Source organism: Coenobita brevimanus, chromosome 69 (genome assembly GCF_032717465.1).
Source record: "Coenobita brevimanus isolate Jiangsu-jjx chromosome 69, ASM3271746v2, whole genome shotgun sequence".
Taxonomy (NCBI): domain Eukaryota; kingdom Metazoa; phylum Arthropoda; class Malacostraca; order Decapoda; family Coenobitidae; genus Coenobita; species Coenobita brevimanus.
Genome location: NC_137022.1, coordinates 10,148,363 through 10,220,451, shown reverse-complemented (window position 1 = coordinate 10,220,451; position 72,089 = coordinate 10,148,363). Strand labels below are relative to the sequence as shown.

The following is a 72,089-nucleotide window of genomic DNA, read 5'->3' as shown; positions in this document are numbered from 1 at the left end:
TATTTTTATTGATTTGTCTAAAGCATTTGATTCATTAAATCATAGTATTTTATTAGACATATTAAAACATGTTGGGATAAGAGGTGCGATGCTACAACTTTTTCTTAGGTATCTTTGTAATAGATCACAATCTGTTTTTTGTAATAATTTTTCCACACAGATTAAGTCTATATCCAAAGGTGTACCACAAGGGTCAAGTATAGGACCAATTCTTTTTCTTATATACACAAATGATATAATAAATGCTCTTTCTAAATTACAATTTATTATATACTCTGATGATAACAATCTCTTATTAGCTGACAGAGATATTAATTCCTTACATTCAAACTCAGCTACAGAACTGCATTTAGTGTATCAGTGGGTGACCTCTAATAAATTAAAACGAATTGTTTCTAAAACTAATTATATACTTTTTCATAACTGATCTCTAAAAAATTACTTGCCTCCATTACAGTTAGAAGGTAAAACATTAAATCACGTACATCAAACAAAATTCCTTGGAGTTCGAATAAAAGAAAATCTAAATTGGAAATTGAATGTAGATGAAGTATGTTTGAAAGTTTCATAAATTTGTAGAATAATGTACAAAATACGGTATAATCTTACCGCAGATGCATTGATCAGTACAGTATTTACTATACCTTGTGTTACCCCTCACCTAACATACTGTGTATGCATCTGGGCAAGTACATGGCCATCATTCCTAAAAATGGTAACAATAACACAGAATAATTGTCAGATATATTTTTTTCTTAGGTAAGTTTGAATCAGTAAACGAAACTATTTCTTTAATGAAAATTTTAAAACTTGATTAAATACACAAATATTATTAATTATTATTGATATATAAAATGTTTACAAATTATGTAGGATATGAAATATTTAAATCTGTTGATAACTTTCACCAGACCAGAAGCAGTAATGAATATTTAATCTGTCCACAATTCTGAACAATGCTATATAAAAACAGTATATTATGCTTTGGCCCCAAATTATTTAACAATATACCACCAAATGAAAAGGTTCTAGTTAAAATAAACAACCTTTTAACATTTAAAAGAGAAATTAAAAATTAAATTCTTCAGAATTCTAAGCAGCTGTATTTTTACAATTATGTATTGCTCTGTAAAATCAATTGCTATTCATTTTCATTGGTACCACATAATTCATGTTAAAAAATTGAATGTAAATATTTTTTGTTAATACTTTTCATAACAATGTACTGTATATCTCCTAGGTTATAAAACCGAAAGTAAATATTTTTGTTAATACTATTCACATAGTATTGTATATCTCCCAGGTAATCACTTCCACTAATACCTTTTGATATTAGACTTTTATTTTTTATCGAATTCTTTAAAAAACTGAGGTTACTTATAAGTCCAGGCATGCTGAAAGCATTTACATTACAGTATAGTCTCTTTAATATCCAATGTATTTCAGCCAAAGGAATGTCCGGAAATTGGGCCCAGCCGGATATTGGGCCCCTGCCTTCTGGACTGGTACTTATGGACCCTAACCCAGCCTAACCCAAAAAACACCTACAAAACTCCCCACCGGACATGTATAGCACCTATTTAAGACCCTATTCACACCAATAGGGGACATAGAGTGAAATAAATGCAAAGGAACAAGAGAATGAGGTTTTAGAGGCGAGTATGGAAAATACAGTACAGTATTAAACATTCTGGGTACTTACAAGTCCGTGGCCATCTCGATGAATAACTCTGAGAGTAAAAAGGTGCACCTGAAGCATCTACAGCAGGGGTGGCCAACCTTTTACATACCATGCGTCAACTTTTTAACATACTGTTTCAGATGCGCCATAAATCTCTGGTAACCACCCCCCCCGTCTACTTCTTGTAGAAATTATATATATATATATATATATATATATATATATATATATATATATATATATATATATATATATATATATGTATATACAAAAATCATTAAAGACCAAGGCGTAGCCATTGTTCACTATTTTTCTGTTGATCTTTTCGAGTTTTCTTACACATTGTTTTACACTATGATTCAGGTTGTAGATAATATGTCCAAGATCCATGTCGTAACTATATTTTATTAATTATTTATTTTCATTTTTCGTAGGACGTTTCGGGTATCCTTACACATCATCAGCGACTGTAATATAGATACAATACACTATAAAACATGACATATACAACATAAACCTATACAATATATATACTGAAATGTGCAACAACGACTAATAAAAGTGCAGAGTTACAAGAGTATGGATAAAAGAGACAAACCCTTTAGGTGAAGTCAAGTATGAGCTACAGGTAAAAGTGTATGGATAAAAGAGACAAACCTTATAGGTGTAGTCAGCAATGAGCTACGTGGTTGACTGCGAAGGTTGTATGGGTGAGTGGGTGTTTGTGGCTGTGTAGTGTTGCCAGTTGTGTTATTGTGTGTGTAATGTTCATTTGTAATTGTCGCTGCTTGTGGTCGGGCCTTTGTGTATTTAAACAGTTTGAGGGTACGATCTAGTCCGGTAGTTTGGTTGTTTATGGCCGGCGTGTTTTCACGTATGAGAAGTGCTTCTGCCAGTTGTAGTCTAATGTGGTCATGACATTTTTTTTATTATATTAGTATTTTCTATTAGAACTTGTCTGTTTATTGATGTGTGATGTTGAGTCATATAATCTTTTATAGAACCGGATTGTAGGTGCATGGTTAAACGTCTGCTTAGTGTGGTTGTGGTCATACCAATATATTTCATATGACGAAGTTTACAACCTTCGTGTGAGCAAGTGACTTCATAAACTACATTGGTATGTTGAAGTTTGTTGGTTTGTTGAACTGTGTTGTTTTTCATAATCATGTTGCTAACTTTCCTGTTTTTATAGCATATAATTAAACTGAGCTTGTCTGAGGGGATAACACATGATGTGTTACGTGTCACAATCTCTCTAAGTACACGTTCATCCGTTTTATAAGCAGGGGACATCTGATTACCATAATACACATTGTGGGTAACAGTATGGGGAAGCGGTTGGACATTTGTGGTTGAGACTTGTTTTGAAATAAATTGACATATTTCTCTGTCAACTATTTGATTGGAATAACCATTGTTAATTAAGATCTGCTTTAATTTAGTTACTTCTGAGTGGAAGAGTTCCCACGATGAGCAGTTCCTATGAGCACGACGTAAGTATGACCTGATAACTGACAATTGATACCGCTGCGGACACTCACTCACAGCATTAAGGCATCTACCCAAGTCCGTAGCTTTACGATATACGGAGGTTTTATAGGTAGGGGAGCGCAGTGATAGTTCGGTCAGGAGGATGGTTCGGCCACTGGCCTTCCTGAATAATGTAGGGGACCTAGATCATTGAGATTTCACATGAAGTTGCGTGATCTTGCCGACAGATGGTATATGTGTTTTTGTTTTGGTTGGCCGGGAAACAGCAACGTCAGGTTAGATTTTATGATTTTTCATGACCCCTATGTACTTTTTCGGTGATCCAACGTAAGCAGTAGCTCCATTAATACTTCAGGGTTGTTATCCATATATAGTGCAAATATCATTTATTGTCTATAGGCGACGTGAGAGTACATAACACTCGAACAGCTTATGAACTCTGGGTTTCAGGGCGCCATGTGTACATCTTTATACATGGGGGATGATTCGGCCACTTGAAGTGAGGGATGGTTCGGTAGGGTTGCCAGGTGGCCAAACCATCCCTCATAATTATCTAATGATTTATTTTCTTTATTTAATGATTTTTTTTCTATCTATCTATATACTTAGGCTGCTTCCCCCAAAGAAAGGGAGGTAGCCGAGACAGGACGACACACTCCCCATTTACTCATCCATTCAAACACTCATTCGCATCTTAGCCCCAAAGGGGAGAACGGACTGATCCTCACCGCACCACACCGCATAAGGGTCAACTGCGCAATGCAATCAGTAACATCCGCAGCAGGGCCTAACAGCAGAGCTGGTTTACCCCTGCCACATCATAACAGACTCATCCTCTTACCTTTTTTCTATAAAATTACATATTCTCTCTCTCTCTCTCTCTCTCTCTCTCTCTCTACTTTCCCTCAGAAATTGATGAAGCTTCTGTTTCAAGAAACGTTATAATTGGAGTATTACCTGAACCAGTTTCACAAAGCACTAAGCGAAGGCAAAGGTATTACAACTTTGGATTTTTGTTTCAGTGGATTTAAAATGCGTTAAGAGTAAACAGCATGTAAGGGAAGTAGCTTTCATTTGACACGGATATTTTCTTTCACAAAATTATAGTTTTATTTTATCTGAGATAGGCAAGAGTAGAGCCATTTAATTTCATTATAAGGAGATTGTTTGTTCCTTGTTTCATTAAAAGGAGATTGTTTAGGTAAAAATAAATCCAATAAATCATGTCAGCACAGATGAAAATTTGATTCTTAATTTTCCTACTGTATTTAATCTTTAATTGAGCCCCAGAGGCAAGTGGCCAAATCATCCCACATGGTGGCCGAACCATCCAACGCCAGTGGCCGAATCATCCATACCAAGAGGGATGGTTCGGCCATTTTGGAGACCTTAAGAGTTTGGATTACTGCCAAGAAATGACGTAAGTTTAAGAACTGACAATAGCACACAAAAGAGCCAAAAGATGTGGCTTCCTCTTGGAATAAGCAGATTTTAAGAATTTCTTAAACTTTATTTATTATGATTTTTTTACGAAAAAGTGGCCGAATCATCACCGCCCTCCCCTACCATTCTCCTCTTCTATTAATACATCAAGAAAAGGGATTTTGTTGTTTGCACTTATCTCATAAGTAAATTTTAATATTGAGTTATGTTCCATGGCAGTTCTTAGTTGTTTAAGGTGGTTTTCGTCTCTAACGACCACATAGATATCATCAACATAGCGACAATACGTGGTTGGACGCAGGTTGGTATCTTCTAACACTTTGTTTTCTAGGTGACACATGTAAAAGGCAGCAAATGTTGGGCCCAGGGGTGAACCCATGCTGACTCCGTTAGCCTGCTGATACAGCATACCGTCTGGGCCGCGAAAAGGAGCTTCGGTGGTGCATGCTCTCAGTAATGTTTCCAAGTTGTGGGTTGAGATCTTAGGTGGGCACAGGGTTGGGTGGTGATACACATTTTCTAAAATTATCTGTATAGTTTGGTCTACTGGTACGTTAGTGACGAAAACCACCTCAAACAACTAAGAACTGCCATGGAACATAACTCAATATTAAAATTTACTTATGAGATAAGTGCAAACAACAAAATCCCTTTTCTTGATGTATTAATAGAAGAGGAGAATGGTAACTATAAAACCTCCGTATATCGTAAAGCTACGGACTTGGGTAGATGCCTTAATGCTGTGAGTGAGTGTCCGCAGCGGTATCAATTGTCAGTTATCAGGTCATACTTACGTCGTGCTCATAGGAACTGCTCATCGTGGGAACTCTTCCACTCAGAAGTAACTAAATTAAAGCAGATCTTAATTAACAATGGTTATTCCAATCAAATAGTTGACAGAGAAATATGTCAATTTATTTCAAAACAAGTCTCAACCACAAATGTCCAACCGCTTCCCCATACTGTTACCCACAATGTGTATTATGGTAATCAGATGTCCCCTGCTTATAAAACGGATGAACGTGTACTTAGAGAGATTGTGACACGTAACACATCATGTGTTATCCCCTCAGACAAGCTCAGTTTAATTATTTGCTATAAAAACAGGAAAGTTAGCAACATGATTATGAAAAACAACACAGTTCAACAAACCAACAAACTTCAACATACCAATGTAGTTTATGAATTCACTTGCCCACACGAAGGTTGTAAACTTCGTCATATGAAATATATTGGTTTGACCACAACCACACTAAGCAGACGTTTAACCATGCACCTACAATCCGGTTCTATAAAAGATCATATGACTCAACATCACACATCAATAAACAGACAAGTTTTAATAGAAAATACTAATATAATAAAAAAATGTCATGACCACATTAGACTAACACTGGCAGAAGCACTTCTCATACGTGAAAACACGCCGGCCATAAACAACCAAACTACCGGACTAGATCGTACCCTCAAACTGTTTAAATACACAAAGACCCGACCACAAGCAGCGACAATTACAAATGAACATTACATACACAATAACACAACTGGCAACACTACACAGCCACAAACACCCACTCACCCATACAACCTTCGCAGTCAACCACGTAGCTCATAGCGACTACACCTATAAGGTTTGTCTCTTTTATCCATACACTTTTAACTGTAGCTCATACTTGACTTCACCTAAAGGGTTTGTCTCTTTTATCCATACTCTTGTAACTCTACACTTTTATTAGTCGTTGTTGTACATTTCAGTATATATATTGTATAGGTTTATGTTGTATATGTCATGTTTTATAGTGTATTGTATCTATATTACAGTCGCTGATGATGTGTAAGGATACCCGAAACGTCCTACGAAAAATGAAAATAAATAATTAATAAAATATAGTTACGACATGGATCTTGGACATATTATCTACAACCTGAATCATAGTGTAAAACAATGTGTAAGAAAACTCGAAAAGATCAACAGAAAAATAGGGAACAATGGCTACGCCTTGGTCTTTAATGATTTTTGTATAAAAGAAAACATTCTGCCTAAATATACTAATATATATATATATATATATATATATATATATATATATATATATATATATATATATATATATATATATATATAATTTTCTACATGATAGATATTAAGTAAAAAAGAAAAAAAATAATATTTGATAAAGGTGATCAACTTTACGTACCTAAATGAGACTTTTGAGGTTGTTTTGATTTCGCCAGTTTTTCAATGTTTGGAGTTAAATTTGTCACTGAGAACTGCAGTGTATTCTTCAAATTTGAATCAGTCAGTCGCGACCTCGTGTTGCTTTTAATCAGTTTCATTGCTGAAAATGCTTGTTCACATCTATATGACGTTCCAAAACGACATATAGAACTCTGGGCAAATTTTCTTAGGTCTGGGAAATTTTCACAGGGTAATGATCGCCAGAACTTGATCATGTCAGAGGCATTTGGGACTGAGGAAAGCTCATCAAATTTCATTTTCAGTGATGAATTTGTTTTCAAGTCAATAAGTTCCATTTGTATGTTACTTGGCATCTTCAATGTTTTTTGTTCACTAAGTGAAAATGGGTTTATAAAAGCTAGTATGCAGTCTTCTTCTTTAGCAAAATAATGAAAACGACTTTCAAATGACTCTTGCAATAACTTGATTTTTTCTGTATATTTTGCCAAATTGCCATTATCAGCAGCACATTCACTCTGTTCTTTTAAGTGTGGAAATTGGCTCAAATCCTCATTTTCCAACTGGGAGATGAATAGTTTTAACTTCATCTTGAATGCATTGATGTCATTTACTAACCATGGAAACAATTTGCTCTTGCCCTGCAGTTTAAAATTTAGATCATTGAGATGGCTGGTAACATCAAATAAAAATGCCAAATCAAATAGCCAGTTGTTATCACATAAAAGAGCTCTTTCCTCGGGTAGCTCAATTTTCTCTTCAAGAAAGTCTTGAACAGTATTTTTCAGTTTCCAAAACCTATTCAGCACCTGTCCTCTAGAAAGCTAGCGCACCTCACAATGAGGACAAGGTCGCCATATTCCCAATCTAACATTTCACAATATTCTCTGAATTCTAGTCTGTTTAATGCTCTTGCTCTAATTTTACTCACACATTTCACAACTGGTAACATAACATGCTGCAAATTTAAAGTTTTTCCACACAGTGACTCTTGGTGTATAATGCAGTGATATTTTAGAAGAGGACGATTTAAAAAGTTCTCAAGCAAAGTGGTAGTCCCAGCAACTATACCGATCATTGATGGGGCTCCGTCAGTACACACACTGATGAGTTTACTAGAATCTATTTGTAAATTTTCCAGGCATGATTTTACTTTGTCAAATATGTCTGATCCTCTTGTTTTTTCATGAAGCGACTCGAGACTGAGAAGTTCTTCAAAGACACTGAAATTATCATCAATTCCTCGTATAAAAATGCTTCACTGGGCTACATCACATATGTCGGTTGATTCGTCCAATGCTAATGAATAGAAAGTACAAGAATGGACAAGGTCTTTCAATTGCTGAGACACATCATGAGAGAGTTCCTCGGTACTTCTCGTAACAGTCTGCTTTGACAGAGCAATTTCATCTGCTTTCCTTTCAGTACTTTTATCACCAAGACGTCTTGCAAATATCTGGAGACAAGGCTTAACAATTTCTTCTCCGTCAGAGAAAGCTTTCTTTTTTTTTGGCCAGCGCTAAAGCAATTTCATAGGAGGCTTCTGTCATCGCCAAACTTTCACACCTTATAGTAAATACATTTTGTCTTCTTCTGATTTCTTTGTCACATATTCTTTCCGTAACTCAGACCCAAGCACGAGCTTCAGTTTTCCTTCAATTTCAGTCTGATGCTGTGTTTTACAGTGTCTGTTAAGATCATGTCTTCTATTCTGTGAAAGAGTGTTTTCACACACATTGCACAACGGTTTTCCTGACGGACCCGCTATAAAAAACAACTCATTTTCCCACTGTTCATTGAATTCACGTTTACTGTCACTTTCTGCCTTTTTTTTTGCACATTTTCTTTTGCACTGTGAGTCTGTGATGGGTAACTGAAATATAAAAACAAGGCTTAATTTTTGAAAAGTACAATACTGCAAATGTTCGCAAACGAAAAACAGAGCACAACTTGTACCGTACCGGACCGAGTCTCAGTTGTAAACTGGCAGGAAACGGTGGTGACTCACTGCTGGAGCAGACGCCTGGCACCTCACGGTCACACAAGTAGGATATGCGTATTGAACAGTTACGGGACGATTGCAGTACGAAATTCCATCTTTCCTAGTTTGATTAATTAAGCATATTTTTAACTGAAAGCAGATTATTATGAAGGAAGATAACATTCACTAAAAAGGATGTGCACGAAATAAGAAAATCACTAAAAATAATGAGTAGGGTTACTTTATTATTAACACAGGGATGCAATGCGCCACTTCTAATCATGCAATGCACCACGTTTGGCACATGCGCCATAGGTTGGCCACCCCTGATCTACAGTCATCAAGTCTTGCACTGCACTTAGTCATTTGCACTCTGAATTCAAATTTCTTAACGCTGCGCATTCTTTTCCCACCTGCGCTCTATTGAACTTTTCTGTAACCAGTGTTGCATTCTGCACTTTTTTTTTTTTTTTTTAATAACAGAATGGAGGAAGGAAAAACAAATGAGTAAAAAAAAAAAAAAATAATCCATACACAAGATTACTGGTGTCCTCGGTTCATAAAACATCTGTAACAGTTAGACTTGAACAGTTGTGGGTTGAAATTTGGAGGGAAATAACTCTGGGGAAGCGAGTTCCAGAGAGATGTAGTACGGGGAATGAAAGAATTCTGATAGGCAGAAGTTCTCCAATATGGCTGAGTGACATTCCAGTCATGAGTGCTACCAGATGCCTGTGTAGCACTAGGGAAGGCATGGAGAGGTGGCACCATGGACACAACTTCGTCTGAGCATTTGCCAAAAAAATATCTGTAAAATAATGCAAGGGAGGAAACATTCCTTCTTACTTGCAGGGGAGGTGGTTTATATGTAACGGCAGGGTTGTTAATGATTCTAACAGCTTTGTTCTGAATTTTGTCTAGTTATCTTAATACAACCTCTCCACAACCATTCCACAAGGGTGAGCAATATTCAAGCTGAGAGCGCACATGACTCTCATAAATTATAGCTAACTGCTCATCAGCGAAGAAGTTACGGACTCTGTACAATAATCCAAGTTTCTTTGAGGCGGTTTTAGCAAGTGATCTGACATGAGAGGTTCAGTTGAGGGCACTGTTAAGTGAGACGCCAAGAATTTCAATACTTTTGGAGATGGAAGTATTAGTAGCACTGAAGGTAATGTACGAATCTGGCAATATCTATCTATTAGTAAACTGTATATATTTAGTTTTACTAGCATTAAAAGAGACAAGGTTCTTTTGTCACCATTCACTGATTGTACATAGATCTTGATTTATGGAGATGGCTGTACTGAGTTGAGAGGTGGAGATATTAGACTCTGTAAATGGATGTCTGAGTGTGAATGAACTATGTAGTGTTGAGTCATCTGCATATGAGTGAATGGGATTGTGGATGACAGATAAGAGATCATTAATATGAACCAGAAATAGGGTTGGCACCAGAACTGATCCCTGCGGCACGCCGGCGTTAATTGAGTGGAAATTGGAATATACATCATCTACTTTTACTCTTTTTTCCTGTCACTAAGATATGAAGAAATCAAAGAAACAAAAGACGTTAGTCCATAGCAAGGGAGTTTGGACAGCAGGGAACGGTGCCATACTCTGTCGAAAGCTTTAGAGATATTGAGAGCTACTGCATGAGTTTCCCCAAAAAGATCAATTGATTGATGAATGGTATGAGTTAAGAGATTGAGTATGTCAATGGTGGATCTTTCGTGGCGAAAACCATATTGTCTATCACTAATTAAGTTGTTGGATTCAAGATGTTTAACAATGTGCTTATTAATTAAAGTTTCAAATACCTTACCAAGAGAAGATGTGAAACCTATTGGTCTGTAACTGGAGGGGTCAGACGAACTTCCTTTCTTCGGAAATGAGTAGATATTGGCTTCTTTCCATGAATTTGGGAATAAAGAAGTACGTATGCATAGTCTGAATAATTTAGCTAGGACAGAGGCAAGTTCAGGGGAACACTACTTCAAAACAATTGGCGGAATTCCATCTGGGCGTGGAGGTTTGTTGGTAGGTAAATTGTCTAGGATGGATTTTACGTATCTTGTCTGTATTTTATGCGGGGCAGTAGGGCGAGAAGGGCTGTGCGTGATTCTAAAGTGGCAGCAGATGAGAGGTGGGGTAGGAGGCTGACTGAGAATTTTCAACAGAATAAGAAAATGTTCTGGAAGGAGGTGAAAAGGGTGCGAAAGGGAGAGTCGGGGAAGGAAGAGTGAGTAAAAGCAGAGGATGGAAGGATGTTAATTGAGATGGATGCAGTAAGGAAGAGATGGGCAGAGTATTTTGAAAGACTGTTAAATGTAGAGGAGGAAAGGGTGGCTGAGATTGTGGCAGATAGAAGGGTGCAAGGAATAAATGTGTTGGGAGAGTTAAATGATTCTTTGATCACGAAGGAGGAAGTGGAGAAGGCAGTAAAGGAGATGAAAACAGGGAAAGCTGCAGGTATGGATGGGTGTGCTGTGGAATGCCTGAAGGGTGGTGGAGTGACTATTGTTGACTGGTTAGTAAGATTGCTGAATGTGTGCTTTGTGAAAGGTATGGTGCCAACTGACTGGGCCAGTGCTTGTGTGGTCCCGTTGTATAAAGGCAAGGGTGGTAAGTATGAATGTACTAGCTTTAGGGGTATAAGTCTGTTGAGTGTTGTAGGTAAGGTTTATTGTAGAGTGTTAATTATGAGAGTTAGAGAGGGTACAGAGGGAGTGATTGGTGATGAGCAGTGTGGCTTTAGGAGAGGGAGGGGATGCGTGGATCAGGTGTTTGTTGTGAGACAAGTGTGTGAAAAGTATTTAGCGAAAGGCAAGGATGTGTTTTGGGCATTCATGGATTTAGAGAAAGTGTATGATAGAATTGATAGGGAGGCTTTGTGGACTGTTTTAAGATTGTATGGACTTGATGGTAGGTTACTAAAAGGGGTGAAAAGCTTTTATGTAAATAGTAAAGCGTATGTAAGAGTGGGAAATGCTGTAAGTGATTGGTTTCCCGTGAGAGTGGGGCTGCGACAGGGATGTGTGATGTCGCCTTGGTTGTTTAATATTTATATGGATGGTGTTGTAAGGGAGGTGAATGCAAGAGTTTTAGGTGGAGGGCTGAGTCTGGTGAAAGTTGATGGTGGAGAGTAGAATCTGAAGCAGCTGTTGTTTGCAGATGATACTGCACTAGTGGCTGATTCAGTAGAGAGATTGAGACAGTTGGTAGAGGAGTTTGGAAGGGTGTGTGAAGCGAGGAAATTGAAGGTAAATGAGAATAAGAGTAAAGTGATGACGTGTACGAGGTTGGTAGATGGTAGGGGGATGAATATAGTTTTGAATGACGAGTTGCTTGAGGAGGTAGAGTGTTTTAAATATTTAGGGTCACATGTTGCTGTGGATGGAAGAATAGATGAAGAAGTGAAGTTTAGAATGAATGAAGTAGGAAAGGTGCTGGGAGGAATGAAAAAAGTGTTTAGATGTCGCTCGCTTAGAATGGATGTAAAGAGAAGGCTGTATGAGGGTGTTGTGGTACCGACTGCATTATATGGGGCTGAAACGTGGACTATGGGTGTAGAGGACAGGAAAAGTTTGAATGTAATGGAGATGAGGTGTCTGAGGAGTACGTGTGGAGTGACACGTATGGATCAAGTGCAAAATGATGAAGTGCGAAGGAGAACTGGAGTTGTTTGGGAGATGGCTGGTAGAGTTGAGCAGAGGGTGTTGCGATGGTTTGGGCATATGGAGAGAATGGATAATGAGCGATTGGTGAAAAAGATAACTAGATCTGATGTGACAGGTGTAAGGCTGTGAGGAAGACCACGAATAGGATGGATGGACAGTGTGAAGAGAGTGCTGGATGCGAGAGGGATGTCTGTTGAGCAAGGAAGAGTGGCTGTGCATGACAGAAATAAATGGAGAGAAACTGTGAATGAATAAATGATGACGCAGCCCTGTGGGGATATTCTCCCGCATTTGGTCTGATCAGCTAGTCAGGTCAGGTGCGGGTAAGGGGATGGGTCTATTATGATGTGGCAGGGGTAAACCATCTCTGCTGTCAGGCCCTGCTGCGGATGTCACTGATTGCACTGTGCAGTTGACCCTTGTGTGGTGTGGTGCTGTGAGGATCTGTCCCTTCTCCCCTTTGGGGCTAAGATGCGAATGAATGTGTTTGAATGGATGAGTAAATGGGGAGTGTGTCATCCTGTCTCGGCTACCTCCCTTTCCTTGGGGGAAGCAGCCTAGGAACATAGATAGATAGAATTTCGGGAGAATCATGTTCCAGTACTGGGACATTCTGGCTGGTATCGTCTATGGTAGAGTTTCTGGCAAAGGTACTGGCAAGGATATCTGCTTTCCCATGTGGGTCATTTGTAATGTCGCCATCTGAAGGTTTTAGTGGTGGAATGGAAGATGACTTGTTAAGGTTATTATTGAAAGAACTAAGAGCTGACCAGAATATTCTATTGTCATTAGGGTTGTTAAGTAGTTTTGATGCTTGCTTTTGAAGAAAGTTTTATTTAGATAGATTTAATACAGCTTTTGCATGATTTCTAGCAATTTTAAATTGGGAGAGTAATTCAGATGTTTTTGATTTTAAGTAAGAGTTATATGCTAACGACTTTTGGGCTGTTGCTCTGGCACAGTTGCCATCAAACCATTTTGGAGAGTTCGATCTTTTAGTGAACTGTTGACTTGGTATGAATAAATTCATACTAGCTAGTATTAAGTCACAAATGTGGGACTGGGTAGAATTGGGATCACTAGAGAAGAAAGACTGCCATGGAACATCAGCAAGATAATTTCTAAATCCATCCCAGTCTGCCCTATCAAAGTGCCATCGAGTCACCGACAGGTTCAGAATGGGGAGGTGTGGGAGTGTTAACTAATGAGGTTTTGATGAGATTGTGGTCAGAGGATCCAAATGGTGACAGTACCTCTATCCTGTATTGATCTGGATTATTTGTCAAGGATAAATCCAAGAGATGGGCATTATGGTTAGGATTATCAGTTATTCTGGTTGGTTGCCTTACCAACTGGGTGAGATTAAATGATTCTGCAAACAGCTCGCACTCTAGACCAGTGTCGTCAGTCCGGGCAGAATGCAATAACCATTCAACATTGTGTGTAATAAAATCACCCAAAATGGTAATTTCGGTGCCAAGGGGAAGGTCAAGGTTACTCAACTGAGTGGATATGGAATCAAATACACTGGGATCCGAAGAAGCATTAGGTGAATGATAAACTACACAAATATATTTGGTAATGTTTTGACAATTTAATTTATATAATGAGTGATCAAAACTGGATGAAGTGAAGTTTAAAACAGTGTCAACTGCATATTGGGATTTGATATAACAACAGGTGCCGCCCTTGTTAGGGAAGTTTGTAAGGAGATGGTAACCGGGAAAACAAAATGGAGATATGTCGGTAGACGGTGAGATTTGTGGTTCTGTGAGGAAAAGGGCCAAAGGGGATATGGACTGAAGGAAAAAATGAACTGAGTTTAAATTTGTGGTAATGCCGCAGATGTTGGTAAACAATAAGGCCGCACGGTCACTTCGCCAACGAGCATTCCCGGAAATAGCAACAGTCACTGCCGGCACAGTCGCTTGATGGCGACCGGGAGGACCCTGTTCCGCCAGCCCTACCCTGACGGTGGTGGCAATCCGAGGTACCACCTCATTTGATAGTAAGATTGCAGCGGCCATTACTAAAGATATGAATAGAAGGTGTGATATGTTATGCGCATGTAGTGTGGTGTAAACAGTTCAAGGTAGAGGTATTATGAGAGCATGCTGGCCTACTCTCTGTGTAAATGAATGCACTAAAAATGTTCAACAAAGGGAGATGGTCAGGATCAAGTCCTGAGGGTTGGTGAAATGGGAGCTCCAGCTCTCCCTATCACCAGCTTGCCATCAACCTCGGGAGTACTGCCCTGTTCGACTGGTGCTACAGTCTACTCCACTTAAGTATTTGCACTCTGAATTCTACTTTCTTAACACTGAACACTGTTCTTTACACTGCACAACACTGTAATTTCCCGTGTGGTCTCGTGGCGAGTTCTTCCTGTTTATTCACTCTCAGAGTCCGAGATTAGGTGAGGCAGGTGACCTAGAGGCGCGTTGCTGGGATGTGGTGATGGAGAACCCACTGCAGACAACTCTGAAGAGAGGTGCAAACTGACCTCCTCTCCATGTTGGGTTTGGTCTTCAATGCGAAGTTAGCTGTGCACTGGGTAAGTTTGTCGAGGGATTTCTTGATATCAAACAATGTAAAGTGGGCCAGGTTGAATTCACGGAGGATGCATGACCTCAACCATTCCACGTCCACCTTGTCCAATATCTCCCTCTTCTTCTCCAGAGTCAGAACCACTCATTTCCTCTTCTCGGGTGGCAGGGCCATCATCACACACATGAAGATGAGGCAGGAGAGAAACAGCAGAGCCTGCAGGAGGTAGGGCACCACAAAAGCGAGCACGTGGGCAGCCATGGTGACAAGCATGCAATCACGATGAAGGACAGGCGGGAAATGGGGAGGATGCAGGGGCGTTCTAGCGGACATCGGCGGAACTATGCGCTAAAATGCAGCTGGTCCACAACACATGCCAGGTGCAAATTATGGGAGAAAAAAGGTCAGATTTTTTTTTTTTTTTTTTTGCATTTTTTGGTCAATTTGGGAGTTACGAAGTCCCGGGCTCAAAAGTCAGTAAATTGGGGTGTCTGGGAATTGGGCATCCGGATATTACGGGGATTACTGTATATTGATATCTGCCTGTCAGGGAGCTTTGGCTCAACAGACAGTTGTTATCATATTGTACTATGTAAATTTTGTATATATGTATATATTGATGGCAATAAATATTTACTTACTATAGAAAATGCGACCCCCGCAGTGCGGCTCCAGAGATCACAGTACCAGGTGTTTAAAGGGTCACCTGTTTAGACCACTTCTAACCTCAGGTGAGCACTTTTGGGGGGTATTTTCCAATGTTTCCCATAAAAAGTGGAGATTTTAGCCCCCTCCCAAAAAAAAAAAAAAAAAATCTGCCAGGATTGGGGTGGGTCACTGGTGAATAATCAAAGCTTCTTGTTTTTGCAAATATTCTTTTTCGTCTTTTCATTTTTTTTCCTTCGACCTTGATGATATTGTACATGACGATACCCTAGGGTAACTTGAGTCTTTGTGCCAAATATACTTAACCTTGACTTATTTTGAAGGTCATATACTCATTTTTATTTAAAAAAAAAAACTGCATACTTGAAATTGAAATATCTCAGAAACTAATTGAGATACGGCTTTTTGGTTGAAAATCCTTACATAAAATTGTTTGCTGAAAAATTTTGGGCTTTATATTATGTCATTTAGCCCAGTGGAGTAACGAAATCAAATCTGCTCAGTTTTTTCTTTGCAACACGTTTCAGAGAAAACCACAAAAGCTTTAAAGCTGCATCTTTCCAGATATACAGTATAGCTGCAGTTCCTCTTAGACATGTGTAAATTTACACATGCATTCTTCAACACATTTTTCGTCAGATCTTCTTGATACACAAGAAGTTACCTTAGTGTCTTTAAATCTTGTTTATATTACACATACCTTATATAGCATAATTAGTTAAGGCAAAGTTTCTTTTTGTGGATCCCCAATATGAATAGGCACCTTGTTATTACTGTTATTATTATTATGCCTCTGCCCCTCTATGGTGAAGGTGGCATTAACTGATTGGTCTGTCCGTGCATGCATGCGTTCGTGTGTGCATGGGTCCGTGCATCCATAACACAATTGTGGGCGCAAAATCCCCTGAGCCCCTCGACAGAGTTTGAGCAAACTTTTGTCAGCGATACAATATGAAGGGATGATGAATTGATTAGGCCAGCAAGATCAAGGGGTCAAAAGCCAAGGTTTTATGGGTGTGGGTGCGATATTTCCTGGCCCCTGACAGATGTCGACCAAATTTTTGTCAGCAATACATCATGAAGAGATGGTGAACCTGACAGATTTTGAACAAACATTTGTTAGTGATACAGTATCAAAGGACAATGAAATGATATGGTCAGCAAGATCAAGTGGGCAGCAGTGAAGGCCATATGGGTGTAGGGACGGTATCTCCTGAACCCCTCTATGGATTTCCACCAAATTTTTGTCAGTGATACAGTATGAAGGGAAGATGAACTGATTAGGTCAGCAAGGTCAAGGGACTAAAGGCTAAGATCAAATAGGCTGGGGTGCAATATCGTCAGAATCCCTTGACGGATTTCAACCAAACTATTGTCAGTGATACTGTATGAAGGGACAATGAACTGATTAGGTCTGCAAGGTCAAGTAGTCAAAAGTCAAGGTTATATGGATGTGGGTGTGATACCTACTGATCCTCTGGACAAATTTCGACCAAACTTTTTTCACTGATATAATATGAAGGGATGATGAACTGATTAGGCCAGCAAGGTCAAGGGGTCAAAAGTCATGGTTATATGGGTGTGGGCACAATATTTCATGAGCCTTTCAACAGATTTCAATGGAACTTGTGTGTGACACAGTATGAAGGGAACACGAACTGATTAAATCAGCAATTTCATGGGGTCAAACACCAATGTCATATTGGGTCAACTTAGTTTATCTTTCGTCTCATTTCAACTCACAATAAACCCTGTCATTTAGATTGCATTACCAGTCTGTGCACAAGGCTTGACGGAGGCTTACAAAGCTATCCTTTGCATTGGCAGCTCGGGGCCTGAGCTCTCAGTGTTTTATTATTGGTTATTATTATTATTACTATTATTATTATTATTGTTATTATTATTATTATTATTATTATTATTATTATTATTATTATTATTATTATTATTACTACTACTACTACTACTACTACTGTTATATCAACTACTACTATCATTACTAGTACTAGGTAATGTCAGTCATGAGAAAGACCTAGTAATTATAATAACAAATGATTTTAACTCTCCTCAGGTAGCCTAACCTTAGAATTATACCCTACCCAGGTAAACTGGGGTCTGTCAGATCCCAGTCTTAAAAAAAAAAAATAAACACAAAAAATGCATACAATGGCTTAACCCCTAGCAGGCGGGCGACATTACGTAACTTCCATGCATGAGGAGGTGGCCCTCTTTTCATACCGTCCGGCCATTTTCGGCCCTAATTTACTGGTGAAATTGGCGATATTGCATCCTTGTCACCTACTTTCTTACCCTCTACCCACCGAAGCCTTGAAACGAGTAAAATAGAATATACGAACATAGGTTGTAGCATTATAAGCATTCAGGTAAAATAGAACATACGTTCGTATATTTTATTGTTATAAGTGTTCAAGTAAAATAAAAAACACATACATAAGATTTTGAAGATATTGAACAATGTATGGAATGCATAAATGATAAATTTAGAGTTCAGTGGTGAAGAAAAAGATAATGAGTGAAGAGTTCGCTAGCCTCGCCCCAGGTGCACCTGGTGATAAGCAGCCTGCCCGCTCTCCACCCTGGCTCCTCCCCCTCCTCTTCTTACAACCAGCAGAGACGTATTACCACGTAATACCTCTTACCTTCATTTTTCATCCATTTTCGTCGATTTATCCATGTTTAGGCTTATTCCTTGATACCTTATTTTTCCAAAAATATGCCACCCCACTAGGTCGTATAATTGATGTCACCTTGCCCATAAGGGGTTAATTGAAACAGCTACTTGCACACAAGTTCTGTAGCCCCCTTTTTTTCAGTTTGGTCCAAATATATGAAAATGTAAGTGAGGAAATATTCTAGGAAAATTAAAAACAAAAACATTGAAAAACACTATACCTACTGAAAGTAGTATGGGAGGTTATGTTTTCACCCCTGTCCGTTTGTTTGTTTGTTGGTTGGTTGGTCTGCGAGCAAGATTACACAAAAACTACTGGACGGATTTCCACGAAACTTGTAGAAGAATGGGCCTTGGCCCAGAATACACTCTATCAAATTATGATGTGGTTCCGGATAAAGGTGCGGATCCAGTATTTTTTTTTTTTTTTTCACTTTCTTTAACATTGCGAGATAGGGCGTTGGAGGAGGTATGCACTCTACTGAGTGCCATTCTAGTTATTATTGTGGTGGGAGGCGAAGCTGGGTGTCTAGATGAAGTGGGATGGAGAGGGGATGATTAGGACCCGTATTTCTGTAGGGTAAGGTAGCTCCCTAACACCTTTTCGTAAGTGATTTATTTTGCATATTACACATTGCTGTCCTTCTCCGTGTCAAATAAATCCTTCCAATATCGCCACACTCTGCAAAAATAGCAAATAAAAAACTTTGCATATCCAAAAATAAATCTCCAAGGAAGACGTGCATGGGAGCCTTCTTAAATGACGAGAATACTGGCTCAGATGTTATTAGATATATCTGCCATGAGGAGCTGTCATATACACATTTACGAGTACATGCATAAATACACACACACACACACACACACACACACACAACACAATGTCCACACATTGCCCAGTCGTGCGTTTTTCACTGGGATCGGGTTATAACATCACTACAAAGAATATTAAACGACGGATTGAAATTACGGTTCGTTTTTGTGGTTTCATTTGTTTTGGTGGTAATGTGTTGCAATGCGTGGTGTGAATATTGCTTGGTTGTGGTGATGGAGGGTTGAGTGGTGGAGTGGGAGCTGGGCTGAAGGGGGAAGATATGGATGTAGAATAAGGTGCAATGGAGTGGAATGTGGTTTGGGTGGGACATTTTGTGTGTGTGTGTGTGTGTGTGTGTGTGTGTGTGTGTGTGTGTGTGTGAGGGTGGAGTGATGGAGCGGGAGGTGGAGTGAGGGGTGAAAGAATGAATGTAGAATGGGATGGAATAGTGCAGTGTGGTGTGTGTGTGTGTGTGTGTGTGTGTGTGTGTGTGTGTGTGTGTGTGTGGAATGCTGCCTATACGTTGGATTTAAGAGTTTTAAAAACAGGGATCCATATTTTATCCATAAATTCGGAATGTGTCAATTCACAACACAGACCTGCCGTGAAGAGGATGACGGTGTAACAGATACGGAGTTAAACAAGTTATGCGCAGTTGCACTCACGACACAGCTACTGTTATTTTGACACTAGTCTTATACATTCTGAGAGTAACATACCTACCTACCTACTTACTTGCCTACTACCAACCTACCTACTACCTACCTACCTGCCTTCATATATATATATATATATATATATATATATATATATATATATATATATATATATATATATATATATATATATATACATACATACATTTATCTGTCTATATACCTAGGCTGCTTCCCCTAAAGAAAGGGAGGTAGCCGAGACAGGAAGACACATTCCATATTAACTCATCCACACACAATATATTCGTATCTTAGCCCCAAGGGGGGAAGGGACAGATCCGCACCCCACCACACCGCACGTGGGTCAACTGTGCAGTGCAATCAGCGACATCCGCAGCAGGGCCCGACAGCAGAGCTAGTTTAACCCTGTCACATCATAATGGACTCATTCTCTTACCCGCAACTAACCTGACCAGCTGGTCACATACATACATACTTTACCATTATGTGGAGTTTGGCTTTATGTTGTTTTTCATTCATTCATTGCCAGACGCCATAAATCCAAACGGGATGGCCAAGGGCTTAGAGTTAATTGTTTTACAGGGAGGGGCACTAATCCTCCACCAACCCCACTTGACACATAGGGAGCATGTATGGTTTCGATAAATGGATACCACCCAGCATTTTACATGGTTTCATGGCTTAGAGGAAGGACAATCAGGAGAGTCCTGTTGTCACAGGCGGTTGAGTAAGGAAATCCACCTATCCCTCCGCCATAGAATCTGAGTTATTTGTTTTACAGGGAGGAGTACAAATTCTCCACCAACCCATTTGACACGTAGGGAGTACGTATGGTATGGATATATGGATATCACCCAGCATTGTAAAGGGATTCTTTGCTTAGAGGAAGGACAAACAGGCGAATCTTGCAGTCACAAGCGGTTTAGTATGAATTTCCACTTATCCCTCTGAGAAATTGCGAACTGGACACCAATTAGTGGATCCACCGTTAAGAGTTGTGTCACAGTTTGGGAGAAGAAGCGATCTCGGACTTGCCAGGTCCATGTCGCACAATTCTTAGGTTTCCAGACAGAGTCAGTGAGGTGTCGCTCATGGCTGACCTTGGTAAAAGTAGTTTTGTATTGCCTGTGGGATGCACCTGACCAGGCTTTTCCTCTCTCGCCACTAGGAATAGGGACCGACACCACCAGACGAATCAACCAACGCCACCTTTCTTCGGCTCTTGCTGCCTCTGCTGGCTACTCGCCCATCCAACGGTGGGAGATGTAGAGAGAGAGCGAACGACGGCAGAGGGTGGCACATGATACCACTGTCATAGGTGGTGGGCCTCTGCCTCCATAGTAACAAGTACAGCAGCCCACATCATCGGCTTACGTTCGAGAGGGGCTTGCTCTTCCTTTTCCTTCCCCTTGACAGAGTACATTATTGACACCCATCCTCTCTCTCCCTCTCCCTCTCATCCCATCTTCCCTCTGCAGCAGCAGCAGGGAGGATGGGAATCACCGGGAGGAGGACGAGGAGAGCAGCAGCAGCAGCAGGAGCAACAGCTGGAGGAGGATAATATAGATACATATGTATATGTACTGTACATATATATGCTGGGTGCTCGAGAAGGGCTGGCTGTCTTCCTTCTCCCTTTGCTCTATTTAGGGAGTAGGGTATGCTGTTGGGTACCGGGAACGCACAGGGAGGCATGTTGGCAAGAACGAGGAGGAGGAGGAGGAGGAGCAATAGGAGGCAGCGCAGAAGGAGGAGGACGACAAGGAGCCAGTTAGTTGGCACCATGCCTTCTGTCCTTCGACCTCCGAGAACTCTCCACTCATCCTCTCTCTGTATCTCTCTCTCTTTTCCTCCTCTGCCATCACGGGGGTGTGCCTACCGAGATTAATATTTTCCTGTAGCTCTTCATGTCTTTCTGAATATAGTGCTCGATTTTTTTTTTTTTTTTTTTACAGAAATGGCCGAACATCCCAAGTCTAAACCAGGTCTTACTGTTTTCCTGAAGGTATCATGTCATATCCTGTGTAGCACAGGAAGCTTCGTAACACTATTCCTAAGCGATCTTTTTTGTATAACCTGATCATCCTCCTCTGTGCTTTTTACATTGTTTTCATTTCGAGCTACTAAACATAGATGATGTACGGGATGAACAAATCGCCGAGTAAAAAAGTGTCACGAACACTACAAAGACCCTTTGAATGCAAGTCATACGGCATCTGTTTCGCTCCTTACTCGTTGCAGGTCAATAACAAATTGTCACCTTCAGAGAGAGAGAGAGAGAGTGAGAGAATACCAACTCATGCCTTTCGTTCAGTTTATTCTGCTGACTTTCATACACGTTTCCTACACTGTGTGATGCTCTAAATCCTACGATTCAAGGTTACTTTCACTTCATCCTTCCACCTGCCCTTTAACCATAAAGTCAAAGTGGTAAAAACACCTTGTTATACCCTTGTGAACGTAACTAATCCAGACAATTAATGTGGAACTTTCTCAGTGTCTGTCATTTCCGTTCAAGGACTATGTCTCCTCCTCAGACCTCCATCACAACGGTCTGGTGGAGATGGTAAATAAACTTTGCATCTATCTTTCTATTTATCCATCTATCTATCGATCGATCAGTCTATCTTTACCCGGATATCTTTCTGTCTATCTGTCTGTCTATCTATATAGCCTATGTATAGCTCGAGTCTTTAATCCAGGAAAGGACGAAAACCGACGAATTGCATCCATGTCATCGTGTCCCCTGATGTCAGGCTGCTCTCCTTCCATCTTAAATTCCCCTCATTCATATTCCTCTCCTTTCCATCCTTCCGTCTTATCCTTGAACTCCCTATCCCTCTTGTCCTCTCCATCTTACTCACATACTCCCCTAGTCTGTCTCTCATTCGCCATTCTCATTCTCGACTCTTACGACATGGTAAACTCATCTAAGATTAGTTCTAATACTTTCTAGCCCATCCACATCAACACCAAAGCTGCTTAACTTCCTTATTTGTCTGTCTCTTTATGAAACTCCACATGGCCATCTCAGATAAATCATTTCGACTCGGCTCACTCATATCTTAGTGTTATTCCAACAGAGTCCAACATTCTCTTTCATATTTCTGTTGGGGGATCACAATATTTTCGTATAATGGCTGCTTTACATGTAAGCTCACGTCATTATAACGTTAGCGCATTTGTATTTATAAGTATTCCGAGTCTCTTTCTTAGTATTATACACGTGCGTCCCCCCCTTTCTCTGTGTCTGCCTGTCTGTCTGTCTCTGTCTGTCTGTCTGTCTGTCTGTCTGTCTCTCTCTCTCTCTCTCTCTCTCTCTCTCTCTCTCTCTCACACACACACACACACACACACACACGCACACAAAGACGAAGCCTGCATTCCTCACTTGGACTGTCTTTGGTGCAAACGTGTGTGACCATTCCTGGCTTCGCAAATTTTGTAACACAGTATGTATGTCATGTCGGGGTTTACTGGAAGAACGTTGTTTTGGTTGTGCCTCGGTTATCTACGCTGTTAACTGGTAAGTTCTCGTTTCTTTGAGATGAATGGTTCCTTCGCTGCAGAGGTTTCCTATCAGAGGCATTGGTTTCAGTATCTTTTGGGATGATTTTGCATTTCTTCAGCATTGTCTCTATATGATGTTTATATCCCTTCTTCTGTCCCCCTGGGTTGCGGCGTGCTGGACATACAGAACCTGGTGGGAAAGGCAGTGTTCAGGGATGCAGAACACGTGTCCAGCCAATCTCGACAGTTTTTTTTTTAGCCAGCTAGGTTTCTGTGCTGGTTGACTTGTCCTGATAGAGAGTTTGTGAGTGAGGGGCTTCATCATCCCATGTGAGTCCTAGGATACACTGTAAGCTTCGGATGTGAAACGACTCAAACTGTTGGATGGGACGTTGAGCACTGTATAAGAGGGTGGAGAAGCATGCAGCTGTATATACTGATACAGTCGTCTCGATTCTCAAGCTTGTGTTTTCAGAGACTCTAGATCTGAGACTTCCAAAAGAAGCAAAGGTGTGGCTTATGCATCGAAGGACTTTTGCATCAATGTTATGTTTATCAGTAAAAACACTTCCAAGGTACGTAAAATTCTCTTCCTGTTTTACATTATTGCCATTCATATGAAATGCAAGACACTCTGCTGGATCGTTTTTCTGAGTCTCTCAGTTTTATTAACATTTATTCATAGCCCCATTGCATGGTTTACGTTGGAAACGATGTTGAGGCTCTGCCGCAGGGCCTCTGGGATATGTGCAAGGACAACACAATCATCAGCATATTGTAGTTCTAGGAAATGATCCATTTCAGTCTTTGCGCTTGAAAATGTTTAAGATTAAATACAGTAGCTTCCCATTTACCATCAACACGGAACTGAATTTTTATTCCAGCATCATGTTTCATTTTTTGGTGACTTAAAAGAGTGACTGCAGTAAGTCAGATGATGAATGACAGGAGCCAGGACACGTCCTTTCTTTACGTCCACCTTCACTCTGAAGGGTTCGGATTTACTCCCACCTATGGGTACATGAGCAATCATGTTGTCATGCAGCCTCTTCAGAATGGTAAGAAATTTTTTTGGAACTCCAAATAAAGTTCCATGAAAGTTCTCTGCTGAGAGTGTCAAATGCTTTTGCAAGATCAGTGAATGCAGTACGTAAGTCACTGTTCTGCTTAAGGCATTTCTCTTGTATCTGCCAGGGAGGAAATATCAGATCACAGGTACTACGTTCCTTCTGAAATCCACATTGTGTTTCACGATGTGTTGATTTGGTCAGACGTTTTCGCAATCTCCATTACATTTTTTGGGTAATACTTTGTTAGCATTCACAAGGAGGAAAATACCTCTGCTGCATTCACAATTTGGACAGTCCTCTTTTTTTTCCCCTGAAGATTAGAATCAAACCATTCAAATGGAATTCATTCTTGGTCCTAGATGGTAAGCATGAGATCATGGAGGTGGTGGAGTGACTGGAAACCGTCTTTGATTAGTTCAGATGGTATGCCACAAGCTTCAGGGTTTTAATTATTTTTTAGAGATCGAATGGCCTTGAACAGTTCTTGCAAGTGTAGGTGGAATATCGAGATCCGCTGCTTAAGGATCATGTGGGATGTTATCAAAGATATTGTGCTCCACCGGGTTTCTTTCAGTAAGGTATGTTGTGCACATCTTCCTACGATTGCTTGCCTGTCTCTCAGGAGCTCTCTTTCAGGTGATCGTATAGCTGTTCTGTTGTATTTTGTTGGCCCACAAATGTTTCCTATGGACTTGTAGAACCCATGATGATCATTAATAATAGCCAATCTTTGTAGATTTTTTTTCCCTGCACAGACTATCATTTGTTTTCCATGTCACAGTTTTCTCTGGGTTTCATTTCTGAGATTCTAGAATTCAGTATTTAGGGTTAAGGAGCTAGGATGAGCAAACCAGCTGTTATGTGCTCTATTCTTCATTGCATTCATATATGCCCTCAACATTTTCATCAAACCAGTCTTTATGGTGGTGAGTTGAGATGTATAGGGTTTTGTCTGCAGTTCTTCGAAACAGTGCCTTAATGTTCAGCCACTCTGCGTCTTACGTTTGTTGCATATTAATTTGGATCAAGTGGTGGGAATGTAATGAGCTTGTCTGTAGAATTGCTGCAGAAAGTGTTACAAGATTCCACATCCTTTAAAATACTACATTTAAGTTTCTTGGAAAATGGTCTATGGCTCATTTGTGGACGTATGACTAGTAGCAGTTTGGTGAGTAAAAGGTTATGGTCTGTTGAGGATTTAGCACCTCTCATAGCTCGGGTTATAAGAACTTCTCTTCGATCACACCGCCTTTCGATGGCATGGTCAATTAGGTGCCAGTTTTTAGATCGGGGGTGCTTCCATAAGGTCTCGTATTTTTCATTTACTTCAATTTAAAAAAAAAAAAAAAAAAAAGTGTTCGTGATAACCAGAGAGTGTTCAAATCGTAAGGAAAGCAGTCTAAGGCCGTTGTTGTTCATGTTAACAACACCTTAGCAGCCTATGATGCCTTGTCAGAGGTGATTATCTTTTCCTACTTTGGCATTAAAATCTACAAGCAGGATGAATTTGCCATCATGTGATACTGAGCAAATGGTACCATCCAGAAGACATCAAAAGAATCTTTGATGGCATCCTCATAGTCATCCTCATAGGTGTTATGCACAAGGATATCAACCTCTCTAATCTACTCACAGGTGATTCTTGGATCTGTAGGAAGTTGCTTTTTTTCTTATGCGAGGAAGAAGGAACCAAAGGCTGAGCCCACATGAATGCTTCTTCCAAGAAAAAAACAAAAACAATACAAAGGAGAGCCAAATTCAAGATCCATTCATTATGAGATGCCTGGACACACTGCGTTTGAAAGACTGGATATCACAGGAGGTAGAAAATGCAGACAGAGGGAGACAGTTCCAGAGTTGACCTGTTCCATAAATGAAAGACTGGGACTAACGGTTAACTCTTGCATTAGAGAGTTGGACAGAAAAGGGATAAGAGTTTGTTGCTAGACGGGTGCTACGCGCCCGTCATAGAGGTGAAGGGATGCAAGCAGACAGTTCAGAGGAGCAGTGATCATTGAAGTAGCGATAGAAAAGAGATACAGATGCAACAGTGCAGCGAAGAGACAGAGGTTGAAGGGAGGCAGTAAGAGGAGGAGAGTTGATGAGACAAATAGCCTTTGACTCCACCCTATTGAGAAGAGCTGTATATGAGGAGCCTCCCCACACATGAGAGTTGTACTCTAAACAGGGGCGAATAAAACCCGTGTATAAAATCAACAACTGTGCAAGGGTAAAGAAGGCATGGAGCCGGGTTAGCACACCTAATCTCTTGGAAGCAAATTTTACAAGAGATGCAATGTGATCTTTCCAAGATAAGTCCCGTGTGAATGAAACCCCAAGCATGTTCAAGGATGATGCAAGATTGAGCTGGATATTATTAAACATTAACGGGTACACCTGTGAAAGATTTTGATGGGTTGATAGGTGTAAAAACTGAGTCTTTGATGCATTAAAAACAACAAGATTATTTTTAACCCAGTCAGAGATACGAGCCAAGTCAGACATTAGGTGTGTCATAGCCTCATCCCTTGTTTGTTGAAGTAACTGCTGAGATGGACGTTGCGGGAACCGAATGGAAAGGTGAAGGGTGGAATCATCAGCGTACGAGTAGATAGGATTATATGTACAGCTTAGAAGATCATTGATGAATAAAAGAAAGAGAGTTGGTGATAGGACAGAACCCTGAAGAACAACACTTGAGAGATGTAAGAGAAGAACAATGGCTGTCTACAACAGCAGCTATAGAATGACCAGAAAGGAAACTATAGACGAAGGCACAGAAAGAAGGATAGAAACCATAAGAGGGCAGTTTGGAAATTAAAGATTTATGCCAGACTCGATCGAAAGCCTTTGAGATGTCACGTGCAATGGCAAAGCTTTCGCCAAAGTCCCGAAAGGAGGATAACCAGGAGTCTGAAAGGTACGTGAGAAGATCGCCAGTGAAGCGTCCCTGACGGAACCTATAATGACCATCAGAAAGAAGATTGTGATAGGAAAGGTGCTTTAAAATTTTTCTGTTAAGAATCAACTCAGACACTTTTAAGACACAGGATGTTAAAGCAACTGGACGATAGTTAGAGGGTTGGGAATGGTCACCCTTCTTTGGGAATGGCTGAATGAGAGCAAACTTCCAGCAAGAAGGAAAGGTACAAGTTGACAGACAAAGGCTAGGCAGGGTGTAAGCACAGAAGCACAGTTCTTGAGGACAACAGGAGGGACTCCATGAGGCCCATATGGCTTGTTAGTATTGAGGCCAGTGATGGCAGAAAATACATCAGCTGAAGAAATTTTAATGTCAGTCATGAGGAAGTCAGAGGGGGGAAGTGATGGAGGAGCAGCACCAGAATCGTCTAAGGTGGAATTGGAGGAGAAAGTCTGAGTGAAGAGATCTGCTTTATCAGTAGAATAAATAGCTGCAGAGCCATCACAAGAGAAAAGAGGAGGGAAGGATGATGAGGTAAAGTTGTTAGAAAGGTTTTTGGCAAGGTGCCAGAAGGAGCAGGAAGAGTTCGAGCTGGAGAGTTGGGACCATTTAGTATGGATGAAATTATTTTTAGCATAGTGAAGAACAGACTTAGCACGATTCCAGGCAGAAACATAAAAAAGATATGATTGAGGAGTGGGTTGGCTCCAGTACCTTTTATAGGCCCTTTCCTTGTTACGGACAGCATTAGAACAACCGTGATTAAACCAAGGCTTTCTTGCATTAGTCAAAAGATTTGAGACAGGAATGTATGCTTCCATGCCCGATAGAATAACCTCTGTTATGCACATGGCACACTCAGATGTCTCCCAGCCATGGAAGCAATAATTATTCCAGAAAATCAAAGAAGTACTGCCTGAGGGCCTCCCAATCCGCAGCTCCAAAGTGCCACAGACAACATTTCTTTGGAGGGTTCACAGGCCATACCGGAGTGATAGGACAGGTTAAGGTAACAAGTTTATGATCGGAGGAGCCCAACGGAGAGAAATGATGAACAGTGTAAGCAGAATGATTAGTTGTAAGGAAGAGGACAAGTATGTTGGAGCTCTCTCCAAGGCGGTCAGGGATTCGGGTAGGGTGCTGTACAAGCTGCTCTAGGTCGTTCAGGATAGAAAAGATGACGGCTTGTTCACCAGGTGGATCAGTGCAAGGAGAGGAGAGCCAAAGGTGGTGGTGGACATAGAAATCTCCTAGAATGGAGATTTCAGAGAAAGGAGAAATGGATAGAATGTGTTGCATTGTAGAAGTAAGATAGTCGAAGAATTTTTGATAGTCAGAGATAAGTAAACAGCGCAGATGTATTTAGTCAGAGATTGACAGGAGAGCCGAAGCCAGGGAATAGAGAATTCAGAAGAATCAAGTTCAGGAACACGAGAACAAGATAGGTCATTGGGTACATGTAAGCAACATCCACCTTTGGCTTTGAAATGAGTATAAAGTAGGAGGATACAGAAAAGGGTTTGCTGTCAGTTGCCTCAGACAGCTGAGTCTCGGTAAGGAAGAGAAGGTGAGATTTAGAGGAGGAGAGGTGGTGTTCACAGACAGAAAGTTAGAGGAAAGGCTGCGAATGTTGCAGAAATGAAGAAGGGAGTCAGACAGTGGATCCAGGCAGCTCAAAGGGTCGTCACCGGGAGAGGAGCGGATGATGGGGGCATTTATGGTCCCCCCTGGGGGACTCTGAGGCCTGATTTGTTGCAGCCATGTTTCTTTTTTAATTTTGAAAAGGAAGTGTAGTGTGTACTGTGCATGTAGTTTTGTGTAGACAGTTAAAGAAACATGTATTGGAGAGCATGCTGGCCTACTCTTAGTGTTACTGAAACACTGAAAAAGTTCAGCAAAGGGAGATGGTCAGGAACTAGTCCTGAGGGCTGATGAAACGGGAGCTGCAGCTCTCCCTGTCATCAGCTTTCCATCCACCTTGGGAGTACTGCCCTGCTCGACTGGTGTTACAATTTACTCCTTGGAACTGCAAAGCCAATACCATGGCTTCTTTTTACATTGTCTGGGTATGCCCTCCAGAAATAGGTATACCCTTCTGCTGCTGTTATGCCTTCCTCTCCTGAGATGCACAAGATGCACAGTTCAGACGAGGCAACAATGTCAAATTTATATCTTTCCAGTTCATGAACAGCAAGGTCAGTCCTACGGCTTGGTTGTGTGTCCTGGTCAGTATCAAGCAAGGTTTTTACATTCCAGATAGCAAGAGTCAGAGGGATTCCTTTGTTTTTTTGACCTTAGTGTGAGATGCCTTGACAAACGTGGTTATCTGTCCAGGAGGTGTAGAGCAGCAGATGTTAAGTTACTGTTTCTAAACCCTTCCCTATCAGGGGTAAGCAGTTGGGCATCCTTTTCCGGTTGCTTAGTCGCACTGGAAGCTGCCAAAGGCATGATCTGCTGCAATGCCATCATGTACTCAGTGACCACTGGAACAGTGCTACCTATGTGCAGGACTCTAGCTAGCGACTTCCAACCACGTCCATGACCTGTCACTGCCATCCTATCACGTCGTCATAGGTCTCTTGCTTTTGATGATAGGAGGAAACTGGAGCAGAGTATAGCAGTGGACTTGTGCACTGAATGAATTTGGTGTGATGGTTAGGGCATAGAGTCCTAACCACCATATGACTTGGACCTTGTTGGTCTGTGATGGTGACCTGAAGATTCACGACAACCATATACCAGTCAGGGTTGCAGGAGTCTCCCAGGAGCCCTATCTGTCGAGCCCCGCTCTCTGTGGGACTCTACTCACGGATTTTAAGTTTGGGGTTTCCTTCCGTAGCCTTAACCCCTCCAAGGGCAATCCACAGGACAGTGGGCTTTGAAACAGTCTGATCCATCACTGATGGCCCTCCGGCATAGGTCACCCTTTCCTCTTGCTGCATCCTGAGGGATCTCCCCCCACTGATATAGCCTAACATATTTAAAAGGTATGGAAGCCCCCCACCACGGCAAGGTGGTTCGTTTGGGGACACACACACACACACACACACACACACACACACACACACACACACACACACACACACACACACACTGTTCTTCCGGTTGTCTTCCTGAATCTCCTCACCTGTCTATCTGTTTGTCTGTCTGCCTCTCTCAGCTGAGCCTCGCGTTAAGACCAATGACAAATGCCGGATCCAAGCTCCGGAGAGGTGGAGGATTTAGTCTGGTAAATGTTAAAGTGATGTCCAGTGACGAATGCCGGATCCAAGCTCCGGAGAAGTGAGGAATTTAGTCTGGTAAATGTTAAAGTGATGTCCAATGACGAATGCCGGATCCAAGCTCCCGAGAGGTGGGGGATTTAGTCTGGTAAATGTTAGAGTGATGTGCTGACTGGCCGGTATGCAGAGATCGTAAGTGAGGACGAACGATATATACTCTTTATCTACTATCTCAAACCAGGATTGAGATTGTCGAACATAATTACGATTGATTATCTGTCATAACCATTTGTTTTTCCATAAAAAAACAAGGAGGGGAAAACAGAGTCTTTCCAAATCTCAAGTCCCTCCTACAAAGACATAATTTGGTTAAAAGAGGAAGACTGTTGAAGTCTTTTATACTTGTTTTAGGAGGCAGGGCGGGGAAAGGAGAATGTAGAATCTTCCCATACCACCGGTTCTTCCTCTAAAAGCGAATCCGAGTTACGATGGGGAATCGGTCGTATTTATTGTCGAAAATCTGACTCCAAGGTTGAATATTGCTACCATCTTCCTCCCAACAACAGCCTTCACCAGATTTTAGAGTCTGCAGCAGCCACATTTCTTCACCACTACATCTCTGCATATCATTTGTCCACTTTAAGACATTCTACCCTCTCACTTATCTTCATTACAGTTCCATACGTTCTCTCTTATAGTATGAACAGTGCATAATGAACATTAGCATAACCCCTTCAAGCCGAGAACGTACTTTTTGTTTAATTCTTGACTAGTTAATTCATCGTTGTTGAGAATTTTCATGATGAAATGGTTTAATGCAGTGTTTTTCTCCCTTAATTGCTTGAGGTTTCCCCAAATCTGAATTGCATCGTCTGGCGAAAGCAAGGATTAGCTTACAAACGAAAAAGAAATAAAGACGATCGTAGCAAAGATAGCTAATATTATGCCGTATAATATAAGTCAGTCCTGAATGGACACTTTTCTAGTAAATCAGCCATTATGATAAGAAGTCCTGTACTACTTTATTAATGATTATGAATACAGCTTCCAGCCCTATGACTACAAGAGACCTTCCATAAGCTAAATATAATCATCCTTCATTACAAAAGGGGAAAAAAAAATGGATATTATTTTTGGGATTAATTCTGGAGAATAGAAAGATATTTACTTTGCACTGATTGGGTTCCTAGCCTGGGAGCTCGTTTTTTGGACAGAAGATTAAATAAGAGTTTCAATCATCTGGCAGCACTCAGGCTACAACTAGACTTTCTTTCAGCATTGGGTGTATTCTGGTGATGAAACTAAAAAAACTCGCTCGAAGTGGATGACCCTGTCGTGTTTGATGAAGCAGCGGTGGCTTGATCAGTAGCGTACTCGTCTCGTGATCCATGAGTCTTGAGTCGAAGGTTCAAATCCAAGACGTGGCGGACGTTAATATTAATGTGCGTGAAAGTGGCATGCCATTTCTTATGCTTGCATATACAAGCACTTTGTCAGTTCTTCGATGCCATATACTGACTTTGTCGCGCATAAAAAATATTGCCTTCACATTAATACTTTTACATGCATCAAACCTCCTATAGATTTCCTTTGCCCATTCGTACTTCGCTAGCATGGAATGGGGTAAATTATGGCTGTCGCTTTCCCACAGATAAAAAAGTCAAGTTCTTCTGTGAGGTCCCGTTCTTCAGTGAACCTAACTATGGATTTCAGTGAACTGTACATATCACTGAGGCTAAACAGACCTATATTAAACACACCTGAGTATACTTTTACCATCCAAGGTTGACACTGTTAGAGTCCAACTTTTACACCACCCATCTTTCCTCATCGCCACCCATTCATACACCAAATGAACAATCTCTTCCTCGAGCTGCCTACTTCGTTTTCATCATTACACTATTGTCTCATTCACCTCTCATCCCATCCCACGCGACTCAGATCACCACACTTCACTCCCCCCACCCAACTCTACTTATCCCATCCTCATATCATCCCGCTCCATGTCCTACTCCTACACCACCCCACTCCACTCACTCCATCCCACTCTACTCCCACCATTCCACTCCACACACCCTCACTTCATACACACCCCACTCAACTCACTCCATCCCACTCTACTCCCACCATCCCATTCCACACACCCTCACTTCATACACACCCCACTCCACTCACTCCATCCCACTCTACTCCCACCATCCCACTCCACACACCCTCACTTCATACACACCCCACTCAACTCACACCATCCCACTCTATTCACACCATCCCACTCTACTCACACCACCCCATTCCACATACCCCCACTCCATACACACCGCACTCCACATACCCTCATTCCATATACACCCCACACCACTCATAATACCCCATTCAACTCACACCACCTGGCTCCACACTCCCCCACTCCACACACACTCCACTCCCATCACACCACCCCACTCCACTCACCACCCCATTCCATTCACCACCCAACTCTTCTTACACCACCCCATTCCAGTCATCACCCAACTCTTCTTACACCACCCCACTCCATTCACACCACCTCAATCCACTCACACCACCCCACTCCACTCAAACCACCCCACTTTACTCACACCACCCCAGTCCCCTCACACCATTCCGCTTTACTCGTACCACCCCACTCCCCTCGCACATAGTAGAGCGCATATCTCCGCCAAGGCCCAACATGTAGTTCCTTTAAATTCAGTCAAGTCTAATCCAATATGGAAAAAGACTGCCCCCCTGTAAGAGCATATTTAAATCCACAAGATCCGGAATCTCATTTGGATCCGCGCCAAACTGTACACATTCGTAGATACCAACATTTAAATATGCCTGATTTTTTTTTTTTTCAAGATCTATGCAATATTCACTGAAAATGTTAAGAAAATGTCGAGAAACGCCCTATCTCGCAATGGTAAAGAAAGTGAGAAAAAATTCCTGGATCAGCACCTTTATACGGATCCGCACAAAAATTTAATGGAGTCTATTCTGGGCCAAGGCCCATTTTTCTACCAAGTTTCGTGGAATCCGTCCAGTAGTTTTTGTGTAATCTTGCTCACAAACCGACCAACCAACCAACAAACGGACAGAGGTGGAAACATAATCCCCTTGGCGAGGGTAAAAATTAAACCAACTGAAATTAGTGGCTGTAATACCAAAACTGAAATGTTCCACCAGTTTTCTATCATTGCCTGCTGTAGACCAGTGGCCAAAGTATCGAGAGAGAGAGAGAGAGAGAGAGAGAGAGAGAGAGAGAGAGAGAGAAGCACATGTCGTTATAGATAAAATTAGGCATGGAAGACATGGCAAAAAAAAAAAAAAAAAAAAAAAAAAACAGGTTAGACAACCTGGGGTCCAGTGGTCTCCAAAGGCCCTTTCGTGCAAAACTAGAGCCAGATCCCAAACTGACCCCATCACTGACCTAAACTACGCTACTAGTCATGAAGGTAGAGGGAGAACCAAATTCCAAGACCTTTAGTAATATAATGTTGCGTCCCTGTCCCACACTGCCACAGGCTTCAACAGCAGTAGTACAGCACAGGAAAGACGTTACCCAGTGAGTTGTTCTTCCTATGGTCAGCATTTAGGCGTACAGTACACAAGATCAGCTCAGGCTTGGTGAATAAACATTAGCTTCTTAAGTTCACTGTCTTTATTTTCCAAATAATTACACTGAATGCTTTCCAACTTCACTTCACTTTTCTCACAAGCACTGGAGCTATACAAGCTTTATTAACTGCTGTTACACTTAATGTTTGACAACACTTCACTGTTATTACACTTAATGCTTGACAACACTTCACTGATATACAAGTACCGAGTATAATCTTTACTAACTGCAAATACATTTAATGCTTGCCAGCAACACTTCACAAACTTCACTAACAGCACTGCACTACACTCAGACTGAACTGAAAACTGACTGAACCTGAAATAGTCTCTCCCTCAACCTTATATAAGCTTCCTTGCTTCTCCAACATTCTAGATCGTGCTAATCCAGTGCCTGCCCCTAGCAACAACAGATACCATTTCGGAGATATCCAAAGCATGCCAAAGTTTTCTTACATTACATAACACTGTAAATTATTTTGCATACAAAGTTGAATTACATAATTTAACAAGGAATCACATAAAAAAAACATTACAGAGAAATATATCACAAAATTTATGGATAACTTATGAAATAGCTATACCCAAAACAGCAGGCAAACTGGCAACTCTGACTCATACCAGAGCTAGCTACTGTAAACATCGGGAAACACCGAGATGCTTATGGACTACCTAACTGACAAATCTCTCTTCTTAACACTACCCCCTCTCTAGTTCTTTGTCGTCCTGACAAAACTACACAATATATACAAACATAAACCTTAATCCTAATGAAACATCAAAATATACACAAAATAATCCTTCAACTTATCAGGTCTTCTTCTGCGCTGCTTCTTACGACGTCCTTGCTCCTCCAAACAGTCCACTCCTCCTGGAAGGTCTTGGTCCTCTTCCTGATTCACATCTTCTCCTAGGCAACTGTCACCATCCTCTTGCACTTCAGCTCCGTGGTCCTCCTCAACATCCTCGGCTGTGGGAGAGCACGATTCCTTGGAGACGTCCCAGTTGTACTGTCCTGGCCCATGGTACTGCCACAGACGATTCACATGTACCACCTTTGCGGGAGACTTCCTGCCTCCCCGAATCCGATACATTACGTCTAATAGGCGGTCCAGCACAGTATAAGGCCCACCCCATGGGCACTGCAGCTTCAGTGACTGTCCCTCCTTTTGCTGAGGATTGTATAACCAAACTTGATCACCATCCTTGAAGCTCACCTCACTTACTTTGACATAATACTTGCACTTTATCACCTCCCCTGAAAACTTAAGGGTTCCTCGCATTTGATGATGTACCTCAGCCACCAGTCTTTCCTGAAGGTGCTTCACATAGCTGGTGGTGTCTGTAAGCAGCTCATCACCAGGTGGTCTTCCCATTAACAAGTCAACTGGTAAACGTAACTCATGGCCCAACATCAGTTTTGCAGGATTATAGCCGGTAGACTCATGAGATGCAGACCGATATGCCATCAGCATTGCAGGTAATTTCTGGTCCTGTTCTGTTTGTCCATCAACGCAGTACTTGGCTAGTTCTTGTCCCAGGGTCCAGTTGAACTTCTCCACCATCCCATCTGACTTTGGCCTTAGTGGGGTCATCCTGGTCTTCTTGATCCCTAGTAACTTGCAGCACTCATGGAACAGAGCGGACTCGAAGTTTCTACTCTGATCTGAATGTAGTTCTTGTGGCATCCCAAAACAACTGAAAAACTGGTCAACCAACACCTGAGCAACAGTCGCTGCCTCTTGATCGGGGATAGCATAGGCTTCTGGGCACTTTGTGAAGTAGTACATGGTGACACATATATACTGGTTTCCTCTTTCAGTGAGTGGCGGAGGTCCAGCAATGTCTATTGCAACTCTTTTCACCGGTGCACCCACTTGGTACAGCTGGAGAGGGGGGTAACCATGTTTCTTGGGTCCCTTTTTGGCACAGCATAGATCACAGACCTGACACCACTCTTCAACATCCTGACACATGCCAATCCAGTAGAACCTCTGTCGCAGTCAGCTTAGGGTTTTCTTCACTCCCAGGTGCCCACTAGTGATCTGGTTATGGGACTCATTCAAGATCTCGGACCTCATCTTCTTTGGAATCACCAGTTGCTAATACTTGCTGATACCATCGGGTGTCTCCCAGTGACACTCCAGTAGTCTGTTGTTCAGTCGAAAAAAGTCCTGCTGAGTCCAGTTGCTTTTGGTCACAGGGCTTAACCTGGAAACTTCTTCCCAAGATGGTTGCACTGTACTCTGCTGCAGCCACTGTAGCACTGGGTGCGAATCTGCATCCTCTCCTCTACTGACATCTGACCCAGAATCTCCATTGCAGCACCCCGAGGCCAGTAGCAAGCTGCACTGTCCTTCCATATATCTGCTGCTCAAGCTTGGCATCTACTTTCTCCTCAAGCTGTTGCTATTCATCCTTCATTTCCCCCATGAAGGCATCCAGCAGTCCTTACATCCTCAGTTGTAATTCCCTCTGTTGCTCATCTGATACCTCTTGAAGTTGTTCACATCATTCTTTTTGTTCTTAACGTTATGCCTCTAGTTGTTCACTCTGAGCTTGCAGTTGTTCTTTCAATCCTCCATTCTATGCATGTAGTTGGGCACTTTGTGCTTGTAATTATTCTTTAGATTCGTTCTTGAGCCCTTTCTGTTCTTCACTTTGGGCCTCTAATTATTCTTTAAATTCTTTCTGTCCTTCATTCAGTGTCTGTAGTTCTTCGAGCTCTTTAGTTTGTGCCTGTAGTAGCTCCATAATTGTCACCAGAGAAATTTCCTCCTCCTGCCCAGATCGAGACCTTGTCTGCACACCCGCTTCCATGTCGAAGGTTAGACTCACTGCATCCCTTACCTAAAAATCCACACTCCTGACACCAGTGTTATGTCTGCACCCCACACTGCCACAGGCTCCAACAGTACAGGAAGGACGTTGCCCAGTGAGTTGTTCTTGTTGTTGTTGTTGTTGTAGGATATTCGTCTCAGCAGTGCTGAGACACGGGCAAACAGTGAGCCCGTCAGTGGTGCACATGTAGCGCACAAGCTGTATTTAACGAGGAGGGGGGTAGTCCCTAACTGTTTGTAGTAAAATTTTAAAAGGTGTTCTGGCCACAATGCCAGCAGCGTCAGTATAATCGTTGGCCGATTGGGCAAAGCCAGCTGCGGGACGGGATCTGAGATGAGCTGTGGCAGGGCAGTGAAGTATGTAATGGATGAGAGGCGTATCCGACCTCTCTAAGCAATGAGCACACGGATCTGTTGCCGCATTTTTAATCTGCTTATAGGATGGGAATCCCATTCGTAATCTTCTAAGACGCACTAAAAGATAGTTTGGCAGACCTGGGGGAGGCACCAAAGGAGAGTATGATGTGGCTATGTCATACCAAGTCGCAGATGTGGAACCTTCAGCGACGCAAAGCTGGTGCTCCTCCCGAGACAGCCTACCTATTTTTGCAGTCAAAGTGCGACGGACATGTGATGGGCCGGGGAGAAGTGGGAACGTGATCTCTGGCAGAGAGCAGGCAGAGCGTGCAGCGACATCAGCTGTTTCGTTCCCAGTGATCCCCACATGTCCTGGGAGCCAATGAAGAGTGATAGTGGCTCCTCGCTGGACAAGGAGGGTTGCAAATGTATGGATGGCCGTTATGAGAAAGATATTGTCTTGCAGCGAGAATGAGCGCAACCTCTGCAGAGAAGAAAGGGAGTCTGTATGAACAACGATGCATTGGTAATGATGATGGTGAGCATGTCGCAACGCACCCAGAATTGCCGCGAGCTCTGCCTGAAATGCAGATACACCAGGGGAGAGGCGCCATGATTCAACTGTCCTTCCAAGGACGAAAGCGGACCCAGCAGAGCCATCAGGGTGGACCGACCCATCTGTAAAGTAAGTGGCCGAGCCCGGGAGTGCAGAGCAGCCACCTGACTGAGACCCACCTGTCGCAGGATGGCAGGGATAGAGGAGCGAGGTTTTGCCTCCGTTGGAGTAAGAATGCGGAATGGAGGTGGCCTCCATGGCGGTGGGTGTTGAAACCCAGGAAATGGGGAATCAGGGCCTTGGCAGAGACAAGGCGCGACTTCCAGGTTGTGGATAAGAGCCGCCGTGGTTCGGGCCCAGTCGCGTTGGGGGAGCGGCTCAGGTGGTCGTCGTAGTAGTCGTAGGAGCAGGGCAGAGACTGGCAGTTCTGGTCGGCGCTGCACTAACTGGTGAGTGATAAGCGTCACTCGTAGTGCTATTCGGTGCGCCAGCGACGGCAAACCACTCTCCATCCGTAAGTTAGTGATCCGGGTCCAACGTGGAGCACCCAGCATGATTCGTAGAGCATCATTCTGGATGACTTCCAGTGATCTGGAGATTGGCGGTGTGAGGCCAGACAAGCAGATTGCTCCGTAGTCCACAAGAGAGCGGATCGCGTGGATGTAAAAAGTGCGGAGGACTGCATATGATGCCCCCAGACTCCGTCGTGAAAGGTATCGGAGGGCAGCCATGCGAGTTAAGGCACGCTCCCTCAGATATCGGACGTGGCTGCCAAAGGTGAGGCCCCCGTCAAACCAGACCCCCAGATACTGGTGCGAAGTGACCACGGTGAGCTGGTGGCCTCCGAGCAGCACCGGGAAGTCAGGAGGACGGAGGCCAAAGGGCAGACATTTAGTCTTCGTGAGATTTATTTTGAGCCCTAGCTCATTGAATTTTTCATGCAGGCAGGAGAGGGCAGAATAAGCCTGCGAAAAACAGTCCCTGCGTGTAAAAATGAGGGCTAGGTCGTCTGCATAGCACAGTAGTGTTATGCCAGGCCCATAGTCAATGGTTAAAAGCCCCTCCATCAAGATGTTAAACAAGAGCGGGCTTAAGACACTTCCCTGAGGGGTGCCATTGTCATGATGAGAAAAAGGGGAGAGATGCCCCTGAAATCTAACCCCCGCTGATCGAGCAGTGAAAAAATCCTTGATCCAGGATAGTAACCTGCCTCCCACACCCCTGGCTGCAAGAGCAGCCAAGATAACAGTTGGGTTCGCTAGTTCAAACGCCCTCTCAAGGTCGAGGAAGACGGCCATTCCCTTTCCTCCCCTCAGCTCCCCAAGGAATGATGCGAGGCAGTGGGTGGTACTCCTGCCAGGGTGAAAAGCATAAATCCTTGGGTGCAGTGGTCCCAGCCGCCAAGCAAGGCGGGCCCGCACAACCCTCTCAGCCGTCTTGGCAACACAGCTGAGGAGGGAGATGGGGCGCATGGCGGCGGGATCACGAGGTTTCGGAATCGGGTGGATAACAGCCGTCTTCCACGACCTCGGAAGACGCCCCTCAGACCACGATAGATTGAGCAGGTCAAGTAGACGTGCTCTACCATAATCTCCGGCATTTGCTAAGACAGAGTATGTGAGGCCGTCAAGCCCTGGCGCAGTGTCCTCTCTGCGCTGCAGCGCTTTATGAAGCTCCCCACTGGTTATCAGACAGTCAGCAGGGTCAGGCCTATCACATGCTGCCTGAATTGCTGCAGTGCGAGAGGCGGACAGCTGTTCCTGTAGGGCTCTGACAGACTGCGGGAGATTAGACGAGGCAGAGCGGTCGGCGAAGTGCTTAGCAAGATGGCTGGCCTCAGCGGCAGGGTCAGGATGAGATGGAGGACGGGGGGGACGTGGATCGGAGATGGACTTGATTCTTCTCCACATCTCACGGAGAGTGGAGTGAGAATCCAACGTCCGACACCATCCGATCCACGTCTCCTCCTTAAGGCGGCGTTTCTCTGAAGCCACATGGCGTGTCACTGCGACCAAGTACCGACGGTGCGGAGATGTACGGCACCGCCGGTACTGCCTGCGAGCCGCATTGAGTCTCCTGTTCAATTCCTTGACCCTGTCGCAGTAGATCCAGCCGTCTCGGTAGCACCCCGCCGAGCGTCGCTGCACGGGGATGGCAAGAGAGGCAGCTTGTGCAAAAATGCGTGCTACCTGATCCACCTGACTATCGAGATCCGAGGCATGAGGGGATGTCTCGAAGGCCGTTGTGAGAGCACGAGCGAAGGCAGCCCAGTTCGCCCTGCGTAGGTCCCACCGTGGTGGTGGAGGTGGGGGTGGCGGGAGGGGAGCGCGAGGCAGGTCAACCCTGAGAGCGAAGTGGTCACTCGCAAGGTGTGGGTGGAGTGACCATGACGCCAGGCCTGACAGAGGGGTTGAGATAAAGGAGAGGTCGAGGCGACCTCCTCCAATATGGGTGGGCTCTGTCGTGTCGTTTAGGAGGGAGACACCACCCATCTCCTCCAGAAGTAAAGAAATGTGCCGTCCTGCCTCATTGGACTGAAGAGGCGATGACAGAAGGGCGTGGTGGGCATTGAAGTCGCCCCCAATGTACACGGCCCCCCTGGCAGCTTGGGAGAAAAGTTCCCCCAACTCCAGGGTGCTCCTCTGGCTTCGGTATACATTGTATACCGTCAGGGGCGACGTCGCCAGATGGAGAACCACGCCCTGAATCTCCACATCAGGTCCACAGAAAGGAGGGGACTCACAATCCGTGCACGCGATGTGGTCCTGGACCAGAACGGCACATCCCCGTGTAACGCCACGAATATACGGGAGGAGATGGGTGGTGTATCCCGAGAGATGGAAAGTGGAATTGCCTGGGAGCAGGGTCTCCTGCAGGAGAATGACATGAGGGCGGTCCCGTGCGGCCGCCTCCTGCAAAAGGGGGAGCTTGCTCCGTGCTCCCAAGCAATTCCACTGGAGGAGCCTGAGAGAGTGGTCTACTGGCCGTCCGGCGACAGTTGCGGACGGTCGTTCTCCTGCAGCAGTGGTGAGGCCCTGTCCATCACTTTGGACCCTGATGGTGGTAGGGTTTGCCCTAAACGATGACGCTGACGAGGCAGCTGTGCGGTGGAAGACTGAGCATTGGGAGGTCGTGGCTTTACCCTCTTGGACGGGCGAGCTGTCCTGTGCAGTGTGGGACGGGGTCGCCCTGCCGAACGAGCTGGGCGGCGAGGGGACAGAGGAGCACCTAGGCTCGCCATCTTCCTGTCGATCGCCTGGTCTACTAGGCGATTGGCAGCCTCGGCAAGGGGCTCTGTTGGGAGAGGGATGTCGAGGGTTAAGGCAACTGTTTTGGCGAGGGTCAGCGCCAGCTCCGTGGCAAAGGTCCTGAGCTCCTCCGTTGTGAATGAGATCACTGGAGGAGCGGGAGCGGTTGGTGGACTGGGTGTGGAGCCAGGCACTGGTGGTGGAACAGGCAGTGGCTGGCTGGTCTCTACAGGTGGAAGTGCTGGTGAGACAGGCGGCTGCTGGCGGTGGACCTCGGCTGTGGTCTGGACCACAGTCAGGGCTGAGGGCAATGGAGGGAACTCCTTGTCGCTGAGAGGTGGTGGGCGCTGGATGAGAGGGCGGCGCTGTTGGCCCCAGATGAAAGTGCCGGGGGGAGCTGGAGTAGCGCTGGCGGCCTGGTTCTCCTGCACAAATGCTACCTGCCTCTCTCGACCCTGGTTCACTCGGTGAACCCTCGCGGGGCAGCTGGGGTGCCAGGCGTGGTGTCGCCCGGAGCAGTTGGGGCACTTGGCCGCAACTGGTTCCTTCGCCTTGTACCGCTGGAGGCACTCGGCCGTGTCGTGGCCGCCACTGCACATGCCGCAGATGACGGGGCGGTTGCAATTGGCACGGTGGTGCCCGTAGCGTTGGCAGCGGTAGCAACGGAGAGGCTCTGGGGTGAAGGGGCGAAGGTGATATGTTCCCCAGTTCCCCAGGTCTAAGGCAGGGATCAGAGGACCCCGCAGGGTGACAATGACCTGTCAAGTCTCCTCTCGGGTCCGCGTGTTTTGGCATCGGGTTGCCTCCTCGACTTGAGGGTGGTGAAGGAGAATCTCTATGGGCATTCGCAAGGGATAGCCCATGACCACTGCCTTCGTAGACTGTTGACCAGGCATCAGCTCTACTAGCTTTACAGGGCAGGCCTCGTCCTGCAGGGCTGTTCTTAAGAGGTCGTAGGCTCCCTCGTCCTGTGGCACCAACACTGAGCTTCCATCCCGACCCATGATATTGGAGCAGCGTAGCCCTGGCAGGTGACGCTCTAGTGCAGCCACGGCGTCGTAGCTCGTCGCATGCCCGTCCTGGACCGGCACACGGAAAGCTGGAAATGCAGAGCGGGGAGGCGGACGCACAGCTACCGACACGGAGGGACGAGCAGCAGAGGGATCCCTGAGGGGAGGCCCAGTGCGCACTGCCGGAGAAGGGCCGTTTCCCTGGCGAGCACGCCTCGATCCCTTGCGCATCACGGGGGTGAAACCCTCATCTTCCTGCAGAGCGGGATCAGCAGAGGGGGGGAGCTGAGTCGCAGCAGGAGCCTCCGAAGTGCCCCTGGTGGAAGAGAGAGATGGTGGAGCAAGTGTAACCTCCTCCATAGCCTCATGTCGGCGGGCCGCCTTGGCAGAGCGGGTAGAGTCACCACGCAAGCGAGGTGCCGCTCTCGTGGATGTTAGGGTAGAGGGGTTAGCACACGCGGCCTCGTGAGCGGACGAGTGGGAGCTCGAGTCTGAGCAGTGACGCTCCCTCTTCGTGCCTGTGGTAGGGCACGGGATGGAGGGCCTCAACTGAGGAAGCGGGAGGCGGGAATGCCCCGGGGGCCTAGGGATGCTGGATCCCTTCATGCTCACCGGAGCAGGCCAAAAAAAAAACTCAGTCAAAAACACACACACACACACACACACAGACACCTCACACACACAACCACTCAAAAATCACAAGCAAACAAAATACAGAAAAAGAGGCCAGGTCCCTACAGTGACGGGCAACCTATGCTCCCCGCCCTCTAAAGGGCGATGGGAGGCCCCGCCACTGCCCCTTTCGGGTCTTCCCTACTCTAACAGAGCCGCCCTCACCGCCTCCTATAACCAGGCCCTAAAGGCCCCCCTTCATGGAAGTGCCCTAACGGCACCCCTTCAGGGTTCGGCGTCGTACTACGGTGAGGTACACTAACGGCAGGCCAAAAAAAAAAAAAAAAAAAAAAAAAAAAAACACCCACACACTCAGTCACAAACACACACACACACTCCCACTCACACCCAGGCAATCTGAGACAAAGTCTCAGAAAAAACCTGGAAAGCAAAAGAAAAGCTTCCTCAGTGCCAGAGACTAAGTCAAAACTGGCCCAAAAACGAGGAAAAACAGGCGAAAATCGTCAAGAGTGAATGAAACAGTGTTCACACCTCGAGCGAAATCGGCCAGACCTCCTCACCCGACAGAGTCAGAGCTAGGAGTGAGTTGTTCTTCCTATGGTCAGCCTTTAGGTGTAGAGTACACAAGATCAGCTAAGGCATGGTGAATAAACACTGGGTTCTTAAGTTCACTATCTTTATTTTCCAAATAATTACACTGAATGCTTTCCAACTTCACTGTTCCCAAAAGCACTGGAGCTATACAAACTTTACTGCTATTACACTTAATGCTTGACAACACTTCACTGATTTCACAAGGACCGAAAATAATCTTCACTAACTGCAATTACATTTAATGCCTGCCAGCAACACTTCACAAACTTCACTAACAGCACTGCACTAAACTCAGACTGAACTGAAAACCGACTGAGCTTGAAAAAATCTGTTGTTGTTGTTGTGATATTCGTCCCAGATCAGACTGGGACACGGGCAAATAAGTGAGCCCGTTACAGGTGCGCTAGCATGCGCTGCTCATATTAGCGAGGAGGGGGGTGGCGACTGACCACCCGCAGCAGAAGTTCCATCGGCAAACGGGCAACAATGGCAGAGGCATCACGGACATCATCCCCAGATGGCACAAAAGCACCTCCCAAATGCGAGCGGAAGATGTCAGTGACAGGACACCTTAGCATATAATGAAGGAGGGGCTCCGTCTCCCTCTCTAAGCAATGTTCACACGAGTCAGGTTCCACCCCAGTGATCTGCTTATAACATAAAAAGCCAAGCCGCAAGCGCCTGAGCCTCACAAGCAAAAAATTTGGCAGACCTGGGGGGGGCTGCAGCTGGGAGTATGATGTAGCAGCGGCATACCACGTGGCAGAACGGGAGCCCTCTGATACCACTAGCCTATGCTCTTCCAATGACAACTGCCAGATTGTAGCAGCGAAAGACTTGACAATCTGAGCCCGGCCTCTGCCGAATGGGAACGTGACAGCAGGAAGGGAACACGCAGAGCGTGCAGCCTCATCCGCCAACTCGTTCCCGTGGATGCCAACATGCCCCGGGAGCCAGTGCAGGACAACAGATGCACCCCTGCAGACCAGGAGAGAGGCGAAGGTGTAAATCGCCGACAGCAAAAAGACATTATCCTTGAGGGAGAAGGAGCGAAGACCCATGATGGCAGAGAGCGAGTCCGAATGGACGACCACACGGCGATATTGATGGTGGTGTGCATGCCGCAAAGCCCCCAGTATAGCCGCCAGCTCTGCCTGGAACACAGAGGCCCCCTGTGAAAGCCGCCAAGACTCCACCGTGTCCCCAAAAATGAAGGCCGCCCCTGCAGCACCATCAGCCGCCACAGAACCATCGGTGTAGTACACAGCCGATCCCGGAGATCCCAGAGCCGCAACCCGGCGGAGACCATCCTGACGGAGGAGGGCAGGGATGGTGCCACGGGGCTTGGCACGTGCTGGACAAATCAACTGGAATGGGGGAGGCTCCCATGGGGGCGGATACTCGAACCCAGCAAAGGGTGCATCAGGGACCTGGCAGATGGAGTCAGCAGCCCCCATGTCATGCAACATAGCAACCGTTGCTCGAGCCCAGTCTCGCCGAGGGGCCGGGTCAGGAGGGCGTGACAAGAGCCTCAGGAGGAGAGCAGAGACAGGGAGAGTGGGTCTGCGGTGTACCAGCTGCAGAGTAGTTGCTGCAGCACGGAGCATAATTCTACCCCTCAAAGATGGGAAACTGCTCTCCAACCTCAGATTGACCAGCCGGGTCCAAGGAGGCGCATGCAGAATGACCCGCAAAGCGTCATTCTGCACGACCTCAAGAGACTGAGAAACCCGCGGGGCAAGACCAGTCAAGCATATGGCACTGTAATCTATCAGCGACCTAATAGCGTGGGTGTAAAAAGTTCTGAGTACCATATAGGAGGCCCCCAAACTCTTCTTGGAGAGGGAGCGAAGGGCAGAGAGACGCGTGGACGCTCGCTCACGCAAATAGCGGACATGGCTCGCAAAGGTGAGGTTACTATCGAACCACACCCCAAGATACTTGTGGACGGCCACGAAGGACAGCTGGTGACCCCCCAGCACGAGTGGAAAATGTGGGGGAAGGAGGCCAAAAGGCAAACACTTTGACTTGGCAAAGTTGATTTTGAGGCCAAGTTCTGAGCATTTGCCATACAACCTGGCCAGAGCCTCGTTCGCCTGGGCAAAGCAGTCCCTCCTGGTAAAAATCAGGGCCAGATCATCGGCATAAGATAAGAGGGTGACCCCACGACCGAAGTCTACATCAAGGAGCCCCTCCACCAGAACGTTAAAAAGGAGAGGGCTCAACACACTCCCCTGAGGAGTACCATTCTGGTAGTCATAAAAGGGGGAGAGACGCCCCTGAAATCGGACTCCTGCTGAGCGACCACAAAAGAAGTCACTAACCCATGACAAAAGCTTACCGCCCACCCCCCGAGCCGCCAGAGCCTGCAAGATGACCGCAGGGCTTGCCAGCTCGAAGGCCTTCTCGAGGTCGAGGAACACCGCCATCCCCACACCACCCCGAAGCTCCCCAAGGAACGATGCAAGGCAGTGAGAAGCACTCCTGCCAGGATGATAAGCAAAGATCCTTGGGTGAAGCGGACCCAGTCTCCATGCAAGACGCGCCCGCACAACTCGCTCAGCCGTCTTGGCAATACAGCTAAGGAGGGAAATGGGGCGCATGGCACCGGGAGCATTTGGCTTCGGGATAGGGTGAATAACAGCAGCCTTCCACAAACTCGGGAGACGCCCTTCAGACCACAAGAGGTTGAGCAGACCAAGAAGCCGCTCCATACCACAATCTCCCGCGTGTGACAGGATGGAGTATGTCAGCCCATCAAGGCCTGGAGCAGTGTCCGCCCTGCGCCGCAAAGCTGCCAGCAGCTCCCTACTGGTGATGGGGCAATCGGCTGGGTCAGACTGATCACACGCCGCCTGGATAGCCACAGCACGAGAGTCGGACAATTGCTCTTGAACAGCCAAGACTGATCGCGGGAGATTGGAGGAGGCGGAGCGGTCAGCAAAGTGCTGAGCCAGGCGGTCGGCCTCTGCAACAGGGTCGGGATGCGAAGGCGGACGGGAGGGACGTGGACCAGAGACGGACCTGATTCTCCTCCACATCTCACGAAGTGTGGAGTGAGAATCAAGGGTGCGACACCATACAATCCACGCCTCCTCCCTAAGGCGACGCTTCTCCGCAAGGACATGACGAGACACGGCAAACAAGCACCGGCGGCACGGCGAAGTGCGGCGCCGCCGGTACTGTCTGCGTGCCGCATTAAGCCTGCGGTTCAGCTCTTTGACCCTATCGCAGTAGAACCAACCGTCCCGGTAGCACCTTGCAAAGCGCTTCCGCAAAGGGATGGCAATAGAAGCAGCCTGCCGAAAGACAGCGGCAACCTGATCTGCACAACTCTCTAGGTCCAACGCCGGGGGAGAGGAGGAGAAAGCGAGAGTGAGGGCCTTATCAAAGGCTTCCCAATCTGCCCTGCCCACATCCCACCGTAGCGGAGGCGGCTCGAAGAGAGGGAGGGGAGGCAATGGCAGGTCCACCACAATGGCAAAGTGATCGCTCATAAGGTAGGGATGGAGCGACCAAACAGTGGAGCCTGCTAGAGGAGTCGAGAGGAAGGCCAGGTCCAGCCGACCTCCACGGACATGTGTGGGTTTGTTGACATCATTCAGCAGGGATACACCACCCACCTCCTCCAGAGTGATGGAAATGTGCCGACCTGCCTCGTTGGAGGGGAGAGGCGAGGACAACAGAGCATGGTGTGCGTTGAAATCGCCCCCAATGTATACCGGCCCCCCGGCAGCCTGGGAGAACAAGTCCCCCAGCTCCAGGGCTGCCCGAGAACTACGGTACACATTGTACACAGTAAGGGGCGACCCCGCCAAGTGAAGCACCACGCCCTGGACCTCCACACCATCTCCACAGAAGGGAGGGGGTACACAGCTAGTGGAGGCAATGTGGTCACGGACCAGTATGGCACAGCCCCTGGACACACCACGCTCACGAGGGAGGAGATGGGCGGTATAACCCGCCAAACGAAAGGAGGAGCCCTCAGACAGAAGGGTTTCCTGCAGCAGAATAAGATGCGGGCGATCTCTGACGGCCACCTCTTGAAGGAGGGGTAGCTTGCTCATTGCCCCAACACAGTTCCACTGGAGGAGGCGAAGGGAGACGACCTCCCCGCATCCAGAGACAGACTGAGGCGGGGATCGCTCGACCCCCGAGTCAAAGGAGGAGTTGATGGAAGCACCTGAGGGGCAGACGGGAGTCGGGGAGTGGCAGGAGTCTGGGCACGACGGGGCCGAGCCCTGACCCCAGCCCTGGACGCCTTCTGTGCAGTCGTCCATGTGGGCGAGCCCGACTTCCGAGGGGCGCGAGGAGGCCTGCCCGAGACAGGAGCAGGGGTCCCTCGCCGCTTGCCGACGCTCCACTCCAGCCACCTGTCGATCACAGCCACTTGAAAAAATCACTTCCTCATCCTTATATAATCTTCCTTACTTCTCGAACATTCTAGATCGTGCTGGTCCTGTACCTGCCCCTAGCAACAACAGTTACCAAGTCGGAGACATCCAAAGCATGCCAAAGTTTTCTTACATTACATATCACTGTAAATTATTTTGCATTCGAACTTGAATTACATAATTAAACAAGCAATCACATAAATAATATATTATAGAGAAAAATAGCACAAAATTAATGCATAACTTACGAAATAGCTACGCCCACAAACAGCAGGCAAACTGGCAATTCTGACCCGTACCAGAGCTAGCTATCATAAACATCGGGAAACATCGAGATGTTTCTGGACTATCTAACTGTAAATCTCACTTCTTAACAATATGAAAAACACTAAGAAAAGTAGTCTCGGTTGTGAGGGACCCCAGTTTGCCTAAGGAGGATTAAATCAAGGAAGGAGTGTTCAGATGCTATTAAAGAAGCTAACAAATTAATCGGTTTCATTGATAGAGTATTCAAATTTAAATCAGAAATATCATCCTCACCGTATGTCACTCTCTAGTACGGCAATATTTAGAGAATATTTTCCGGTTCTGGTCGCCTTATTGCAAAACAGACCTAAAGGGTGACCAAGATAATGCAAGGATTGAAAAATGAACCATACACGGAGAGTTTATAAGCCCTGAATCTCTTTACACTAACTGAATACAGGGTACAAGGAAATTTAATTCAAGTATTTGAAATTTTCGTGGGATGCGATAAATGGCTGTTACTAAATTCTTCACAGTTGATCGCTCAAATTATGCTAGAGACAATGGGTATCAAATTAATGACAAACAATTCCAGCTGCATGAAGATAAGCATTTCTTTTTTTACAAAGTGTTAAATATGTGGAACAAATTGCTTTTCATTGCAGTGAACTGTAATAGTGCTGACCTTTAAAGGTCACATACATAAGTGTCTGTCTTCTGACCCCCAGTTACTATGTTTACTCATGAATAACACATTTCTTTATATATAAACTTTTTTTTTTTCTTTCTTATATCAGAACCTGGATGACACAGAGCGCAACAACACCGATTAATATTGTTGACTTAATGTTACTTTCCTCTTGAGGAAGGTTGTGTAGACTAAGAGTTTATTGCCTTCATTCCTATAAAATTTCCATGGCAGTTTTTCTAAAATAGTTTTGTTAATTATAATCTTCCTTAAACTAAACAGCCACTAAAGGACGAACAGGACTGTTGCTGTTTGTTTTCCTTTGTACTACTACTACTACTGCTGCTGCTGCTGCTACTACTACTACTACCTTATTAATATGATTATTAGTATTATGATTATTATTATTATTATTATTATCATTATTATTATTTGCTTAAAGGCTGCTTTCGGCGGCCTCCATTCGATTTCAAAAGGCCAGATATGGGTCATAACTCGGGACCCGGTGGCCAAATTGGACTGGATATTGTTGTATTCTTCAAGTTAAAACATTTTAACAGTACCTTGCCCTAACAAAAACTGTGTTACTTGCGCCGGTTTTGCTAGGTTACAGCAACAAGCAAACAAACAAACATGCAGAATTCGGATCATTATAATATAGATTACTTCCCAGATTCCTGTGGGAAGTTTTCTTGATTTTTCAATACCATTTTTTTTCCTAAGCAAAATATAAATTGCTCCCATCCTCTTACTGTTTGAGCTACACTGTTCATTCCTTGCCATTTTATAGCACTGGTTGGCCGTTTCATCTGACCAAATATCCTCATAATTCGATTACCGGAACCCGGATAGGATACGGAAAAAAAGTGACTCTAATGCACAAGAAGCACTTAATTTAGGGGGTTAATAAATTATGGTACATATCTGGGACATGATCATAATGCAGTGCTTAATACTGTATAGTCCAGATCGGATCATTAGTCTGTGAGATCACCTGTGGTACAGAATTTTGGACTACTACAGAAGACCAAGTCACTTGATTTAACATGAAAGAATAAGGATAGAGCTACCAAAATTGGTGGGCTTATAGACTGTGATGACCTAAGGTGACATGTACAGCCGCCTCCAGTTCAAGCTGTTACAGTCAGCGTTGTCAGTCCACCTACCCAGACGTCTGAAGCCGAGCTGTACCAGTTCGTGAATTCGAAACATGCATTAGTGAGGGCAAGGTTGATTTGATTTGATTAATTCATTACGCCTGAAGACGAAAAACCTATTACAATGCCATGCAGTCATATGTGAGGTGAGCACAGGGGAACTTGTGCCACACAGGACATTCTCTCGAGCTATAACAAATTAACACCCGTCAAAGTGTGGATGATGCATGAGAATAACATCTAGGTTATCATCTTTCAACAGATGCTTACAAATGTCAATTAATGTGAATCTGTGTGGTATTAACTCAGAGACAAGTGGACATTGCAGGCAATAATGGTCAAGGGTGTTGGCGTTGGGTGCGTCACACAGCTTGCAGGAGGAGAAATGAGGCCACCTGCCACACAGGTCGGTAGCCCAGCCTAAAGTGGACACACACCACGTTATGTCGACAAACCATAAGACCACTGCGACGATATCTATGGGGATGAGAGAGAGAAAGTGGTCATAATGTTAGATAGACACATTGTGAGCCCTCTCAGCAATTCTATGGTGGAAAGTAGGGGAGCGGGCTGCTCTGCGTATTATCTGCTTGTATCAAATGGGGGAGGCATTAGTAGCATCCACAGCGGGCAGATCTATCCCACTGGCAGTCCTTGCAAGGTCAGCAGTGTTGTTGGCTATGACACCAACATGAGAGGGAATCCACAGAAAGTGCATCACCAGCGAACGAGAGCGGGCAGTGGCCAATTGACGGAGTATCTGCATAACGAGGTGTTGATATGTGGGCCTGGGAGAGGAGAGGGCATGGACTGTCGGCTATGAGTCACAGATGATCAAGCCGCTGTAGTTCATCCATATTAATAAAGTAACTGAATCCAGGAGTTCATGTAGTGCACAATATGTAGAGCTCAACGAGGTTGGCAGTTGGCAGCCCAACCAGCCCCCTTGAGGTGGGTCCAGACTTGGGGAAAATACAGCACAGCCAGCACTGCCATCCTCCTGCAGGGAGCAGCCATCGGTGTAATTATGGTGGGCCAAAGGGAGGGAAGATGACAGCCTGGCGATGGTCTCCAAAGCTAGCTGTTTCTGAAGCTGAGGCAGGTCAGTCTTGGAGGCTGGAGTGTATGAGATAGCAGGCACAGGGGTCTGCCAAGGTGGAATGCCAGTCCACCTCTTCAGCAAGGACTGGCACGTTGATGTTTAGCTGTCGGACGTTTGAACAAACAGTATTAACTGGTGTGTGGCCACCACTGCGAAGCAGAGGCGTTGGTGTAGTGGGATCAAGGGAAGTCCGAATGATGTGAGAGTAGTGGGGAGAAAGGTGAGGATAATGCAGGCACTTAATGCTGAAGTACGTAATCACAGAGTATATTCTCTCAGCAAGTGGTGGAAGGTTGAGTTCAAGTTGCATGTTGACAATTCTGGTTGAGCCAGGGCAGCCCAGGATGAGTCTCATTACTGCATTTTGGAACTTCTCAAGAGGTTGTAAGGTTGTTCTGGAAAGTTGACAAAGAGCAGGGGAGAGATAATCAACAACTGATGAAATGAACGCTATGTATATGGTTCATTCTACAGGAATAGACACCCAGACAGCATAATTAGTGAGCCAATTGAGAGGTTTTAGGCACCACTGTAGCTGGGTCAGCAGATCCTGAACAATCGGATGTGCACGTTGTCTTGCAGAAATGGAGGGAGAAATCCATACAGGTGCCCCCAGATAAAGGTACTGCATGCACAGAAGGATAACACAATCCCCAACAGAGAATACTGGCAGTGTTCTTGCTGGATGGGAAATGAAGATTCTACTCTTTCCTGGAGAGATAATGAGTCTTCATTTGGAAACCGACTCATGAAACAAGTGAAGGAAATGTTGCAGATCTGCTGGGGAATTTGAGTGAATACAGATGTCATCAGCATAGCAAGTAATCATGGTTCCAGGGATGTCAAGAAGGAGGGTGATTAGACGATGTATAGGGATATTAACCCGCCCCGTCCTGGAGACGTGAATTCACGTCCTCACATGATGTGTACTCATATCCCGGAGATGTAAATTAACGCGAATCAATTGCAAGGTCCCTAATTTGCACAATTTTCAATTTTCGTGAGTGATTTTTGGTATGTATACACATGACACCTTCCTCTACAAGATGCCAGGCAGGGACAATGCCTTACCCAGCATGACCTCCTCCCCCCCCTGCATGACCTTTTCTCAGCAATTCACCTGTTATCAGTGACTTGGCCAGTAAAGCCATGTCATGCCACGGTACGAAATTCAGGGCCAGAGTGATTCCCCAATCGATGACAATGTGGAGGACAAACATTAGAGGAAGAAACAGTCCAAAATGATGATCAGGTAATGTGGCAAAAAAAGGTCAGGAATGGTGATGAGTTAGTGAGTGAAACAAACAATGCTTATAATGCCTATATTACCATTTGAAAACCAATATACTCTAGTACTACATATAAAGTCGTACCAAATAAATAAATAAATACCGTTTATGAGTGGTGTGGAATAGTTATCCTCCCATAGAACTCGTTTTCTTTGCAGCCAGCCTGATAGAAAACCCTGTAAGGTAGGAGGTACTCCTACCTGGATCGAGTATTTTAAACCTCAGGTGAGCGATTTCTCTATGAATTTTCGATGTTTCTCACCAAAAGCAGATGTTTGAGCCCCCCCAAAAAGGTCCAAAAATGTCGGGACTGGGGCGTACCACTGCCCAGAAAACGTCGGGATGGGGGGGGGGGTAAACAAAAAAGGACTAAGGACACCACCTTGTGGAGTACCAAGCTTGAAATCCTTAGCAGTGCTGTATGCACCCTTAAAAAGAACACGAGAGGACCTATTAGTCAGATAACCACGTATCCATTGCAGCAGGTTTCCCTTAACTCCAAAATCCACTAGCTGGTCAAGGATGAAGTCTCAGTTGGTGACATCAAATGCACTCTTTAAATCAATGAAGGCCACTACACTGGTGGGGGATAGGAGGGTGTATAGCTCCAAGAGGCAGTGATGTGTCCCTCGCTGTGGTAAAAAGCCGTACAGTCTGGACGAGAGCTTGTCCTGCCGCCTAAACAGGAGTCTTGTGAGGAGGATGCATTCCAGTACTTTACTGCAGCAGGAGGTGAGGGAAACAGGTCGGAATTTATCAGTGCCAGGTTTAGGAATAGGCATGATTGTACTGCAGGTCCAGGCTTGTGGCACGTATCCCAGATGGATGCAAAGGTTGAACAGCTGGAGAAGGGGATTATCAAGAACTTTCAGGAGGACACAGAGGACAGAAAAAGTGATGCCATCATCACCTTGAGCCATTACCCTACCCCTGGCAAGGGCTCGTCGCAATTCATCGTCATTTATAGCCGCACCATCCTCATCGTCTGTCCTCAGTAAAGTGACGGTAAGATGGAGTGCATGAAAGTTTTTCTGGGTGGAGAGCACGTCCTGTATGTGTGCGGGAAGGGCGCAAGCCCGTGACTGCAGACTATATACAAGATCCTGTGCGTACTGTGCTGGACTGTGGTGGAGGACATTAGGGGGCTTCTTGACAACCTTGTTGATAAGGTGCCACGTGGAACCAACAGTCGTTTGATGGTTGATGCCATCGGTAATTTTATGCCATGAATCGGTATAAAAGCAGTGCTGGAGATCAACTAGATCATCCCTCGACAATTGATTCCAATGGAGACTCACTGGGGAAGGTCACCTTTGAAAGGCAAAACCATCTTCCACCGCCTTCCTCTCTGCCTGAGCGATGGGATTTCAAGTGTCCAGGTGTGGGCATCATAATGGCGTTTAATGTGTGGTCTGCTGACCTAACGAGTGTAGAAATCATGCGTGGAGCTGACAAGTGATGAATACAAATTTTTGGGACAATGAAGGTCAAACGTGGGAAGAAGGTTGGTCATATAGGAGATGTGTGTAGGGCAGTAATTGGGTGGGATTGCAATGCGAGTGCGTCTGTGTACAGAAGAAGGTGTAACAGGGAGGGAATTGTTATGGGGTGCTGTAGTCCCCCCTACAATGCATTTTTTTCTAACTTGCTTCTCTAAAGTATATATATTGCTGTACTGTAATTTCATTTTCTACTATGATTATATTTTTAGTACTGGTAGTATGGATTTACTTGGTACTTCTAAGGCATAGTAAAATTGCAGAAAGTATTAATTGTATAAATAATGCTGACGTCTTTAATGACGTATGACTGACGTGTCAGAAGGGCAGGTGAGCGGTGAACCACTTGAGTCAGTAGACTTGCTTTGGACTTCGTGGTGTTAAGACTTCCTCCTCTGCTGGTTCCCCGGTCACCAGCCTTGAGTATTGTTCCACCTGTACTTTATTCTTTCTTGTATTATAGGACTTGTGTAGAGCTCACACATCAGTATATACTTTTTTACCTATTCAAGTGCACTAGCCACTGTACATATTTAAATATCTTGGGCCAAGTGGAGGTGATGGTGATTGTTTTTCCTTTCCATATGGGTTTAGTAATGCCAAATGTTAAATATTAAATAGCTGTGATCACACTGTGTATCTGTTTGCCTTGACCCCTAGCTAATTGATAATTGTGGTATAACAGATAATGGGGGCCTGTCCGGGATCATTTTCCATAATATAACAGACCAGAATAATTTACATTCCGTACATTCCATAGCAATTCAGTGATATTTTATGGTATATTCTTGTCAGAGTAAAAGTTGATTGTATTGTGGCCATTCCTTACATGTTTGGTGTTAACTGTGATCTGTGATTGTGCTGACTGTGTAACTGGTAACCTTGACTTGTGCTTCACTAGCGACAATGCCTTTTGACTTAAGTAAATTTCTTGTGGAACCATCAATTAATATTCTAACTGGGTCTGATATAGGGAAGACTGATTGGATTAATATAGCTTCTCATTATACTGTTAACATTAAAAGTTCATGGAGAAAAGCTGAAATTAAACGTACAGTGATTAATGCCCTTGTTAAGATGAAGGTACTTGAACCTGAAGCCTTGAATTTGTGTGATGATCCTGACTCGGCTGAAAGTATCAGAATGTTAGAAATTCAGTTGGAAAGAGAAAAGTTGAAAGATAGAGAACGGAAAAGAGAATTTCAGCTGGTAATGTTTGATAAGAAGCTTCAGTCTGGTATGGGAAAAAAGGATTTTGATGTGACAAAAGTTACTAAATGGATTCCCCCTTTTAACGAAAATGACCCAGAGGAATTTTTCCTTCAGTTTGAACATGTGGCGCAAACACTTAGTTGGCCTGATCAGCATTGGTCTCTTTTAGCTCAAAGTGCCCTAACAGGGATGGGTTTATCAACTAACCTATCTCTTGAAAGTAATCAACAAAGTAATTATCAAACTACTGTATGAAAAGTTCAGTACTTCAGGCCAATAAACTGACATAAGAATTCTATAGGGTAAAGTTTCGGAACTGTTTTAAGGAACCCAGTCAAACTTACCTGGAATATGCTCATGCCTTAACTAAGCTAAGAAACAGATGGCTTGCTGCTAGTGAAGTAACTACTTTTGAACAGTTGTGTGAGCTCATAGTACTGGAACAATAGTTATGAGGTGTACCTCAGGAAGTCAGGTTGTATTTGCTTGAGAAGGAAGTAAAGACGCTAGATAAAGCTACATCTCTTGCTGAGAATTATAGTTTCATTTGTAAAATCCGTAAAAGGGGTTACGAAAAAACAGCTATCCAAAGCGAGTCTCCACTTTATAGTAAGCCTGTATGTAATTATAGCAATCTGAATAAGAATTCTGTTTCCCAGTCCACACATGCTATGAATGTAAAAGATGGTTCTGGAAAATCTGACCTTTGCAATTATTGTAAGAAGCCTGGGCATTACAAATATACCTGTCCAAAGTTGAAGAAGATTCAGGGTAAAACTGATGCTAGCTCATTTGCTAATTGTGTGCTTAACCCAACAGACCTACATAGAACCTTGGACAACGAGGTAGTTCTAAGTGTTAAGGACCCTCAACAGTTGTTCCAGCCCTTTAACCCGAGACGTCCGGTTGACGTATGGGTACATTGCAACATTTAGCATTTGCCAGTCCTGTCAACGTACTGGTACGTTTTGCAATTGCAAGGTCCCTAATTTGCACAATTTTCAATTTTTGTGCGTGATTTTTCGTAAGTATACACGGGACACCTTCCACTATTCCTCTACAAGATGCCAAGCAGGGACAATCCCTTACACCGCATAACCTCCTCCCCCCCCTGCACGCCATTGTCTCGGCAATTCACTTGTTACCAGTGACCTGGCCAATAAAGACATTCAGGGCCAGAGTGATTCCCCAGTCGATGACAATGTGGAGGAAAAAGTTTACATAGCATTAGAGGAAGAAACAGTCCGAAATGATGATCAGGTAATGTGGCAAAAGAAGGTCAGGAATGGTGATGAGTTAGTGAGTGAAACAATGCTTATAATGCCAATATTACTGTTTGAAAACCAATATACTCTCATACTACATATAAATTCGTACCAAATAAATAAATAAATACCGTTTAGGAGGGGTGTGGAATAGTTATCCTCCCATAGAACTCGTTTTCTTTGCAGCCAACCTGATAGAAAACCCCGTAAGGTAAGGAGGTACTCCTACCTGTATCGAGTATTTTAAACCTCAAGTGAGCGATTTCTCTATGAATTTTCGATGTTTCTCACCAAAAGGAGAGGTTTTAGCCAAAAAAAAAAAATTCCAAAAATGGTCAGGACTGGGGGGTGTCGGGGGTGCGAAAGTGGTCAGGACATGATGGGTTAAGTTTGGCGGTTACGTCTCAGTCGATAATGATAGTGCACGTGTTCCCGACAGTATCTTGAGGGATACCGGAGCGTCTGTTGTGGTAAAGGAGTCTATTCCTTTTGTTGATGAAGTTTACACTGGTGAGCACGTTCTTCTGAATGGAGTGGGTGGATCTACCATTGTTCCCTTAGCCAGGCTCTATCTCAAGACCGATTTGCTTTCACAGCCAGTTATAGTTGCAGTCCAAGATTCCTTACTAGTAGATGGAGTCACGTTCCTATTGGGGAATGTTGTTGCAGTTAGTCGGGTAGTACCTGATCCTATTGTTTGTTCCTCCCCATTAGATAAGGACCCTGCTGCTGAAGTTGAGAAGGATATTCCAGGGCTATTTCCTGTGTGTGCTGTTACATGTAGCCAGGCCCGACAAAAGGAGAATGAGGACTGTGATAGCACTGCAGCTGGTGAGTTGGAGGATGAGGGACTTGGTATATTATTTGACGATAAGAAAGATTTGGAAGTAACACTTGATAAACAGTCAGGAATAGTTCAGGAACCTCACCATACCGAGGGTAGTCCAGAGTTAAAGAATATGAGTAAATGTGCTGTAACTCGGGAAATGTTGATTGACGCTCAGAAGTCAGATTCTACACTTAGTTCAATATTAAATAAGACATTAAGCACAGATGAAATGGAACACGAGCCTGTTTGTTATTATGTACAGTCTGGAGTGCTTATGATAAAGTTCAGATCTCCTGATGTATCAGCAAATGAACCATTGCATGAAGTTTGACAAATTGTGGTACCAGGCTGCTATCGTCATCTGGTGCTGAACTTGGCTCATGACCATATTGGAGGTCATTTGGGAGTGAAAAAGACTATAGATAAGGTGTTAAGATATTTCTATTGGCCTGGAATTAAGTCTGATATCTCCAAATATTGTAAATCTTGTCATATATGCCAGATGGCCAGTAAACCGAACCAGGTGATCCCGCCAGCCCCCTTGCACCCAGTTCCTGCAGTAGGTGAACCTTTTTCACATGTTATCGTTGACTGTGTTGGTCTCCTCCCCAGAACTAGTAAAGTAACAAATTCATGTTAACCCTCATGTGTCTGTCCACCCGGTATCCAGAGGCAGTCCCCCTGAGGAGCATAACTAGCAGGACAATCATCCTTGTGCTACTCCGAATTTTTACCCAGTTCAGTCTCCCTAAAGTAATACATTCTGATCAGGGTAGCAATTTCACCGTCAAAATATTTAAACATGTTATGTCTACCCTGGGGATTAAACAGAACTTGGCCTCTGCATATCACCCTGCGAGTCAAGGTGCCTTAGAACGATGGCATCAAACCCTTAAATCGATGCTAAGTACTGCCTGGAGACTGAAAAAGATTGGGATGAGGGTTTGCCGCTTATTCTGTATGCTGTTAGGAGTACTTTACAAGAGAGCCTTGGTTACTCACCAAACGAGGTGATGTTTGGCAGAGATGTATGTGGACCTTTAAAACTATTACAGGAGAGTTGGATCGAGGAAGAGGCAGTAGAACTGAGTGAATACGTCAAGAAAATGAGGGAGAGACTAGAGCAAGTACATATCTTTGCTAGGAAAAACCTTCTGGAGGCACAAAATCAAATGAAATTCTGTTATGATGCTAACACTAAGTTGAGAGAGTTTAAAGAAGGGGATAAGGTGCTTTTATTTTTACCAGACAGAAAGAATCCATTGCAAGCCAGGTATCAAGGACCATTCACAGTAGTACGGAGGCAGGGTGAACTAAATTATATTATTGCTACTCCAGGTCGGAGAAAGAGTAAAAGATTGGTTCATGTGAATCCTCTGAAGAAATATACAGAGAGGGTTGAGGAAGCTCAGAGCGAGGTAGTGAATGTCAGTGTGAACTGGGTAAACCAGAACAGTGAGGTAGTAGAAAATGATTTCACAGTAAAAGTGGATGTTAACCTGAAAAACTCAGGTGTATTAAATTCATTGAATTCAGAACTGGATCATCTGAAACCATCTCAAAAAGTAGAATTGGCTACACTTTTGCATGAGTATACAGATATATGTTCTGATGTTCCCAAACCAACTTCATTTGTAGAGCATGATATTGTACTTGTGAAGGTGCTGCACCTGTGAAACAAGCTCCATATCGTGTTTCTCCTGAGAAGAGACACATTATGAAAGATGAGGTAGAATTTTTGCTTAGCAACAATTTGGTTGAGCCTAGTAAGAGTGAATTGGCATCTCCTTGTGTTTTAATACCGAAGCCAGATGGATCAATGAGGATGTGTACTGATTATAGGCATGTAAATTCTTTAACCAAGGGAGATTCCTATCCTCTTCCTCGGATTGATGATATAATTAATTCTGTTGGCAATGCTGTCTTTATGACCAAAATTGACATGTTGTGTGGCTACTAACAGGTCCCATTAACTGACAAAGCTAAAATAATAAGTGCTTTTATTACCCCAGACGGACTGTATCAGTACCGGGTCATGCCTTTTGGACTAAAGAATGCCCGAAGTACTTATCAGAGGTTGACTTCTGGCGTAATAGAAGGACTAGAAGGGGTACACTGTTATATTGATGATCTTATTATTCAGTCAAGTAATTGGAAAACCCATGTATAAGCTCTCCGGGATTTGTTTGACAGGATAAGAAAAGCTTCATTAATTATTAATTTAGTTAAAAGCGAGTTTGGGCATGCAACACTTCAGTTTCTTGGTAATCAGGTCGGTTGTGGTAAAGTTTTTCCTATCTCGGCAAAGGTTGGGGCAATTTGTAATATGCCCATACCCAAAACTTGCAAGGATGTTCAGCAGTTTTTGGGAGTGGCTGGATATTATATGAAGTTATGTCCCAATTTTGCCGCGGTAGTAAGTCCCCTCACTAATTTAGTTAGCCCTAAAAAACCTATGAGGTGAGATGAAAGATGTCAAAATTCTTTTGATAAAGTTAAGTCTTTGCTGATGTGCAATCCCGTACTCCAAGGACCTCGTTTCAGCAAACCCTTTGTACTATATATTGATGGCAGTGATGCTGCAGCTGGAGCAGTGTTAATGCAAGAGGGAAATGATGGTGTTTTACATCCAGTTAGCTATATGTCAGTTAAATTCAAATCTCACCAAAGGAACTATTCAACCATAGAGAAAGAAGCTTTATCATTATTGCTGGCTTTAGAGAAATTTGATGTATATTTGGGGTGAGGGGGGATTGGACCAACCCGGGTGGTGGGGGGGCACCCCCCTCTGGGCCGCCTCCATGCCACCCTCTACTCCACTCCCTCATGATCTCCTTTTCCACCATCACTCTCCCACCCCTCCACTCAACTGCATCTTTCCTCACACAACAACTAGCTGCGTCCCTTCCCACCCTATCTTGCCCCTCTTCCCTCTCTGCTAGCCTCGTCCCCCCCCCCAACCCCACCCCATCTCTCCTTCCTTGTCCCTCACTACCCTTCCAACCTCCAACAGGCCCCCAAGTGTCAGGCTTGATGTACCTACCTCTTTCATATTATTTCTACTTCTTCCCAAATTTTTATACCTCACTCTGTTCATTTCTTGCTTCGTACCTACCAGTTTCTGTACGTACGTAGTTGGAGAATGCTGTATGTTGTACTACATACGACGCATTTTTTTTTTTTTTTTTTTTTTTTTCATTCTCTCTACCTGCCCAGATTAGCACCTCTGAGTAATGTCCGTCTGTGGTAGTTTTTGAAAGACAATGAGGCCTTGTAGGGCTACTCCCCGCACCTGTTTCATCTTCCCACACATACAAACACACCTGTTTTCATGGCTGGGATGATAAATTCCAATGAAATGGAGAGTTTCCAAAAGAGAATTTGGTTGTTGCCGAAACTGTAATGATAAGTGAGATGAAGTGTAATGATAATGTGATAATTGTAATGGTGTGATAAATGTGTAACGAGAAGTTGAGACAGTAAAAAGAGAAATTGGAAACAAATTATTATTTTTTTTCCTTTATTATGCATACATTTATAGAATTATTCTACCTTACTTTGATGTCCTTAATGGTTATAAACATTTACATGCGTCTGTGTTAGTTTTGGAATGACTATGAGGCCCTGTAGGGGTACTCCCCACACCTGTTTTATCTCCCCACACCTACATACACACCTGTTTTTATGGCTGGTATGACAAATCCCATTGAAATGGAGGGTTTCCACAAGAGAATTTGGTTTTGCCAAAATTTTTCTCCCCAAGTACCTCCAGGGCCTTGTAGGCCTACTCCCCACACTAATTATCTCCCCACACCTACATACACACCTGTTTTCATGGTAAATGTTACAGAACACAATGAAGTGCTTTCTTTTCATGCAAAAAGCTGGTTATTTCCAACCTCCGTACCTATAGACCTACTCTCCACAGCCTACTTTATCTCCCCACAGTCTAGTAATCTCCCCACACCTACAAACACCTGTTTTCATGGTTGGTGTGATAAAACGCTTTGAAATGACCTGTTTCAATAAGAAAAATATTACTTTCACGGGGTAACGATCATAAACTTTTTTTTAAGTATGACGCGCAATTGTGCGGTAACCATTAGGCCTACGGGGGTACGGATTGCGTTGCCAGGTGTGTAAATTCTTCCTCTTTAGCCAGACAACAGTCAATTTGCCCTTGCTGAAAGTCGCCAAAACACCCCTGAATTGCGGTTATGGGAGGTACCCTGCCTGAAACAATTGCAGTCTTAAGGGGTTAAATAGCTGTGTTCACACTGTGTATCTGTTTGCCTTGACCCCTAGCTAATTGATAATTGTGGTATAACAGAATAATGAAGGCTGAGAGCAATGTGATCAGAGAAGAGCGCAGGGCTAGATGAACACCTGACCCAGGACGCAACGAGGCTGGATGTAAGGACGTGATCCGGTGTGCCTCCTCGAGAGTGTGGCCCCACTGATTTCCCAGCGGGTGAGCTGATTACGACGAATATACTCAAGAAGTTTAGTCCTGTTACAGTTAACGGTGGCAGAAAGGTCCTCCTAACCAGGGTGTCAGGCATTATGATCCCCCATGTATATCATGCCATGGATGGTGGGAGCTGGGAGAGCAGCTGTATTCAACCTGCCTGTCGCAGAGTACATGTTGCACAACCGAATTGTGCCTCTTCCAGTAGTGACCTCATGAAGGTGGAAAGTTGTCTTGTCATCTACAGAGCTTTGGAGGAAACGGTGCTGGATGGAGGAGTGGACATACTTGACAAGTCCGTTCCTAACTCGTTGGACGTAAGAAACATAACCACTGAGAGTGGGTGCCTCTACCCCGGGTAGCGCATGACCAACAAAGGATTCCTGAATGAAAAATGTTATCCAGGTGGCAACTGTATACATATCCTTTGAGTGAAGCAAGTTTAGACTGGTTAGTAACACCACAGGCATTCCAAGAGATGACATGCAGTTGTGCAATGTTACCGAACTTTGCCATCATGTTTGCGAGGGCCAGATGAGGAAGTGGTGGTGGCATGAGAAGTGCTACATGGCATGCCACGAGGGGAAGACTCCCTGGGGGGATCATTCGGTCGTCCAATGGGAGTGACAGTGGAGTCCAGCTTCTCCGTAAGGGTGGTGACAGTCATAATGATGACTTGTTGTGATTCAACCAGTGAATTTAATGTTGTCTTAAGTGTGGCTTGCTTGTTAACCAAGCCATCAATGCGGTCTTCTATTCCATTGAAACGTGCCTTAAGTGAGCTAATCCAAGTCCTGAGAGTGGTACCAGCATTGCAAAATTCAGTGACTGCAGCTGAGTCCAAACCGACAGTGGAGGCAGGGGGAGTGGCAGCGCGGAGTGGTGGTGGTGGTGATGCTAATGGAGCCCCACCCTTGGCAACGGGGGCAGGGTTAGCCCGGCATCCAGTGCAACCATGCCAAATGTTAACCCCTTTTAGATGACATCAGGGACATTTCCAGTGCAAGGTATCTGGAGGTGGAGGGTTGGGTTGCATCAACGCTGTATCAGAAGTAGGTGAAGGGGGTCAGTGAGGACACGTCCGAGAGTCGTGTTGGCCAGAACACCATGCACATCATTCTGATGCAGAGCAATACCGGGAGATGTGACCAATGCCACAGCATCAAAAGCACCACGGTTGCTCATCCTTCATCTTGCGAAACTCACAAGATGGGTAGCAGGGAAGGAAGCTGAAGGTGACAATTGGTGGTGGTGGGTGAGGAAGGCTCCAGGTGACTACCAGCTAGTTGATAGGAGTGCCACTCTGGTGGAAACGTCCAGATGAGTAGATACCTGGCAGCTCCTTGGGCAGGTTGGGATCAGTGCAGACAGGATGATGTGTAAGGAGGCAAGTAGGAAACTTGCGGGGCCTCTCAGGTAAGTCATGAATTTCCAAAGAAAGGGATAGGAACTCTCCTTTAGTTATTATATCGACAATGTCCCTGCAATGTCCAGAGATGTAGACAAAACGGGAAGTGATTGTAAACATCTTGTCATCCACTTGGGTGCAGTCAAGGTGAAAAGCACGGTTGACCTCAGACAACCATTGAAGTTTGATGTCCACAGTTGAGTTCTCTTTGAATAAAAGCTTGATGTAGTCAGCCCAGGGCACGAACGCCAGAGGCATAGAGACAGGAAGCAATGGCGAAACTTGAGGGGATTGAACAAGCTGTGGGAGGCGAGGAGTGTTTGATCCAAGGGCAATTGCCCTCTGCAGAGGATAAGAAGGCTCCTGCCACATGAAGGATTTGGCTGCAAGGGATGAAGGCTCGCTGTTGCTGTCCGAGGTGTTATGCACGGGGCGTTTGGCAGAGGAAGATGCTTGGCCAATGAGGTGTGGTGTGGCAGGTACAAATAGTACTGGTTCTGTAGCTACTGCCCCAGCTAGCGAGACATTGCTACTACTTTGTGGTGGCTGTGGCCAGTCAGTCTGAGTCATTTCATCCTCATCACTCAGTGCCAGGTCAGCTTCAAGGTCCTCGAGGGTGGCAGGGCCTGAGTACTCCATGTTGCACACCTAGGCAGGTAGCAGGGTGAGCGGGGCATCAGCTTCACCAGCACGACAGAACAGACCAATAGTAGCTGGGGAAGTGGGGTGATGCGTCCATGACGTCACACAGGTTGTACTGCGCATGCGCAGAAACGAGAAAACCCGACCAGTGGGGCCCTGTCTGCCGTACAGAATTTCCCCCCCAAAGTACAGGCTAAGTTCAAGCACCAGAAAAATACAACCAACGGTGAAGTAAGCACTAGACCTTTATGTTGCTCCCTGCAACGACAGAAGGGTGTTGGAAGACAAGGACCAGCGGAAAAACAGGAATGCGAGCAACACACAGCAACGACTTGTTTATGTCCGACCATGTGGTGGCGAAATCTGAGGGCGAGGTGAGGGGAGGGGAAGGGGAGTATTGAAAGAGGGTAGGGTGGAGTGGTTTGGAGTCAGTGTGTATGGGTGGGTTGGGGTAGCACTGAGGTTGACCCGGGTCAGGTGGCAAAGGGGGAAGGAGTTCAGGGGGAAGGGATAAGTGAGTAAAATGTTGTGCAGCTACTACGCAAGATATTAAGTAAGCACTAAACACAAATCATGAGTAGAATGTGTTTCAGCACATTTGAAAATCCGAGCTTGAGCTACAGGTCTTAACTACAGTAGGCCTATGGTGTGTATAGTTCGTAGTCTCACTTGATGTTTGTGGATCCTAAGGTTCCAGTTATAAGAGTATGAATAACAGATGCATTGTAATATTACGTATGCATCGTAATGTTAAGATGGTGCAGTGAACAATAAACCATTCACAAGACATTGTCCGACACTTATTGTAATTAATAATATTATGATAATTATAACAACAGTGTTCAGCAGTCCCACCTGCATACAGTATCGTGGCCGTTTATTTTCAGACTAGATTAATAAGGTGAGCTTGAGTGGCACATATTATCTGTTCTCTACCCGAAAATGGTGGTGAGGTGTGGCGAGGTGACTCAGGGAGCAGGTGGAGAAGGTGGTGTATTAATCTCCGACCATACGTGCACTGTTATGTCATTGTGTCTAATAAGGACTCATTATGTGTGGTGCTTCATCATTCTGGGAAACACTGGTAACAAGGCATGGACACCGTTCTTTTATATTATACGCCAAAATAATATAATAATAATATTAATAGTATATAATGCATACTAACTTTTGACAATACCGGGGACATGATAATATGTTCCTTGGAATGGGAATAAAGTAACTTGACGTTTATGTACCAAAAACTTTATTGCATTAAATGCCTGATGAAATGATACTGGGTATTACCATTTAGTCAGTAACACTGCAAAGGATAAACAGTTGTGGTTAACGTGCTTCCGAATGTAGAAGGCATATGAAATTTTGAATCGGCTGCGCACACTATGGACATTGTCATAGAATCCCAGGTGTTATTGTAAGTGTAAATATGATGGAGCAGTGTGTTTTTCTGGTTTATTCCATGTGCTGTTTCTATGTCCAACCAAAGCCAACCTAACTTGTTATCTGTTGTCGGTTAATACAGTGGTTATATCTGTATGAGTGACTCGTGATTGGTCAGAGGAAAAATGTGACAGTGTCGGGAGCCATCACCATCACCACAGTAATGTTAAAAGACTAAAATCATTAACAATATTTGTAACGTCCTTTTCGGTGTGTTATGTCTCATGTGTTGATTGTCTTAATTATGCACTGAAGTACAAGGATACAATTAAATATACATAATGCTTTATACGAGTAATGTATATAAAAGAACTTGTATACACACGTATAAAATGGCTTTGTAACTGAACTAACTTTATTTGCAGATGATATATAGTGTAAGCGATTAGCTGAAACGTCCTACGAACTGGAGGGAACAATCCTCATTTTGCACTACCAATTAACCCACATTTAATGGCTGTAGTGTTGTTTGGCACTTACAGTTCAGTTATCTTTAGAGGTGCCATAGTTAAACTTATCCACACAACGTTTACTGTATCTTATTCATTACAAGCTGTGAAATATTTATACTGTATTCCACTGTGAAATTTATGTTAAACAGATGGTTAGTCATAGGACCGAGGTTATTTCCGGTCAACGGGAGTCAGACTTGCCCACACGATTTTTTGACCCCACCATGAACAGGCAACAGACCCGACTATCTCTACGTGCTCAGATCATCGCCTTGAGAGATAATGGCCTTAGTATACGGGCCATAGGTCATCATTTAGATGTCTCGCCGACAACTATCGCCAAGTGGATACGGCGTTGGTAGGAAACAGGAAACTTGACATATTTGGGTATGAATTGTAAAATGCGTATTTTGGAAAAACAGTGTGGCCAGCACTTGTCTATAATAATGTATATTACAAATATTCATTATATAATAATGTATATTATAAATTTTCATTTGTCTTCGCTAAATTGTGTTAGTTTGGCAACCCAGAAGCCCCTGCTTAACACGGCGGCCGTTGCGTATTCCTTGTATAGTAAATTTAGTTTTCAAAAAACAAACAATAGCAGCACTGGATTAAACAAATAAAAAAAATCAAAATAAAACGAGAAGAAAAATAAATTGAGTAAATGGGCTCACGATTCTACATAAATACCCTAACGTAACCCATAAAAGATATACTATTTCCATTACTGATATTGCATGATTCACGTGAATTATAAAGTGTATTCGATATAAGAACATACGCTTTTGACCACATTTCAGTCAGGAGAGCCCAGCCCCGAGTTACCACACCTCAAGAAGACAACAGTATCCGGCAGGCAGAGGAAAACACACCCTTCACCAATGCTGTTGCCATACGTGACGAGCTGCATCTCCAAGTGTTTGCGCAGACAATGAGAAGACGTTTACATGAGGCAGGATTCCATCACAGGTAGGCATTAACTGTGATTAAAGTTATATATACAATATATTACGTCCGACAATGTGTATAAAATTATTTCACCACTGTAGAGGTATTATTATGTGTCAAAGCGTGCAAAAACGTTTGACAGTACTTCGCCCATTTCCTGGGAATATGAAGGTTTAAAGTCTTTTTTTAGCATGTTACTAATATCCATTGTCCACTGACACCTTTCTATGGTCAACTGATTTTATTTGACATTGTGTTCATATATTCATTGTGTATTAGTGACAAAGAAAAGTTATTTCATAATGACAAAGTCATTATCATAAGCACACTTAACACCTATATGTCAGTAATAATCATTATGCGAATTTTAAAAACAATTAACCCTGAGCAAATTGCAGGGTCCCTGCGAGAAAGGAGAGACTGACAGACCAACACCAAGCAGCCAGGCTAGCCTTTGCTCACCAGTATGTCGGTGAGGGGTTGGATTTCTGGTCGAGGGTGGTGTTCACTGATGAAAAAACCTCATCCACCAACCATGGCCAGATACATTTGTGGAGACGAAACAACAGCAGATATGTAACAGGTTACGTCTATAGGATCACAATAAATAAAGTGAGGAGATATAAAGCCCACTACTGTATAAAGTATTCCAGTGTAATATATTTATGCCAAAACAAGATTGATTTAATATGACTTCTGTCTTGCCCTAGTAAATGTTAGTAACCGGGCTTTCGTTACAGTTATATCCCACAGGAGACTTCACCCAGGACATATACTTTGACAATGCAATGACAGAAATGTATTAATTAGATACTTAAGCACGTATGTCATTATAATACATCTGATTCATGTAGTCTCGTGACGCAATATTGGTACAATATTATCACTTCGAGATACGACCGTTGTCACATCTATGAAGTGGCACTCAGTGGACATGTCACCTGCAACACCTGGGTATGGATGTTCATCCATGGTTGAGCGATGTGACACGAACTGAAGGGAGGTTCACTGCTGAGAAGTATTTACATCTGCTTCAGAATTTCTTCCTCTCATCACTACATGAGAGGAACTTCCCCTTTCCACCAGGACCAGTTATATTTATGCAGGACCGTTGTCTCGTTTATACAGCCCGAGTAGTTCACGGGTGGTTTGGACATCAGAAGGACCTGCAACTGCTTGTGTGGCCAAGCAAGGGCTGAGACTGCAACCCCATAGAAAGTCTCTGGGCGGGTATGGTTTTTATGTGAGAACCTGGGCTAGAGAGAGAAGCAGAGCAACTGTTTGGCCACACGAAGACCCAGTGGGAAATGTTCCAGCGCCAGCCACAGCGTGTGAGAGACCTCGTCTCGTCCATATTTGCTAGACTGCAGGCAGTTATTGATAAGGAGAGAGGTTGGACAGGATACTGTTATAACTGTAATAACAATAATACAGGTGTTTTTTGTCCTTTAAATTATAACTCACCTATGGATATTGTATACTTCATACTTAATGTAATCATCCTAGCAGATTGCTGACATACCTAAAATTTTTAAGGTTAAGTGAATATTACGTCATACCACAGGATGGCCTAACAGTTTAAAACGAATGTGCATGTTCCTCATACACTGCAATAACTTTCATAATAGTGTCACAGGATATCATAGGATGCGTGACCCAAATAGGAAATACATAAATGAATACAATGAGGAGACTTGGTTTTGTCAAACTACTGAATGACTGCAGATGGTCAGTAAGCTGAAAGAGACGGATTCATAAGAGTTGGAAGGAGGAGGGTTTTGGAAGGAAACCCCTCCATTTTTGGGAGGAGGGTGGTGGTCCAGTGCCATGTCTTGACAGTTCTTGGGATTACCATGATATAAATATATGCACAGTTTTCCAAATATAGTTAATCAACATGTCATAGGTCTGTTGTTATATAATAACCTTCGTGCAGGATGGGTTTAATTACTGACATTTCCGTGGTGAACTGCTAATTGTTGACCTGCATACCACCGCCTTGGACCGGCCAAGGCTACTATCGCTGCTTTACTTTAATGAGGCCAAACTAACCAATGTGCATTAATAAAAGAATTTGTTTTTCAAAGCAAGTCATTTATATAATGTGGCTGTGAATGAAAGTCCAATGCTACGTAATCCTAACATAACAACCAATAAACACCATATAACAGCATCATACAACAATCATATGGCTTTGAGACAGGCTTTGTACATGAATACACTTCATAAATATCGCATGTCATATGTGCTCACACAGCATTTGCAACGGATGTAATACGTTCAGTTCACAGTTCACATTGGTTGATGGCAGCTGTGACGATAGAAAAACACCCGTCAGCACCTGTACCAATACGATGTTTGCGAAACTCTCATTTCTAATACCTTGTATCATATCTTTTTTTTTTTTTTTTTTTTTTTTAACTAGTGAATGGAGAAGGAAAAACAAAGAAAAAAGATAAGTCCTTGTGCCTAAAGGCATCCTCCATTCATAAAATATTTATAATAACTGGATTTAACTTGAAGTGGATTAAATGTTTGTGGGAAACAACTCGCAGGAAGTGAATTCCAGAGAGTAGTAGTTCTGGGGATAAATGAATTTTGATAAGCAGAGGTTCTGCATTGCGGGGAAGAGAGTATGAGTTCATGGATGCTCCCAGCTGCCCGAGTATTTAGAGAGAAAATGTGAAGGGGAGGCACAATTGAAACCAGTTCGTCAGAGCACTTACGGTAAAAACATCGATAAAATAATGCTAAAGAAGCAACATCTCTACGTACTGATAATGGAAGAAGGTCCTACGTAATGGCAGGATTATTGATTAATCTAATGGCTTTATTTTGAATTTTATCCAACTGCCTCAATACAACGTTCCACATCCACTCCACAGTGGTGAACAGTATTCGATCTGAGAACGCACATGACCTTTGTATATTGTGGCCATCTGCTCGTCAGTGAATAACTCACCAAATCTGTACATAAGTCCCAGTTTTTTGGAAGCATTTTTAGCAAGGGATTTAACATAAGCTGTCCAGCTTAGGTTGGGGTTCAAAGTAACACCTAGGATATCAATTGTAGTGGATATGGGAATACTGACACCATTTAAAATTATGTGAGAGTCTGAGGGATTCTTTCTGTTGGAGAAATTAATGTATGTAGTTTTCTGAGGATTGAATGAGACCAGATTTGTTTGTCTCCATTTATTAATTTTAGAAAAGTCCTGGTTCAGAGAAATTGCTGTGTTTATTTGGGAATTTATAATATCAAATTGTGTAAAGGAGATACTAAACGTGAAAGAACTATGAAGGATCGAGTCATCAGCATAAGAGTGTATTGGGTTGTGAGTGACAGATAGGTCATTTATATGAATGAGAAAGAGGATTGGTGCCAAAACTGATCCCTGAGGTAAACCAGCATTTAAGGAATGAAACTGAGAATAAATTCCATCTACCATGACCCGGATTTTTCTATTATAAAGGTAAGAAGAAATTAGAGGAACCAGTGATGCAAGACCATAGTGTGACATCTTTGACAATAAGGCCCGGTGCCATACTTTATCAAATGCTTTTGATATATCAAGTGCTATTGTATGTGTTTCACCATGGTCTATTTTTTTGTTAATCTGATGGGTAAGAAGGCAAAGAATGTCTACAGTTGAACGTTTTTGTCTAAATCCACACTGCCGATCATTGATTAATTTATCGATTTCTAGAAGCTTGATTATGTGTTTGTTAAGTAGTGTCGCAAAAACTTTACCAAGAATGGAGGTGATTGCAATTGGTCTATCGTTTGATGGATCAGAAGTTGCCCCCTTTTAAGAACAGGATGGATATTTGCTTCTTTCCAAGAGGCTGGAAAACTTGAGGTACGGATGCATAAGCGGAAAAATTTTGCCAATACAGGACCCAACACCGATGAGCAATTTTTAAGTACTATTGAAAGAATTTCATCTCGACCAGGAGCTTTGTCTGCTGAGAGATTCTGTAATAGAGCTTGTACGTATCTGGTGTGAATCTTGAAAGGAGGTATTTGAGGGGAATCATATCAAGTACAAGAATATTGTGATTTTCCTTATTTAGGGTTGAGTTTGTTGAAAAAATGTCAACATGAAATTTGGCTTTTCCACTTGAGTCACTTACTAGATTTCCACTGGGGGTGTTAAGGTGGGATGGAAGAGGTGGTAGTGATGTTAGTTTTGAATGAATTAAAGGCTGACCAGAATTGTTATCATTTGGGTTGTTTAGTAGCTTGTTAGCCTATCTATGTAGAAGGTTTGATTTAGATAATAGTTTTGGCATGGTTTCTGATATATCTATAATAGTTAATGGCTTCTTTGGTTTTGGTCCTTGTGCAAGTGTTATAGGCTATTGTTTTATGTTCTGTTATTCTAGCACAATTGTGGTCAAACCATTTAGGAGAATTACATCTTTTTCTGTAACTATGATGGGGAATGAATGTTTCCATGCCGACTTTAATGAAATCCTGTATGTGTCCCAGTGTTGAATTTGCATCTTGGGAGAAAAAGGAGGTCCAAGGAACATCCTTGAAAAAATTATAGAGTCCCTCCCAGTCTGCCCCGTCGGAGTGGCATTTAGTCACCACGACCGGTTCAGAGCAGGAGGGTGTGATAGGTATTAAACTGGTGGCTTGAATCAGACAATGATCCGAGGATCCGAGGGGGCACTTCACTTCGACATTATAATTATCTGAATTGATTGTTAGAACAAGTCCAGTAGGTGGGGATTTTGATCGGGGTTGTCTGGTACACGGGTGGGTTGACTGACTTACTGGGTGAGATTAAATGAGTCTGCAAATAGCTCACATTCAAGACCAGAGTCTTCAGTTCTGGCTGAATAAGAGAACCATTCAACATTATGGACATTAAAATCACCCAGAATAGTAATTTCTGATGCAATATTAATGTTGAGGACACTTAGTTGTGAAGACAGAGAGGCAAATAAACTCGGCTCTGGAAGGGCATGAGGGGAACGATAAACACAACAGAAATACTTAATTTTGCCAAAAGAATTTAATTTGTATATGGAATAATCGAAATGAGGACAATTAAATTTAGTAATCTCTTCCAAGGCAATTTCTGATTTAGCAAGGCAACATATGCCTCCTTTGAGTCTGAATTTTTGAATCAAGATACAACCAGCAAAAATTAAATCTAGCTAATTCAGAGGTGGGGCTTACTTGTGTCTCAAAAATAGCAGATCAGGGGATTCAAATTGGAGGAAATTTTGAACAGAGTTGATGTTAGAGTGAAGTCCCCTAATATTGCAAAAAAAAAAAATTACTGCACTGACGAGCAGATTTAGGGCGCCATAACACTGGCATTTAATATAATGCAGTATTGTTGCATACACAGATATCACACAAAGGCACACAACGTCATGTCCCCGTAATATTAGCATGCATTATATATTATTGATATTATTAGTATATTATTTTGGCGTATAATATAAAAGAACGGTGTCCATGCCTTATTACCAGTGTTTCCCAGAATGATGAAGCACCACACATAATGAGTCCTTATTAGACACAATGACATAACAGTGCACGCATGGTCGGAGATTAATACACCACCTTCTCCA

General features: G+C 43.9%; 1 protein-coding gene across 1 annotated transcript; it reads right to left on the bottom strand.

The window, feature by feature from the left end:
• Window positions 1-43,874: 43,874 nt before the first annotated feature.
• LOC145406133 (uncharacterized) lies at window positions 43,875-55,398 on the bottom strand. Its single transcript, XM_080277333.1, has 3 exons — window positions 55,384-55,398; window positions 45,999-47,825; window positions 43,875-45,686 (listed from the first exon to the last, which is right to left on the bottom strand). Exons 1-3 carry the CDS (start codon window positions 55,396-55,398, stop codon window positions 43,875-43,877), a joined length of 3,654 nt encoding a protein of 1,217 aa, XP_080133459.1.
• Window positions 55,399-72,089: the final 16,691 nt, after the last annotated feature.

What these genes read in the sequence shown, in the direction of transcription:
- LOC145406133 (XM_080277333.1), bottom strand. An exon ending in CGGCTGAGCGAGTTGTGCGG is followed by an intron (nt 45,687 to 45,998) that starts GCGCGTCTTGCA and finishes GGTACTCCTCAG; the next exon opens with GGGAGTGTGTTGAGCCCTCT.